General features: G+C 43.0%; 1 protein-coding gene across 1 annotated transcript; it reads left to right on the top strand.

Annotated features, from left to right (window-relative positions):
* Positions 1-26,190: 26,190 nt before the first annotated feature.
* LOC145393381 (alpha-L-fucosidase-like) lies at positions 26,191-66,028 on the top strand. Its single transcript, XM_080267478.1, has 10 exons — positions 26,191-26,386; positions 27,455-27,613; positions 28,001-28,249; positions 30,565-30,728; positions 34,450-34,651; positions 40,659-40,797; positions 50,113-50,277; positions 55,471-55,604; positions 64,855-64,880; positions 65,897-66,028. The coding sequence occupies exons 1-10, from the start codon at positions 26,191-26,193 to the stop codon at positions 66,026-66,028; spliced, it is 1,566 nt and encodes a 521-aa protein (XP_080123604.1).
* The last annotated feature ends 959 nt before the right edge of the window (positions 66,029-66,987 follow it).

The raw sequence follows: 66,987 nt of genomic DNA, 5'->3' as shown, positions 1-66,987 counted from the left end.
ATATTCAGGATATTATCATAAGGAAATTGCTTGATATTTTGTGACTGTTACTTATTCATGATGTCTACTATTACTACGCTTGATGAAGCCAAATATTTTTTGTCAAATGTGCAAACAGTGTGTGATATAGAAAACAGAACAAAGAATGAACTTAAGATTGTTGCTCAACAATTGGGATTTGTTGTTCGCTCTCATCAGTCTAAAGATCAAATTGTTGCCATGATTAATGAAAGCTTGTTTAATGTAACTCCTCCAAATAAGCAAACGCGGATTGAATTAGCTAAGTTACAGCTAGCCCTGCAGGAGGCCCGTGCTAGGGAGGCTGAGGCACAAGTTGAAATTGCTAGGATTCAGGCAGACCATGAGTATCGCATGAAACAAGGTGGAACTGGATCATCTAGCTCTGATGATTTTGATGTGGCTAAAAATGTTAAACTTGTCCCTCCTTTTAATGAATCTGATTTAACAAAGTATTTTCAGTTGTTTGAGAGGGTAGCTACAGGTTTTAATTGGCCAAAAAAGTATTGGCCAGTACTCCTTCAAACTGTTCTCACCGGTAAAGCTCAAGTAACTTATGCATCTTTGCCTCAGGATCAGTGTGATAATTATGATGTAGTTAAGAGCTTGATTCTTAAGGCCTATGAGCTTGTTCCTGAAGCCTATAGAGTAAAATTTAGGACAACTTACAAGCAAGATAAGCAATCCCATGTTAAGTATGCAAAAATCAAAGAAGATCTGTTAGAGCAGTGGTTAAATTCTAAGAATGTGGATTCTGATTTTGACAAATTTAAGCAGATGATTTTGCTGGAGGACTTCAAAAGGTGTATTAGTAAAGATGTAAGCCTATATCTTGATGAGAAAAGAATAGATAATTTGTCTGATGCTGCAGTTTTAGCTGATGAGTATGTTCTCACTCACAAGAGATATTCTAGAGAAAAGGGAAAGCTGAGAGTAAGTACGTTGCCTCTACTCAGAGTACAGGTAACAGGAAAGAGAATAAGGATGATGTTTCTCAGGAAGTAAATACCAGCTTCACCTCTAGATTTCAGAAAAGTAAATGTACTTATTGTAGTAAGCTTGGTCATACTACGGAGAGATGTTTCAGGAGACAGCGTGATGTGAACAAAAAGGAGTCTTTAAATATTCAGTCAATTGGTCTAGTGTCCACTCTTGAGAGTTCCCATAATTCTTTAACTGAGTTAACTGAACCTGCTTTGAGGGGTAACTTAAATTCTCATGATGGAGCTCCTCATTTGAGCAGTAACGTGGGTGACACTCTCAAGAGTTCATGTGCTAATTTCCTGTCTGATGGTTTTGTCAGTCCTCTGGACAGTGATGACAGGAAATCAGTTCAAATATATCGTGATACAGGTGCTTGCCAATCCCTTATGCTGACCAGTGTTCTAGGCTCTAATTTTAATTCCTCTGATGAAACTGTAATCTTACAAGGTGTAGGGAATAATTACTTCTCTGTTCCTCTGTGCAGAGTGAATTTAGAGTCTGGTTTTGTTAATGGTTCTGTTATGGTTGGGTTGGTTGAGACACTCCCAATGTCAGGTGTAACTTTCTTACTTGGAAATGATATTGGTGGAAGTCAAGTGTGTCCAGCTCCTCAGTTGTCTAGTGAGCCAGTGGCTGCGTCCCAGGATTGTGATGTCCCTGATGTGTTCCCTGCATGTGCTGTCACTAGGGCTAAGTCTAAAGTTACTGGTGATTTAGAGGATAATGATGATGATGATGTTATCCTAGCTGACACTTTTCTTGCTAATTTGGACCACTCACCAGATGAGGCAGTACCCCGTAGTGTTGATAATTTGTCTCGTCAAGAGTTGGTTGAGTTGCAGGTTGCTGACCCTGAGTTGAAAGGTCTAGCTAACTCTGCTTGCAGTGAGGAAGAGTCAGCTGGTGCTCCTACTTGTTATTATGTAAAGTCAGGAGTACTTATGAGGAAGTGGAGACCCCCAACAGCATCAGCCGACTGTGAATGGGAGGTTGTACATCAAGTTGTCATTCCTCGTGTTTGTAGGCAGGATATCATTCGAGTGGCTCATGATACCAGTTTGGCAGGACACCTTGGAGTGAGGAAGACTGTGGCACGCGTTTTGAAACACTTCTACTGGCCAGGTATCTTCAGGGATGTTTCCTGGTATTGTAAGTCCTGTCACACCTGTCAAGTTGTGGGGAAGTGTAATCAGACCGAAAAGGTTGCACCTCTAGTTCCCATTCCTCCTTTTGAGGCGCCTTTCACCCGTGTGTTGGTGGATATTGTGGTCCCTCTTCCTAAGACTTCTTCAGGATTTTCTTATGTGTTGACCATGATTGATATGGCTACTCGTTATCCTGAAGCCATTCCACTTAGAAACATCTCAGCAAAGAACGTGGTTAAGGAAATGCTAGGGTTCTTCACAAAGTTTGGTCTGCCCAAGGAGGTACAGTCAGACCGGGGAAGTAATTTCATGTCAAACGTTTTCAAGCAGACTTTGAAAGAGTTGGGCATCACCCAGATCACGTCTTCAGCTTACCATCCCCAGACCCAAGGAGCGTTGGAGAGATATCATCAAACACTCAAATCGATGCTCAAGAAATACTGTTTGGAACATCAGAAAGACTGGGATAAAGGTCTTCCATTCGTTGTGTTTGCTGCAAGAGAATCTCCAAATGAATCACTGGGCTTCTCACCTTTTGAACTACTGTTTGGCCATGAAGTAAGAGGACCCCTTAAGCTACTCAAGGAATGCTGGCTGTCGGAGGAAGATGACGTCAACCTGCTGGAGTATGTGATGAATTTCAAAGAACGGCTGTCCACTGCTTTACAGCTGGCGAGAGAGAATTTAGGAGCTGCTCAGGAGAAGATGAAGACTTGGTATGATAAGAAGTCCAGGTTACGCCACTTTCAGCCAGGAGATCAGGTTTTGATTCTGCTACCGGTTCATGGGCAACCTCTTCAAGCCAAGTTTAGTGGTCCTTATTTCGTGGAGAAGAAACTCAGTGATGTCAACTATGTCATCGCCACACCAGATCGTAGAAAGAACAAGCAACTATGTCACATCAACATGCTAAAGTTATATCACAGGCGGGACGAAAATAATCCAGTCTGCACTGTAGCTGTTCCACCCGAGTCTGCAAGTGAAGCTCTCCCATGCAGTATGAACCTGAGTGATAGTTTGGGGAAGAATCCTGATATCATGAATAATCTCCAGACTAAGCTTTCTCATCTACCTCCCAAGGAAAGGCAGGAGTTTTCGGCATTACTGCAGGAGTACCCGCAAGTGTTCCGTGCCACTCCAGGAAGAACCACTGTGTTGATGCATGATGTCGATGTTGGAGACGCAAAGCCAATTAAATTGCCTCCTTACCGTGTGAACCCAGTGAAAGTTCCTCTTATCCAGCAGGAGCTTGGCTACCTGTTGGACCACAAGATGATTGAGCCCTGTCAGAGCGAGTGGAGTTCTCCTGTCACTCTAGTCCCTAAGCCAGGTGGGTCACAGCGGCTTTGCATCGACTACAGACGTGTTAATCAGATAACTAAAACAGACACTTACCCTCTCCCTCGCGTGGAAGATTGCATAGACAAGATCGGAAAGGCTAGGTACATAAGTAAGTTTGATTTGTTAAAGGGATACTGGCAAGTACCTATGACTGAACGTGCTAGGGAGATCTCATGTTTTGTAACATTAGGAAAGACATTTGCATGTTCTGTAATGCCATATACAGATTGTTTTAGAGTAATAAGAAATTTCCTTTGTAAATTTCTTTTTTCTTTGTGGGGAGGTGTTACATAGCCTATGATTTCATCATCCTTTGTGTAATTTTAACGCACAGTTGCTACATGTTTGATCACGAGCGTGTTCTGCCTCAGTCCCCCCCTTCTACCGTTATAGTAGAGTAAGTCGTTCTCTCTGTTATACTTTGCGGGATTTTCAGCTCTCTGTCCCCATGGCTTCATTTGCGCGTCCCTCTTACAAGTTGTATCAAGCTCTGCCAGCCCCTATATAATGATCTCAGTCTCTGCAGCATTGCCACTTAGATCTGCTCCTCATTTTGTTCACATCTCTGTCCTCCCCTGTACAGATATTATTATTGTGAGTGCTCAAGAAATCTCCAAACATCTAGCAGCTGTGTGTAATTTGAGTATGACTGTTGTTGCATTTTTTCTTGTACTGTATAGCATAAGTTTAATTCGTAGGCCTAGTGAAGTTTTTGTAATTCATGTAAGGTTCTTTATGTCAGTCATTTTTGATAATAGTTTGTATCTGTAATAATTTATCTGGCATTCACTGAGTATTATCTGGCATCTCATTTTATCAGGGCTGACTTAGATAAATTTACTCTTGCTAATTTTGTGTTAATAGAGGCTATTGCAGTTAACCATATATTTAACCTGTTTATTTGCCATTACATTATCCTTATGAGTCCTGAATGTTTTGTTGTTAATTTAAGCATTAAACTTTAACTTGTAATTTTACCTAACTCTTTTGTTTTGAACCTGGAACTTTACGGGACAGTAGTGACTCTTCGTATTCTCACTTAAAGTGTACATTATCTTTCTCCGTTCCGTAACAATATATATATATATATATATATATATATATATATATATATATATATATATATATATATATATATATATATTGGGAGTGTTCACCCGGCCACGTACTGCATTGGCGGACACAAGGGGTGCTGTTGTTGAACTAGTGTCGCTTACTATAAAGTATGCTTGCACCCAGTCGGCTTGCGCGGGCCGACTACACTTGGTTCACAGACTACACACACATCCAAAGCCACTCCAACACTACAATTACACTTACAAGCACTTCTTACCCTACATACAATCTCTACCAGACAGCCTAAGCCACTTGGTGGAGATACATTGGCTGTATCGTCCCGACTTCGGTCGGGATAGATACTTAAACGGTTGATGATGATGATGATATGCTACTGACTTCTTGCGTGGAAAGTGCAGTCTCAATATGAACCACGAATGGAATCCACATCTACAGTATATTGCCACTTTTCGGAAACAACTCATTCCATCATTAGGATCTTGGTTGCATTTGTTTTTATTTCATTTATGTTTTCAAATCTCGTAAACCCTTCAGTGGCATCTTCAGTTTAGAAATATCCAAAGTAGCAAAGAGCCATGTCAGGAGAGCAGGGAGTCTGTCGGGCCTGTGTGGTCCTGTGTTTGGCCAAAAAAAAATCCTGGATGAGATGGGATGAATGAGCTGGAGCATTGTTGTGGTGGAGCTGCCAGTCCTCTGCCTGCCACAACTCTCATTTCTTGCCATAGTCGTTGCCATATTCTCGTTTCTTATCCGTCACCCTAAATTACAGTTCTCTTCCAGTCCTCAGGCACTCTTCCCAACATTCATGCTATTCCATACAGATTTCAAGTCCAGAGTATTACATCTTCTCATCCTCACATCATTTCTCCATTCATACCATCATTCCCTTACCTTACCCTTAACTTTATAATACCCTTTCCTTATTTTACTCTCCTCTTTTTTTTTTTTTTTTTTTACTCTCCCTTCAATCCTCAGGCACTTTCTGTACTATTCAGCTTCCATGTTCAGTGTACTGTTTCCTCCCCGTCTTATATCATCCTCCCCTGATGTCTTTCCACTTGCTGAGATGAATTCACAGCCATAATTCCCCTAAATATTCTCCCACCAGCCTAGCCTTTACTCGTCTTTTTCAGTACCTCGTATCTTTAGGGGCACACTTTTCATTTAAAACTATAATTTCTTTTCATTACCTTTCATCTAAAAATATATATATATAATTCACTTTTTACATTCCCATTGTACTATAAACTTACTTTATTTTGCTGATTCAGGCTTTTAAAGTAGTTTCCAGGCATTTCTCTGTTTAAGCGGCAACAGTAATTATATATAGTAATAGTTCAGGTACGGATAACAAGCCGGGACAGCCGTTAATTAGTTGTCTTGACTGCACCAATCTTTTAGTTTTCTGGATTTTCTGCTGATAGTTTTTTGTTTTGTCTTATTCTTTCTCTTTCTTTTTTCTTTTTATTTATTTATTTTTTACGATGCAAACAAACATCTCACCATGTTCCCTATCACGACTGGGCATGTAGGAAAGTATTAGCTGACCGAGGTGCAGTGTGATATTTCTTCAGACAATTTTCATCTGATTTCAAAGATGGTGAAACGGTTGAGGGTCGGTCAGTGAGCTGACTTCTTGGTTTTTAAAGCAATAGATCAAAGGTCAAGAACACATAGTAAGGTCAACTTTGTTTTCATCTGATTTGGACCAGAGTTGGAGGAAGGGTTGAGGGTAAAGCAAGATTGACGAGAGAAGGCTTTGAGAACAACCAGTCGAAGATGAAAGTCACAGGACAAGGTACAAATTCGATCCATATGTGTCTGTGTGTGAACAAAATACCGAACATTATTTTGGTCTGCTTTACGCGAGATTTGGTAGCTGGGTTAAGGGTAATTGAAGAATGAAGGGAGTCGATTCTCAGAACAATCAGTCAAAGGTCAGGGTCAAATGGTAGGGTCAACACAAACAGTTTTGTTCCGATATACACCCAACTTGGTGGATGGGCTCCGAGTAACCCAGGGATGAAGGAATTAGCACAACCAGTCAAAAGTGAAGGTCACAAAAAAATCATTGTCTGTCAGTATCTACAAGCTTGCCAGCATTATAGTCCTTTTACCTTAACCTGACCCAGATTTTTCTCTTTTTTAAGCTAATTTCACGTGGCTCGATGATTAAGACAATACTGTATCTCTCCATCAATTCTTATATCACTTTTTAATGAGTAGCATAGTTTTCTAGTGTTAGTCTATTATTCCAACTCCATATTCAAGCTGAAGAGACGGGAATTTCAGGCTAAGATAGAGTAAAAATGGTTTGGTTTTCCTTTTCTTGTCTCCTAATAATACCTAACCCCATTTTAACAAGCAAACTGGGACAGGTGATTAGGATGAATGTGAGTAATCTGTATTATAGATTTGCCTTAACTGTACATTTACCCAGAACTGGCAGTTGGTCTCTCGGTCTTGACGTGCAGCTTAGTACCAAGGCCAGACGGTGCACCAAGGCAGGGTAACAGGGGGTGAAAGATGAATTAGAGATACAGAAGGATAGACAACTGTAACGGAGGAGTCACCATCTGGCCACTCTCTGTCCTTTTCCTGATCTTGCTTTTCTTGCTAGTGTGTGTGTGTGTGTGTGTGTGTGTGTGTGTGTGTGTGTGTGTGTGTGTGTGTGTGTTCTCATAAGCACTCTGGCATCAAACAGGAAGCCAGGAACAAGGTGGAAGGGTAATGCGGAGGAGTACAGTCACGAGCCACACCCCTACTTCCTGTTTGCCCCTCACCCACACCCCTGGCCGGAGGAAGTTGTAGCTGGGGTGGGATTCTCAAAAAATATATACGATCGGTTCCCTGTCGTAACTTAGGCTTGCTTTTTCAGGAAGAACTAGAAAAAGAAACATTTTGGACTCTCCTTTCCTTGTCCTTCATACAAAAGCGAAGTATCTTAGCATTTTTCTCCAGTAAGTGATGTTAGTTTCAGCGGGAGGTACACACACACACACACACACACACACACACACACACACACACACACACACACACACACACACACGCACAGACAGACAGACAGACAGACAGACAGATAGACAGACAGACAGATAGATAGATAGACACACACACACACACACACACACACACACACACACACACACACACACACACACACACACACACACACACGCACAGACAGACAGACAGACAGACAGATAGACAGACAGACAGATAGATAGATAGACACACACACACACACACACACACACACACACACACACACACACACAAGGAAACTGTACATTCTCCTTGTGTTCCTGCAACACTATATCACAGTTACCATGAAAAATAGATCGTAAAAACTGTTCTCTCATCCCATCCTGGCGGGGTTTAATACTGAAAGAAGCCCCGTTGTCTAATGCTGAGATGGTATCGTTGGTGTGTTATCGCCTGACAAAGATCCACAAGCCATTTCAGCTCAGTTGATGGACAAATGTAGTCGAACTGAAGAAAAAATGTGACCAGTAACCAAGGAAACCATTTTAGCTGCTAATTGAGGCTTGTCGTTCATGCAGCCAAGAATTAGTAATCATGTTGAAGGAATGACCCAGTTCCGTCAGACGAAAATATACAGACCGTAGTTCGAAGCACTGACTGATTGCACAAGAAATTACGATGAAACTTATCTATGCAGTGTGGAGGAGCTTCGAAATACAGACAATAGATTTTAGACTTTGTTCAGTGCGCAACCCTGGCTACATCTTCCTCTTAGCCGAGGATGGCCGCAGAGAGCAGACAGAAATGGGACTCAGGGCTGTACATGAGGGAAGGTAGTTTGGTGTAGCTTGGGGGAGTAAGGATAAAATGTGAAAGTGAGGACTAGAGGCATTCGTGTCAGGGTCAGTGTAGATTACGTTTGGAAATAGGCATCTAGTAACAAGTACACAGATTTCTGATGAAGGAAGAAAGGGAGGGAAGCTGATGAGTTTTAGCAGAGGTTGGTAAACTGTTACTGTTGCGATGATGTACAGTCGGGGACTCTTACGGCGAGTACAGATGTGGCAACTACATGTTTGCTTACGTTGGAAGTCCAAATAAGGGGATGAAACGGCCTCTGTGATTGGTGGTCAGAGGTGGCTGGCACGGTGCATAATGCTGTTTTCCTCAAATCCTGCACAAACTTTATTACTGTAAATGATAGGTTATATTAGATATGAATAAGATTACGAAACAACAGCAGTAGGCATTACTAATTTACAATGATACATGCCGGTATTATTGTATTATAGTGTCTGTTATAATGTAGTGTCTCTTGTCAAAAGAATAAAGATTTAGCACCTTTGAGATCGTAGCCCAGACGCTTGATGCAGAAGCCCGGGATCACAAGGAATGTATGAAGCACTACGATACCATTAAACACTTACAAATTATAAGATTCGGTAAAGCTAAGAAATTATTTGCTTCAATTCCTCATCTTTACATAAACTAAATTGAGGGGAGCTCAGTGAAGTGCATCTCTCCGACAAGGGCAACGTAATTTCCAAACCACTCTTCATAATGGTTAGGTTTCCTCATCGCGAAATAGGGTTTCCCTGTGTTCCGGATTCAGAATCCGTAATACGATCCGGATCGGTCCCAAAGGTTAATTGATTGTTTTCTTGGACATGGGCTATTTACCCACCAAATTTGGTTCAAATCTCTCATTTAGTTTTTGAGTAATCCTGCTGACAAACAAACAAACAAACAAACAGGCGTGAAAACATACTCTCTTTGTCGGAGAGAAAAATATCCAGTCATCTCTTGGAGATCATATATTCACGTGATCAAGGTTGTAACTCCGATCGGGACGTTCTACCCACTGCACCACTAAGGGATCGGGCCCCAAAGTTAATCGATTATTCCCTGGGACATGGGCTATCTACCCACCAGATTTGGTCCAGATCTCTCCTTTAGTTTTTGAGTAATCCTGCCAACAGACAAACAAACTAACAAATAGGCGTGTAAACATACTCTTCTTGTCGGCACTAAAATCTTGTAAACACGTAGTAAATCACCAACGTGAGAATAATTCATAATCCAATAATCCCTCGAAGTCAGGGTGAAGCATCAGATTGCTGGGAACCATTTACCAGCTGTACTGTACCTGACAGCCTGACAGGCGGCATGACGTGAATGAGAATGGCGATTTAATGCGATTTGGAGTGAAGGGTAGAGAGTATCGTTAAATATGTAGGATTAGAATACGTAATTATCATAGCCAATATAATGTTTGAATTTTGTTTTAAAATAGAAATGATCATGCAAAACTTTAATAATTAACGAGCGACGATTGTTGTGAATGTAACGAATTGATGTAACAAAACAAGGAGCTTCATTGGTAACAGACAAATAATTGATTGCGACCATACATCTGAGAAAATTTTTTTTTACTATTTACTAAGAAGTGAAAACACTAAAAGCTGGTAGACACTTTATAGTATAGTCTAACACACACACACACACACACACACACACACACACACACACACACACACACACACACACACACACACCTCGAGAAAAAGGTTGAATCTGTCTATAATACAAGCAGTTCATTTAGCTCCCTGACTACGGGGGTTTCACATGGGGAATCAAATCCCTCGGCATTAACCAGAGTAAAGTTGTTCCGCGCCATTGATTGATTGTTTCCTATAAAATCCTATGGCCTTAATTCATTACTGTATGGCGATTACTGTTAGTAACTGAGGTGATTATATCGCTAAGAATTTTGAAACAATAATCATGAACCTCAGTATTATTACGCTTACTGCTGTGTTCCTTCTACTGTCAGTTTCATCATTTTAATATAAAAAGAGAAAATAAATAAGAAGGCTAATAACATTTTTCATTACCATGCAGACATATGTGTTTACGTTTGTTGCTGAGTGAAATACTCAGTGCAATGGAGATTTTGACTGGATCTGGCTACAGAGAATATGAATAATGTTTTTTTTCTTTTTTTGAGGAAAATGGTTTTCTAAATTTATTATGCTGGTTAATAATATACGATTCTCTTACACTAATAGATTTGGATCCCTGCTCAACCAAATATTAAGTAGATTTATATAAGTCACTAATAACAAAACACATGTATATCAGGGGTGTTTTAGCCACTGCACCCCGCCCTGAGATTCCCACTCCCGTACTCCACGTCTCCTGCAACACTGATTAAATGCATGTAGGGTGAGGGGAGGGTGGCTGCACCTTGACCTTCCCTGTAGTGTGAAGAGCCTAATACCACCGTACAAGAGTGTGTGTGTGTGATAGACAGCCCAATTTGTGTTATTATATGTGTTATCCGCATCTTTAGGTGTTTTTGCCAGTGTTTTGAAGAGAGAGAGAGAGAGAGGACTGATAACCCATGGCAGGGCAAGTTATTTCACAAACTCTCTAGATATATCCTCCTCCTCCTCCTCATGCTCATCACCTTCATCATATCAGCAGAAGCATCGTGGTGGGAGCGTATCAGAAACAGGAGAAGGATATAACGATGCCATGAAACCACTGACAAACTGCCCTTTTAACTGGACCATCCACCTGTTCACCCCTGACGACCTACTTTCCCCCTTGGACCTCTCTAACCCCATGGACCTAATTTCCTCATGGACCAAATTTTTCTGGTGGAGATATTGTCCCTGTTGATGTTGTTTCCTATGGACCTATTTCTCCATGGAATATTATTTTTTTTTTCCATCGGGCCATATTCCCACCTGGACCTCTATATTCAGCAGACAGATTTTGACCATACATCTATTTCTACCATATGGATCTATTCTTACCACGGAATTATTCGCCCTACATTTGTCCTTCTTCCCTCCCATCCCATCCACTCTGCCTGCCCACCCATCCACCTCACCTCACTCCCTGCACACCCACCTCACCCCACCCACCTGCCTTACCCCCCCAATCCACCCCATCCCACCAGTCCACCCTAACACCTTTTCCTAAGCGATTTGTTTTGTTTATTACACCTTACTGCCCTTTTCTGTGTGACATAAATCCTACCAACATCGCCACACAAGTACTCTGCATAAATAAAGTACACAGGGATATTAACCAACCTATCCAAGATTAAATCGCTAAGGAAAGGGTGTTGGGGAGCTTCCATAACAGACGAAAATACGAGCCCTGGCCACTGAGGACGATGCTAAGCTGTGTTAAGGGTCAGCATGAGAGAATTTGCTGTGAAGGCGGGTTGAACAGCATGCGTAAGTGAAAGGAATCTCAGAGGACAACAGCTGGGCCAATTTCTTCCTTTCCTTCCTTCCAATCCTTCTTTCCTTCCTTCCTTCCTACCTTTCCTTCCTTCCTTCCAATCCTTCCTTCCTTCCTCTCGTGCCTTCTTTCCTTTCATTTCTTCCTTCCTTCCTTCCTTCCTTCCTCCTTTCTTCCTCTGTTAATTTCCTTTCTTTTCTTCTCTCTTTCTCCGTCAATTTCCTTTTTTTTCTTCTTTGTTTCTCTCTGCCAGATTTCCTTCTTTCTTTCTTCCTTTGTGCCAATTTCCTTCTCTCTCTCTCTCTCTCTCTCTCTCTCTCTCTCTCTCTCTTTCAATATCCTTTCTTTTCTTTTTTCTTTCTCTGTGTCAATCCGTTCTTCCTTTCTTGCTTTCTCTTTCTTTCTTTTATGGTATTTCGGTCAGTTTTCTTTCTGTCTTTGTATCTCAGCCAATTTTCTTTCTTTCTCTGTGCCAGTTTCTCTTTCTTTTTCTGCCAATTTTCTTTCTTTCTTTCTTTTTTGCTTTTTTGTGTGGCAGGGAAAGAACGCTCACCTCCCCCTCCCATCCAACAACACTCTGTCCACCGTAGCTTGGCACAGAATGGCCATCCCTCCATCCTGAATGCTTTGAAATTAACACTAAAATATTGTGCGAGTCACGAAGAAGTGCTATGGGAAGGATATGGAGCCACAGCATTGTCTTATGAGATATGGAAAATCAGCCGGAGAAGGATGAAAATCTCCTTGGTTACTATTTTTATTTAGATTATTTTACACATCCAGTACAAGCCCCAACTCTCTAGGGAATAGTTTGGCTAAAGGCTTCAAGGTATGACGCAGGTCACACGGTCTACGTATAGTTATTAGCAAAAGTTACCTGACACATCTCCTTTGACTCTGGCAGTGAAAGGCGTTATAAGAACTATTTCCACTGGAGAGTATGAACAGAAAGGGTACTCTCTGTCGCTGATGGAGTGAGAAACATGGAAGGTAGGACACTGTACCGGTAGAAGACTGTCGAACTTTTGCACATGACTGTAGGCGTATCATTCCTGGGGTGTAGGTGGGGGTTTGAATGTTAAGTGATGTTACGTGCTCGTAAGGTGTTGCTGGAAATTTATGACGAGTATGCTAATAGTCAAAGAATTAAGTTGTAATGTGTGCTAGACACTGTAAATTGCTGAAGTGTGAGTGCGTGTGTGTGTGTGTTGAAGTGAGACAGTGGTGTATGTGATTCTCTCTCTCTCTCTCTCTCTCTGTTAGGTACTGTTCATCTGTCTGTTATTAAAAAAAGAAAGTGTGTTTTTACCTAGAGTACAGTTGATCAAATAAACATCGCGCAGGAGCTTGTGATGTCCAAAGATTATCAATTGATTTGCGTTTGTATGGACATCAATTAATATTTCACGCAGCTCAGTGGCAGAAAAAATAATACTGCAGCTCCACGTATTTTCCATAGCACTTCATCTTGACTAGCATCATATTCAAGTGTTCATCTATTGTCACAGCTCAGCGTATAGCATGGAGAGAGGGCAATTTTAGGCCAAGTTAGAGTAAAAAAAAGGAATAGTAAATGATATATGACTGCGGACTACTGTTGCTGGGAAGGACCGACCGACATTTTTTTCCGCTATGAGTACGTGCGTGTGTTTGTCTGCTCAGTGGATGGGAGCAGAGGCACGTGAGAGGACCGGCCGGCAGGCAACAGTCCTGCTCCAGTTCTGCTCAGGATGACGCGCTCCTCACTGCTCATCTCTTGCCTCCTCGGTTAGTTTGTTACCCGTAGAGTCACAGGTCAGGAGTTCCTTAGGTACCTCCAGGATTAATAAAGCTCCCTGGCCCTGCTGCTTTTTGGGCAAGGGTATATCAAAGCGGGAGGGGACGGAAAATTAACACGCCTAGGACCCCCCGACCCCCCGTTTTCTTTTTAGTGTTAAGAGGTAAATCGCTAACTCAGACTATTTTCTTTTACGGTTCCTCGGTCTGTCTAACGCGTATTTCATGTGTCGTTGTCATCATATCGCTGTGTTATTGGTCAGTGTATTGGTCATCGGTCTGACTGATATTTAACTATGCTTCTTAGTCACACAGTCTATTGGTAAATGTAAATAAAAGTGGGAGATGACGAGAAATAATTAGATAAGGTGGATCCGACTCTTCCACAGACGCATTTTCTGATATTTCTCCACCAGTGACCGCTTGTGACAGCTCAAATGGTGACACGTAAATGTATGAGTACATTTCATAGTCGGCTTGTTACTGTCAGCTCGACCGCACTTGCCTATGTTCAGTTCTTAGTCTAATTCCTTCAGTATCTTACCAGTGTTTGTGCCATTATGTCGTTACGCTGTTTGTTATTGTTAGTTCCTTAGTTTATATAATGCTTCACGAGATAAATGGAAATGAAAATGAGGAATTGCGTTAAGTTTCGGTGCCTAGGATCTGCTGTCATTTACGTTGCATTAGTTCACTGATTTACAGTGTTCTTCAGTTTCCCCGTGTTTAGCGAGGCCTCATACGTTCATAGGTAAGTGTTAAGTGGAATATCAGGAAAGCTTACGGTGGTGGATCTCTCATACAAATCTGTCTGTCCACCTAGATCCCTCCATCTTTGCACTGAAAAATATTGTTTACCGAATAAAGTGTACCGCCCCCTTTCTCTCTGCTTACATTTACTGTCTGTTTATGTATCTACTGATATATCTGTATCTATCGGCCTATCCATCAGTATTTGTATTTGTTTAAACGTCTGTATTTCTTTCTTGGCCAATGCCGCATCCTGTGAGGAGTGGTATCGGTAGACGAACCCGCAGGTAAATCTGTCTTTACTTTTTAACAATTTCTCTTCCCACAACACACCAGCCTCCCTCATAGACTCTCCCACCTAATCTCTTCACTTTGTTCTCTGCTTTTCTCTCCTCCCTCGACCTGACAACCCACTAGGACAATACTTTCCCATGTATTATATTGGTGGCCAAAACCATGACGTCTTCTGTTTCATTCTTGCTGCCTCCATGCGAGTTTATTCAGAAATCTTTGCAAATTATCCAATAGCTCTTTCAGTATCACGACGTTATTTTACTCCTGCTATGGTCAGACGCGTTATTTTAGTTACAATTAAAAAATATTCATGATCCCTATCAATGGAATGACTGTATCTCCTCATTTTATTTTTGTCTCCCTTCCATTTCTCTCTCTCTCTCTCTCTCTCTCTCTCTCTCTCTCTCTCTCTTTTCTTTTTTCAGTCTAGTGCCATTCCTTTATTTCTTCACCAGTTCGCTTCAACCTTGGCACCATTGTTCCTTGTGCAAAACCCCCCCAAACCTCTCTCCTTCTCTTGGATTCAGTTCCTTTTAAATGGCTTTATAAGGTCAGAGGCCAGACCATACAAACACACAGATTTTGGGATCCTATGTTCTTGTATGTTCCTTAATCATTACGGGAATTTGCACAGGAGTATGTCAGTGTATCATAGTTGTGTGAAGACAGGCTTGCATTCCCTTGGCGATGCTGATAATCCTCAATACTTTTTACCACTTGAATAACCTGCCTACCTACCTTTCATTCACCCATACATCCTTCTTTCCTTCCGTCCATACATCCACCCACCCAACCACGCAACCCATCAGCCAGCCAACCATCCATCCATCCATCTATCTATCCATCCATTTACCAATCTGTCAATCCACCCTTCTCTTTATTCACTCTCCCACTCATCCATCCATCTATCCACCCAGCCAATAAACCTTCCGTCCTCATAACCATCCATCTAACTTATTACCCAACACTCCAATCAATCAGCCTACCTACCTGTCTGGCTGCCTACCTACCTATATCTACTTACCTGCCATCCTTTAACCATCCACTTGCCCACCTACCAACCTACTTACCTATCTACCTACCATCCATCCAGCCATCAAACCACCTAGCAGCCTACCTACTTACCAACCTACCTTGTGAATATCCATACATACTGTGCTTCATCATCCCTAAGTTCACACGTTTACTATCCCCACTTTACTCTAACTTGGCCAAAAATCGTCATCCCTCCATCTTGAATTCTGGGATGTAACAAGAGATTAAAGACTTGGTATGCTGCTAGTCACGAAGAAGTGATAGTAAAAGGGTGTAGAGCCAGAGAATTGTCTTATCCTGCCGCTGAACAATGAAAGAAGCTGTAGAGATAAAAATAATCAGGCAGAGTTAGCGTAAAAAGGATTATACAGAAGAATAGAGGCAGTATAAAGGTAACTAAAGATTGGAGGAGGCTATATGCACCTTAACTGACTATTCTATACGAGGAATGGCTATATTGTGAGCATAAGAAGAGGATAACCGAGAAGAAATACGAGATCAACAAGAAGAGGTCGAGGAAATTTAGAAAACGAAGAAGGAAAAGGGGATGAAGAGGCTGAGAAAGAAGAAAAGTAGCAGAAGGAGAAGAAAGGTAACAAAATGAAGAATAAGAAGAAGCAGAAGAAAGAGGAGAAAGATTAAGAAGACTCTGCCATATTTTCCCCGCCAAACCCATCATCTGAAACTGGAAGAAAGATGAACTAAAATATACAGAAAATAATATTGTCTGGGAAATTTTATAGGAATGGCCGAAAGGGGGGGTGAAAAAGAACACGCAGAATATAACACTGACAGGAAATCTATACAGGAACTGGAGAAGGAAGATGAGAAATACTGACAAGGAAAGTCTGAAGGAATGAACGAAAGGAAAACACACGCCTCTCACCTGAAACCTGGAAAAAAAAAAATAATAGTTTGTTTATTTAGTGACTGGGATGAACGTAGAGAATGAAAGTGCTTGTGTACTGAGTGTGTGTGCGTGTGGGGCGGATGTGGGGAGGGGAGGGGGGTATCAGTGTCAAGCTATCAGATACAGGGCAAGCAGCATACAACTAACACACTAGCAACTAGGTGGTACTCATTGGTGACCATCATCCACTCACTTGATGTAGCGTTGTGTACTTCTTCCTCTTCCGTTTTTATTGTGTGAGTGTGTGTGTGTGTGTGTGTGTGTGTGTGTGTGTGTGTGTGTGTGTGTGTGTGTGTGTGTGTGTGTGTGTAAGCGTGTTCCCTCCTTTCTCCCTACTTCTCCCATCCTTCCTGTCACCTTTCCTTGCTATTCTTTTCACTTCACGTGGTTCTCCAGTGAGCGACAAGCAAAGTGATTTCCTGTACGGTACCTCATGAAACTATTACAACGCTGGGTGGTAACCATATAACCAAATAACGGGATGGTGTGGAAACTACTATGTTGCCCCTGACAACTGTGTGGAGAAATACAAATGCGGCGTCCGGCCAGGAACCAAACCTTCAAATACTTTCCAGCACCTCTTGGTTACGAGGCGCTGTCTACCGCAAAGCAACATCAATTCACTGCACGGAACGGGTCTGCAGGGGTGGTTTCTTGCCTGCGTAGATGGGTCTGCTCGAACAGGCAGACCGGTGTCATTCAGCAGCAACAACTACACTACATCTAATCCACCACTACCACCACTACCACCACCACCACCACCACCACCACTACCACCACTACCACAACCACAACCACCACCACCACCAATACCACCACCACCACCACCACCACCACACCACCGCCACCACCACCACAACCACAACCACAACCAACCTAACCCACCGCAATATCATGTAACCTTGACCAAAATGGCGACGCACACTACAGTCTACATCCACTACCACACACAGCTTTATCACACCGGTACCACTGCTTCACCACCTTCCTTGACTACACTTACCACCACCACTACTACCACAGCAACACCACACTACTGCCATTACTACCACAACACCAAAGTCACACCACACTACCACCACTACCACACCACACAACATGCCACACAAACACCATTACACACACCACTACCACATAACGCTAGCGCACCACACCACCGCCATCACTGCAACATCTCACCACACCACACTACCAAAGCTCCCTACCACCACTGCCACAACACACCACACAACCAAAGCAGCACATCCCCAAACCACGCTACTATTACTACAACACACAACCACACCACAGTACTCTACTATCGCACCCCACACTACATCAGCATCACTACAACACCACACAACCACCAAACCTCACTATCATCGTCCCACTCTACCACAACTACCACACAACCATCTAACACTACCATTATAGAATACAGCACTACCACCACTACCACTCTACCAGCACTACCACACCCCACTACCAACACTACCACACCACACTACCAACACTACCACACCATGCTATCAGTAATACCACACCACACTACCAACATCATCACACCATGCTATCAGTAATACCACACCACACTACCACACCATGCTATCAGTAATACCACACCACACTACCAACACTACCACACCATGCTATCAGTAATACCACACCACACTACCACACCATGCTATCAGTAATACCACACCACACTACCACACCATGCTATCAGTAATACCACACCACACTACCAACACTACCACACCATACTATCAGTAATACCACACCACACTACCAACATCATCACACCACACTACCAACACTACCACACCACACTACCAACACCATGCTATCAGTAATACCACACCACACTACCAACACTACCACACCATGCTATCAGTAATACCACACCACACTACCACACCATGCTATCAGTAATACCACACCACACTACCAACACTACCACACCATGCTATCAGTAATACCACACCACACTACCACACCATGCTATCAGTAATACCACACCACACTACCAACACCATGCTATCAGTAATACCACACCACACTACCAACACTACCACACCATGCTATCAGTAATACCACACCACACTACCACACCATGCTATCAGTAATACCACACCACACTACCAACACTACCACACCATGCTATCAGTAATACCACACCACACTACCACACCATGCTATCAGTAATACCACACCACACTACCAACACTACCACACCATGCTATCAGTAATACCACACCACACTACCACACCATGCTATCAGTAATACCACACCACACTACCAACACCATGCTATCAGTAATACCACACCACACTACCAACACTACCACACCATGCTATAAGTAATGCCACACCACACTACCACACCATGCTATCAGTAATACCACACCACACTACCAACACTACCACACCATGCTATCAGTAATACCACACCACACTACCAACACCATCACACCACTACCAACACCATCACACCACACTACCAACACTACCACACCACACTACCAACACTATCACACCACACTACCAACACCATCACAGCACACTACCAACACTATCACACCACACTACCAACACCATCACACCACACTACCAACACCATCACACCACACTACCAACACTACCACACCACACTACCAACACCATCACAGCACACTACCAACACCATCACACCACACTACCAACACCATCACACCACACTACCAACACCATCACACCATACTGTTTTCTAATGTAGCGAAGAAGGAACCAAAGGTCAGAATCCCGAAAGATTATTCCTTCCACGAAAAAATAAAAGCAAAATAAGAGATCGGTTCCTTTCGAGATGCCTGGGCACATCTAGTAGAACTTTGTAGCTTCTTGTAGTGTGTTTTGTAGATCAGCTATGCATATATTATTCTCGTGGACGAGCCGTAATTATACGTGAGTAGGTATGTAAGTAGATAATCTTAGTTCCCATTGTCATGCAATGACAGGAGAGTTAAAGAGGAGTATGGGACTAAGTATAAATTTATTTTGTCTTGAAAAGATTAACTAAAGTCTCTCACACACGAGCGAAGTATAAAGTAGAGTCCCGCTGTTACCTCCCAGACTTGTCTCGCTAGACCCTTTCTCTCTCTCCCTCTCTGTACAACCTTTCAGTTCTATGGCTAGCCCCTTTCTGACTCTCTAATCCCTGCATTTTTATCTAGGAGGGCTCGTGTCACGTATATAACCCGTACGTAGGGTTTCTAGAAGCTTGCGTGTTCTGTGTGTATGTAGCCCTTCCGGTGCCCTCTGGCATTACATACAGAAATGCAAACACATTTCCTTTGGTCAACTCTCGCTGACACATTTCCCATTCCCACACCTTGGCTTGTACTCCTATCTACTGTCTATTTATCTGTCTATCTATCCATCATACTATGAGTTGTATTATTACAATATGGAGTCCTGGCACACACTGCATTTAAAAGACTGGAGATCATAGGCAGTAGGAGCTGCAGACAGAGGAAGACAGTTCCAGAGTGAAGGACTGGGAGTAACGGTTAACTCTTGCATTAGAGAACTGGACAGAAAAGGGATGAGAGTTTGCTGGTAGACGGATGCTATTCACCCGCCACAGTGGTGGTGGGATATATGCAGACAGTTCAGAGGAGCAGTGCCCACTGGAGATAAAGATGCAACAGTGAAGCGAAGAGACAGAAGTTGAAGGGAGCCAGTACGAGGAGAGTTAATGAGACGAGAAGCATTTGATTCCACCTTGTTGAGAAGAGCTGTATATAGGGAGCCTCCCCACACATGAGAGCTGTACTCTACACAGGGACGAATAAAACCCGTGTATAAAGTCAACAACTGTGTAGGAGAAAAGAAGGCATGGAGTCGGCACAACACACCTAGTCTCCTGAAAGCAGTGTTTACAAGAGACATAATACCATCTTTCCAAGATAACTCTCGAGAGAATGACACCCAAGTATGTTCAGTGATAATGCAAAACTGAGTTGGATGTTGTATACTCCTGCGGAAGATTTTGACGGGTAAAAAGATGTAAGAATCGCGTTTCCGAGGTGTTAAAAACAACAAGATTACTTTTATCCTGATCAGAGATATGAGCCAAGTCACATATTAGGTGTACCATAGCCTCATTCCTTGTTTGTTGAAGTAACTGCTGAGATGGACGCTGCGGGAAGCGGATGGAAAGGTGAAGGATGGAGTCATCAGTGTTTGAGTGGATAGGGTTAGATTTACAGCTTAGAAGGTCATTGATGAATAGAAGAAAGAGAGTTGGTGATAGGACAGAGCCCTGAGGAACACCACTATCGATAGCTCTAGGAGCATAACATTAACTGTCTACAACAGCAGCTATAAAACGACCAGAAAGGAAACTAGAGATGAAGGTACACACAGAAGGACAGAAACCATAAGAGGCATTCTGGAAATTATAGATTACTGTCACACTCAATCAAAAGCCTTTGAGATATCAAGTGCAATGGCAAAGCTTTCTCCAAAGTCCCGAAAAGATGATGATCAGGAGTCTGAGAGGTAGGTGAGATCACCACTGAAACGTCCTTGATGGAAACCATACTAGCGATCGGAAAGAAGGTTATGATAGGAAAGATGCTTTATTTTTTTCTTTTTTGAAAAGAACTGTTTTTAAACCTTTAGAAATACAAAATGTTAAACTAACTAGGCGATAGTTAGAGAGATGGGAATAGTCACCTTTCTTTGGGACAGGCTGAAAGAGAGCAAACTTCCAGCAAGAAGGAAAAGTACAAGTTGAGAGACACAGACAAGAGTTTGCCTAAGCAGGGTGTAAGCACAGAAGCACAGTTCTTGAGGACAACAGAAGGGACTCCATCAGGCCCATATACCTTGTTAGTATCGAGACCGGTGATGGCAGAGAATACATCAGCTGAGGAAATTTCAACGTCAGCTATGAGGAAGTCAGAGGGGGGAAGTGATGGAGGAACAACACCTCAATCATCTAAGATGGAATTGGAGGAGAAAGTCTGAGCAAAGAGTTCTATTTTTTCAGTAGAAGAAACAACTATAGAGTTATTAGAGCGGAAAAGAAGAGGGAGGGGTGATGAGGTATAGTTGCTAGAAAGGTTTTCGGCAAGGCGCCAGAAAGATTTGGAAAAATCTAAGAGAGTTCAGAGCATTTAGTACGAACGAAATTATCCTAAGCAGAGCGAAGAAATGACTTAGCGTGGTTCCGAGCAGAGACATAAAGGAGATGTGATTCAGGGTTGAGATGGTTCTAGTACTTTTTATAGGCCTTCTCCTTGTTGCGGACAACGTTAGAACATGCATGACTAAACTTTTTTTTTTTTCATTAGTCATAGGATAAGAGGAAGTAACGTATGCTTCCATGCCTGAGAGAATAACCTCCGTAATGCATAAGGCACACTCAGATGGCTCTCGGCTGTGGAAACAATAATCATTCCAGGAAGAATCATAGTACTGCCTGAAGGCTTCCCAATCTACGTTTCGTTGGAGGGTCCACAGGCCCTACTGGAGCGATAGGACAGGTTAAGGTAATAAGGTTGTGATCGGAGGAGCCCAACGGAGAAAAAAGATTAACAGTGTAAGCAGAAGGCTTAGTTGTAAGGAAGAGGTCAAGTATGTTGGAGCTCTCACCAAGGTCGTCAGGGATACGGGTAGGGTGCTGTACAAGCTGCACTAGGTCATTAAGGATAGGAAAGATGTAGGCTTGTTCACCAGGTGGATCAGTGAAAGGAGAGGAGAGCCAAAGGTTGTGGTAAACACTGGAGACTTCAGGAAATGGAGAAACTGATAGGATGTGTTCCGTCTTAGAAGTCAGACAGTCAAAGAATTTTCCATAGTCATCACAATTGCGGGATAAGTACACAACACAGATGTATTTAGTCAGAGAATGACAGGAAAGCCGAAGTCAGAGAGTAGAGAATTGAGAAGATTCATGTTCAGGAATACGAAATCAAGATATGTTGTTGCGTACATAGACACAACGCCACCTTTGGCTTTGACGTGAGTATAGAAAAAGTAGGAGGATACAGAGAAGGGTTTGGTATCAGTCGCCTCAGGCAGCTGAGTCTCAGTGAGGAAGAGAGGGTGAGGTTTAGAGGAAGAGGAGTGGTGTTCGACAGAGGGAAAGAGGAAAGGCCACGGATGTTGCAGAAATGAACTTGGAGTGAGACAGACAGCGATTCCACGCATCTCACGTGGCCGTCACCGGGAGAGGGACGGATGGTGGGGGCTTTGATGGTTACCCCCCTCCCCTCCGAGACTCCTAGGCTGGGTGTTGAGACGCCGTTTCTTTTGATTTTCAATAGGGAGAGCAGTGTGGAATTTGGTGCTGACGGTTAGGGGAACTTGTATAGGAGAGCATGCTGGCCTACTCTGTGTTACAGAAACATTGAAAAAGTTCAGCAAAGGGGGATGATCAGAAGCTAGTCCCCTGGGCTGATGAAAAGCAAGCTCCAGCTCTCCGTCATCAGTTCTCCATCCTCCTTGAGAGTACCGCCCTGTTAGACTGGTGCTACAGTCTACTCCCAACTACCAGCATTACCACAGCATACTACTAACACTACCACACACCTTTACACTACCGACAGTACCACACTACACTACTGACATCATCACACAACACCACACTACCGACACTACCACTCCACACTACCAACATTACCACACCACACTACACACACTACTACACCACACAGCCAACACTACCACACCACATCACCACTACCACCACACTACCACCACTCCACCACATCCAGCCCACACTCCCACCTCACACCACATTACCCGCACAATCACACCACAGTACCACACCTCTGTTACCTCCCTGCTGCATGTAACGCCCTGGCCATCTATCCTCCTCATTCACAGCCCTGTACCCCATATAGATCCATGACTAGAAGACAAATAGATGGTGTCTGCGTGGACGATAAGAAGCATCTGTTAGCGTCACCAAAGGGTCATTCGGTTTTCTGACAGTGAACTATTTTTTTTTTTTTTTAATATCCTTCATGTATGCATATTTTACATGTCACTATGGAATGATTATTCCTTTATTTGTCTGTTAATAAAGACATATTTCTTTCGGTTTATATCTGTCTGCATTCTTTCGGCACACTCATGTTTTGTTGATTAGTGACGTGGCGCTTTTATTGGGGGGATTGTCCATGCACATAATTTTCTTCAATCTTCAGCTTTTACGATTCAAAACCCCCCCAAAAGATCAAAAGGATTATCCCCTCCTGTTGGAGAGTAGCCACTATAATCCCGATCCCATAAGGCCATTTGTTATCGTTAGTGTCTAAACATCGGCTCACATCGCCCACTCCTAATTCATCTAAAGTTTTCAAACGCCTTTTGTCAACATGATTTCTTGAGTTCCTAGAGCACAATTACTCTCATAAAACAAAAATCCTCAACTCTCAGCTCATTTGATGACCAAGTGTAGTCAGAGAGAAAACTCAGCTAATAACCAAGGAGACTCGTCCTTACCTCACAACTAAGCCTCATCAAATTTCACGGAAGTGAAGCTTGGACGTTGTTGGAAGGACACAAGTCAAGAGTGAGAGCAGTGGAAATGAGTTATTTAAGAGGAGCCTGTGGAGTCACGTGGAGAGACAGGCTGACGAATGAGGATATAAAGGAACGTTGTGGTGTGGATGTGGATGTGATAGGAAGCGTTATGAGGAATACACTGAGGTGGTTTGGCCATGTGGAGAGGATGGAGGGTGAAAGACTGACGAAGAGAGTGTATATGAGTGAGGTGGAGGGGGAAAGAGGGAGGGGGAGGCCGAGGATGAGATGGAGGGATGGGGTGGAGAGGTATATGAGAAAGGGGGGGGAGTTGGGAGCAGGGCAGTGAAATGGCGGGGGACAGGGCGACTTGGAGGCGATTTGTTTGTGGCCACCCCAAACGGGATTGAGGCGTCTGGCAATAGAAATAGAAATTTCACGTAACCACGGCGTAGCCCTTATTCTCCTAACACGTTTTTGTAAGTGATTAATTTTGCTTATTACACCTTACTGTCCTTTGTGTTATAGAAATCCTTCCAATATCGCCATACTCTAGAAGAAACTTAGAAAAGGATATTAACCAGCCATATCCAAAAATAAATATGTAAGGGAGAGGCGTTTCGAAGCTTCCATAACCGAGGAGAATACGGGTCCAGTATTTAACTTGTGAAAACGGACCAGTTCCCTTAAATGAAAACAAACCGACTATACAACAAGCTGATATACTGCCATCCACTCAGTCTGCCTGCCTTAATGGCGTCAAAACCACTGTGTGTTTCTTGTGCCCTCTCATGGCCTCCAGACTGCACCGGCTCTAGGATGGGAGGCCAAGGCAAAGTAGTTCAGCTGGGCTTTTCTGTAGCCTTTGATTCTGTAAATCATGATGGATTACTACACATCCCCTCTGCTATAGGTGTAAGAAATCCGGTATACTCAATTATGTCATTTTGTGAGAGGTCGAAAATATCGTGTTTTTGTAGATGATTGTTACAGCAGGTCCTGCAACGTTCACTCAGACATACCCCAAGGCAGTGCTTTGGGACCACCACTATCTATCATTTATTCAATGGATTTGTTCCGGGTTACTTGTATGCCGCTGATGTAGCTTTGGTTTCTAACGTTCTTCCTCCTACTTTCAAAAGTGGACGGCTATAACTCTGAGCTACAATTTCAACATTTTGCGACACCTTGAAATCCGGACACAATAAACCATACTGCTTAATATGCTATTCAAGAGATTAGGCAATGCATGAGTGATACATGTAGTACCGGCCTTCACCTAAAACCTTATATTCGTGAAAGTAATGAGTGAGTGAGCTTGTAACACATTACTGACTAAAATTTCCAAAGAATGGACTGTGCAGGGTTAATAAATAGAGTCACCCCCTTAGCCTACCAGCTCACAGTAGTGAAGCTTATACTGCGAGTCAATGAGAACGAACCACCTAATTCAGTTGCAATAAACTCGTGTGCCGCTGCTTGTTTCCAACACTGATCTGATTTGCTATGATCATGTACTCATACAGTACCCATCTGAACAAAAAGATTAGCTTTTTTTTTTTTTTTTTTTATGTGTCCGACTCTGGGCATAGGCTTCACAGCCTGCTCCCAAGACGCAGCAGTCCTCCTACATACCATACACTTCTACATGTCACCACTTCAGGGCTAACACCCACCGTCTATATTGAATACATGCTAGGGCTGCCTTATACAGGACTGGTGTATTGGTATTAGCGGGGGTATTTTTACGACATGTCGGCGGATCTTCTGGTAGATCAGTAAAGTCTGCTTTTATTAAATTCAAATCCTTAAACTGTACCCTGCCCCGGCGGGGATTTGAACCTGGGTCCGGTAGGACTGCATGCCACCTCTCTACCGACTAAGCTACCGCCTCGCCCTTTGTTCACGAAGCAGCGTCTCAGAGACAAGATTAATCTACTCAACCCATTCCACTCGCTGCCTACTGGTGGAAATGGAACACGTGGTTGTTTTACGTCTAGGACGAAGGTTAGGGTGTGTGTAAGTGGAAAACGGTCTGCCAGTTTTTGAAAAACTGTCCCCATGCCACGTTCGTCATGCCTTGAACGTCATCATGCCTTAGGGATGCAGGAGGGTGGCATAATGCAACGTGAGGCAGCCCGTAGAATGGAGTGTCATCATTCAGTGATTGTCAGGCTCATCCAGAGGCATCATGAAATAAACTCAGTTGAAGACCAACAGCTTCCTGGAAAAGTACATGTCACAACAGGAGGTCAAGATGACCCCATCCAGATGCTGCATCTCCGGGACAGATTCCGGTCGGCAGCACAAACGGCATGTGAGACTTCTGGTCGACATAATCATCGGAAGAGCAAGTCCACCGTATAGCAGCGACTGCAGTCGTTTGGCCTAATCACACTTAGACACGTAAGGGTTTGGATCTCTCACTCGCCCGTCGTCGGGACTGACTACAGTGGATTAGCCAATATGAATGCTGGACCAGAAGACAGTGGAAAGCTGTTCTCTTCACTGATGAATGTCGCTTCTGTTTGGATCACTCTGACGGACGTCTGCGTGTTTGGAGACGACGTAATGAACGTTATGCCAACTGTTGTGTGAGACAAGGTAATCGCTGGGATGGAGCCGGCATCGTGGCATGGGCAGGCACTGCAGCCGACTACAAAACACCTCTAGTGATCATTGAAGGCAACTTGACGGCTCGAAGATACGTTGATAATATTCTTAGGCCCCATGCGATCCCGTTTCTACGCTACCATCCAGGTGTAACAACGTTGCAACAAGATAACGCTCGTCCACATGCTGCGAGTTTCTACAGGCTGAGAATGTCAGCACATTGCCATGGCCTGCGTTCTCACCCGAACCACCTGAACATATGTGGGATTATCTTAAGAGGCGCCTTTCGTCGTGAGACTCCAAACCACAAAACAGATGACATCTGATCCAGGCAATGCAAGAAGAGTGGGAGGGGCTTCCACAGTACACACTACTTGATCTAGTGTCCAGTATGAGGCACAGGATTACATCTTGCATGGCTGCAAATGGTGGTTACTCCCCGTACTGACTGACACATGTGTGGAATTGTCTGTCCAGGGGTCGTCACAAATTCACTGATGACTGTTTATGTAATGAATTTCTTGCTCTCATTCTGTCGTAAACTTGTAGGAGATATTGATGGACTCATAATGTGAACTACATTAAGATATGTCAAATTTTACATACAATACTGTAAACCACAGGTAAACTAATGATGCATTTTCACTGACTCAGAGTAGAGCTCCAAAGCTTCTCTTAAAATGGCACATAACCCAGAATGATAAGGACTAATGTATAAAGTGAATACCAAGTTCCTCCTAATACACATTACAGCCTTTTATTTCATCCTCAGTGTGTGTTGTGAGAGCCGAGTATCAACCGAACTGGGGGTCACTGGATTCCCGCCCTCTGCCCAGCTGGTATGACGAGGCAAAAGTCGGCATCTTCCTCCACTGGGGCGTGTTCTCCGTCCCGTCCTTCGGCTCAGCGTGGTTCTGGAAGTTCTGGCGAGGTGACGAGTTTATGGTTTTGTGTACAGTAAAGAGTGAGGGAAATGAGAGTTTTGGAACCTTATTCAAACACACACACACACACACACACACACACACACACACACACACACACACACACACACACACACACACACACACACACATACAGAGAGAGAGAGAGAGAGAGAGAGAGAGAATACTTAAACCTCTACAGACACTTCTTCATCAGACTACAGTACATAACATTAGTCAGCATCTAAACTTAAGCTGTCAGAGGTAAGTCAATCCTTTTAGTGTACGTTAATTTTTCACAATGTTCAAAAACACCTTAGTCATACCTCCACGGATGTACGATCTAAAATCCAGTCCTAAGAAGTCAGTTGTAATTTTAACTTACCCTTCCGCAGATGACAAGAACCAGGCGTACGTGAATTTCATGAAGAACAACTATCGGCCTGATTTCACGTACCAAGACTTCGCCCGGGATTTCACCGCTGAGTTTTATGATCCTGAGGAGTGGGCCCGGATTCTGGATGCTTCTGGTGCGCGTTATGTTGTGCTGACCAGTAAACACCACGAAGGGTTTACTCTCTGGCCTTCTAAAGGATCATGGGGCTGGAACGCTATGGATGTTGGGCCGAAGAGAGACCTTGTGGGTGAGTACACGGCCTTTTCTCCTTCTCTCCATTCTTACTTCCTCCCTTCTCTCTTCCGTCCCTCGCCCTCACGGGCTCCCTTCTTCCTCCTTTCTAGCTGGATTGGAAAGTTGGATTTGTCAGGATCATGAGAGGGTTAATAGTGACGATAATTATTGCTTCAGGCTAATATGGCTGAATCTCAATTGGATATAACCTCCGTCATTGTAAATCCTTCATAGGCTCACCACACCATACCTTATTGTAAAGTGATGGTCTCTCCTACGATCAACAGAATCGTCTGGCATTATCAAGAAAAGGATAAAATTGAAATATCCCTTCATACACAGTGATCCCCAACCCTGAATGCATCTGGGGCGTGTTGTGTGGTGCTCACCAGTTAACACCATAAAGACGGTATCTTCTGCCCCTCAAGACCAAATAGTTCTCAACCTAGGGGGCGGGCCCCCCTGGGGGGGCGTGAGCAGTTTTCAAGGGGGGTACGAGGACTTAGAGGAAAAATAGAGATATGAACCAGTGTGTGTGTGTGTGTGTGTGTGTGTGTGTGTGTGTGTGTGTGTGTGTGTGTGTGTGTGACGAAGAACCAATGATTAATTTTCAATATTCGTATTCTCACTCTTCCCCATCTTCAAAGCACATTTTTCTTTGTACCCGTGAAATAGGATTTTATTTTATTTTCTGCCTGTCGCCTGGTCACCCTCCTGTGTTTTTCTTCTCCTTTTCTAACCTGGTCATTTCGAGGGAAAACTAAAGGCCAAAAATAGTTTTATATTGATTAATAGGCCGTGCCCAAATTAAAATACAAACTCCTCTCAACTTCCCCTTCCCGATATCTCCTCTAAAGTGGGGTAGTGAACTGCAGGAGCGGGGCTAGTTCAGTGTGTATTCACCTGGGTTAACGTTCACCTGAATCTGGGGGAACAATGATAACTCAGGAATAACATTTTAGAGTCAAATGATGGCAGGGAGAGAAGGGAAGGGGGCGTGGATATGAGGATCAGGGCTAAGAGAGGCTCTATCTCTCTATAGCCCGACGCCCTAATCCAGCAAAGGGTGGCCGCAGACAAAACGCCTCCAAGTCGCTCTGTCTAAGGGAGGGTGCGGACCAAAATAAGCTGTGAATCGCCGCACTAGACCCTACAGGACTCCTTTAGGGAATCGTGTGGATTCGGGCTGATGAGGGATGTTGTGGGTGAATGCTCTCTCTCTCTCTCTCTCCATAACTCGTCCACCACAGACACATCACACATTAATCTATCCTTGTAGGACAGATGAGACATTTGCTCTCGTCTGATTCAGGTGACTTGGATTTTACCACTCATCACCTGACTCACCACATCTAAATAAGAGTAACAACTTTATAATGGTCCTCTATTTCAGGTAATCTTGCCATTGCTCTCTGTTTCCAAGCTCCACACATCCGCTTCAGGCTGTAACACTCATAACCTGAATCAAATCACTTAATGCCAAGAGTATAATGAAAAAGATGACCTAGGGAGCAAACACTGACTATGATCTCTTGCTTCAGGTGATATTGGCGACTGCTAACTATTGCCACACTCACTCTATCTAAAACAGTGAACACCAGTAATCTTCGACATCTGCTATCTTTCGCTAGACTCTCTTATGTAAACAAGTAAGACAAATGTAAAAGAGTAAAAACACTTCCTTATGTGGTTCTGTTTCAGGTGATCTCGCGGTTACTGTCCTTTGCTAGATTGCATATATCGAAGAGTAAGCACTGTATTATGGTGTTCTGTTTTGTGTGTTTTGGCTTTCCCTATCCATTCCCAATCTCTATCCCATTCCCTGTCCCATTCCCAGACACTCTCCTTTATTTACTCTTATCGTTTCTTATTGTCTTCTGTTGAAGGTGATCTTACTGCTGCTGTTCAGTACCAAGCTCCACGCATGTAAAAGAGTAAAAACACTTCCTTATTGTCTTCTGTTTCAGGTGAAGTGTAAAAACACTTCCTTATTGTCTTCTGTTTTATGTGAAGAGTAAAAACACTTCCTTATTGTCTTCTGTTTCAGGTGAAGAGTAAAAACACTTCCTTATTGTCTTCTGTTTCAGGTGAAGAGTAAAAACACTTCCTTATTGTCTTCTGTTTCAGGTGAAGAGTAAAAACACTTCCTTATTTTCTTCTGTTTCAGGTGAAGAGTAAAAACACTTCCTTATTGTCTTCTGTTTCAGGTGAAGAGTAAAAACACTTCCTTATTTTCTTCTGTTTCAGGTGAAGAGTAAAAACACTTCCTTATTTTCTTCTGTTTCAGGTGAAGAGTAAAAACACTTCCTTTATTGTCTTCTGTTTCAGGTGATCTCGCTGCTGCTGTCAGGTCCCAGGCTCCACACATCCACTTCGGGCTGTACCACTCCCTGTACGAATGGTTCAACCCCTTCTTCCTCCAGGATAAAGACAACAACTTCCACACAAACGAATTCGTGACCAGGAAAACCATGCCGGAGTTGTATGAGCTGGTAGGTTAGGTGTACTGACTTTGAACCTTCTCATGGTGGAGACAATTCTTGTATACCAGACAAGTTGATTCAGCTGGGAGTTTGGTACTGTTATTACTGTCACCCTGAACCCTCTCCCTGTCGGCACAGCTCTAGTGGTTTATTCTACTTACGGCAAGGCAATGTTATTTACTCGAGAATGAGTCATAGGAACTTGAGTGCTGCTGGGAAGAAAAATGACCATACTCTTTTCACCTTAACTTGGCCCACAATTTCGTCCATTTGAAGCTTATTCCGTGTAGCTCAGAGGAAAAATAAGACAGTACTACCGCTCCAAATTCTTTCCCATCGCACTTCTTCATGACTAGCATAAGTTTCTAGCATTAATCTATTGCCAAAACTCAGAATTCATGATGGGGTGATAGTTTTAGGCCAAGTAAGATTAAAATGAGCATATGTAGGCCTTAATGCAATCCAGGCTTTGAGTATGAAGGTTTCAGGATTATTGGACAGAGGTGTATTAGAGAACAGATTTAAATATGGACCTTTGAATCAGAGGCGGGATTTTCAAACATACTCTCAATTTGCTGTCGTAACATGGATTTAGTTTTACAGGAAGAACTAGAGACATGGGAGGTTCTGGATCTCGTTTAAGGTGTCCTTTCCGTAGAAAGAATTTATAACCTGCCGCTGTTTTCGTCTTGTCGTTAAGATTTATTTGTGAAGTTCGTTAGAACAAGATATCAAAACCCGAATTACCACAGGGAACTGATTGTAAGTGCGTTCGTGCATCTCGGTCCTGGTATAGCATGAGAGAGAGAGAGAGAGAGAGAGAGAGAGAGAGAGAGAGATGTGGACAAAGGAAGACCGCTCAGATAAAGTAGAAGAGTGCATTGACGGTATGTTCATAGTGAAAAAAAGGATGTAGATAGGATAGTGAATATATATATATATATATATAATATTATAACTAATGAATTTGAAGGCTAGAGGAGGCACGGTAGGGCAAGAAGATGGTGAATGGCTATGCTAAATGTGTGTGTAGGAAAGCGAGACGTGAAAGCTGACGTGGCTATAGAACGAACAAAGGAATGACCCGCCTGACGGAGCATACAGTCAAGATTTTGTGCCAACTCTTTTCTCAATTTTATAGCCGATAGGAACTGAGTAGCTGAATAAAATGTGTAAGGAGCTCATGACAAGGGTTCTGCATCCCTTCTTTTTTTTTTTTTTTTTTTTTTTCGTAATTTCATAGTCGACAGAGGGAGTATCTAGCTCACTACGTGATGCACACCTCAAAGTACAAAAAGATTATGCCAGATAGTTCTGAGAGGTGGCGCCAAGATTCTGGGGATTTGGACAATGTGAACTGCTTTTTGATCCTGTTTACTGGGCATGTTGATAGTTCTCCTACTTTCTTTCTCTTTCATTGTCTCTGGATAGTTTTTAATCTAATTTTTTATACCTGTCTATCCACAGTATATACGTATCTATCTATCTGTTTATCTATTGCCAGATCCCTTAATCCCATAAGGGGTGGCCACGGACAAATCTCTTCCACCTCGCCCAGTATGGCTGCCCACCCTCCAACTTACACCTTCTCCTCTCTCATATATCTCTCCACACCATCCTGCCATTTCATCCTTGGTCTCCCCATCCCCTCCTCTCCTCCTCCACCTCACTCACATACACCCTTCTAGTTAGTCTCTCATTCTCAGGCCTCTCCTCGTGGCCAAATACAAAAGCATTTAATTGGGATATAAAGTCAGAATGATAATTATTGATATCTACAATTACGCCTTACTAATTATACTTTTGTTATCTATAGACTATTTTGTCAGCTCAGGGGGAGGGTTTCCGAACAAGGGGGGGGTTAGATGTTGCCTTCATTAACCCCTTCACTACGGGGATTTACTCTTGAGCTATATAAAATCGTCTTGATGCAGCAACAGCTAAAATGACGTCCATAGGGTAAAGAAGTATGTCAGATCTTTTTTTATTATTACTCCTTTGCTAAACAGACACATACATTCTCCTTTGTAACCCAGAATTGTCTTAGATGTCAACCTCCTGTTTTAAGTCAAACTCTCTGTCTCTGTCTGTCTGTCTATTGCGAACCGACGAGGGGACTGTCTCTCTCTCTCTCTCTCTCTCTCTCTCTCTCTCTCTCTCTCTCTCTCTCTCTCTCTCTCTCTGTTGCAAATCGAAGAGGGAACGCACATTCTGTTTCTGTCTGTCTGTCTGTCTGTCCTTCTCCTTGCCCTTCTCCTTCTCTCTCTCTCTCTCTCTCTCTCTCTCTCTCTCTCTCTGTCTGTTGCAAACAGAAGCCGGTACAGCTGAGGTCCCTGCATCACATACCCTGTCACGTCTCCCTGCCAACAACACGACTTATCTCTCACGTCTGCTGTCCGCTGATAAGCTGCTCACAACCCCGCTAACTGCAGTCAAAATTTAATCCATAATAAGGAAGTTCATTTAATTCTGGCTCTCATTACTTAAACTGCCGCTGAATTTTATAGTTCCTTATAAGATATTTTTTACGGTGTTTTGATACTATTCCACACTAGGCCTTATAAAGCAGAAATTTTATCGATAAGCTGTACGTAAGTGTTCAAAAATGCCAAAAATATTTATTTAATGACGTACTTATATGTGGTATCTCTCTTATCTATCCCTCCATCTCCATCTATGCATAACAATAGTAATAATATTAATAATAGTAATAATAATAATAATAATAAGTAGCGGTGGAAGTGGTAGTAGTAGTAGTAAAAAATTATTATTATTATTATTATTATTATTATTAACAAAACGGAACAGCAGTCAGGGAATCCAATACCTGGGTCGTAGTGTTAGTCCAGCCGTCGAGCATCTGACTCAGCCCTTGACCTGTTGTTCTAAAATCCAGTAACTGTCTTCCTGTCTAACCTTCAGTCCATCTGCCACGTCAGGGTTTAGTCGACTCACAGCAGCAGTAATAAAGACGAGCATCTGGCAACTCCCGATGACGCTGCCCTTGGAGTGAGTTTCTCAGTGTAGAATCTCTCCATCCTTGCCTTACCCCAAACCCTTCCACCAAATTTGATCAAAGTAAGATTAAAAACCTCGTCATGTGACCCCGACCTTTGAACTATTTCTCTCAATACCCACTGGCTGAGCCTTAGCCCTTACTATAAGTTTGGTTATAACAAAAAAACTGTCTTGGATATTAGTGCTTACTCCTGAACACTACCACTAAGGTTGATCTACTTAGAATATTTTTTGACCATGCCCATAACCTTGGCCTTGAACTCTCCCCTCCCCCAAAAAAGCCCATTGGCAGACCTCCAACAGTCAAGACTTTTATATATATACATTTTATTCACACAGATGCACATGGTTCAAACGCGACATTGCTCTGTGACCATGACTTTTGACCGATTGATCTCAATACTGAATCCCTCCCTCCATTTACTGCCTTACGTTCAGCCTGTCCACCAAGTTTGGTTTTTAAACTGAACCAGAACTGTTTAAGTTGACCTTACTGTGTGTTCCTTATCTTTATCTGTTGTTTAGAAAAAAAGCTATGCGTTTTTCTTTTGGCTGACCTGCAACATTTCCACTAATGTTGGTTAAAGGTCGATGAAGACTGTTTCAGTTACGCTGTTAACACACACACACGCTCTTCCACACGCTACATAAATAATATCCTTTGTTCTTGCAGTACTTGTGGGTGTAATAACATAATAAATGTGTGCCACAGGTAAACAACTACCATCCAGCGGTGGTGTGGTCTGACGGGGCTGCTGACGCAGCAGATTGGTACTGGAACTCCACCGTGTTCCTGGCGTGGCTGTTCAACGAGTCCCCCGTCAAGGACACAGTGGTGGTCAATGACAGGTGGGGCCTTGGCACAAGCTGTCATCATGGGTCCTTCTACACCTGTAAGGATCGCTATAATCCAGGTGAGAATGATACTTGAGTGAGTAAAGGGTACTCGTAGGTCCTTCCGCATCGGTAACACCACGTAATACTGATGAGAATGATAGGTACCGATCAGTGGCGCTTGTGATCAATAATAGAGAGCAAATGATACGTGATGGTCAGTGATAGTTGGGGGTGTGACATACCTTGCCATCATGGATCCCGCTACACCTGTAAGGACCGCTATAATCTACGTGAGAAATTAATGAGTCCATAATAGGAGGTTACTGAAAGGTGGGGGTACTATAATCCAGGTGGGAATGACAGATGTTGGACAATGGCAGGTAGGGTGCGGCGTGACTCGTCTGACCTATAAAGATCGCTGTACGCCAAGTGAGAGTGGAAGGTTATACGTTTTTTTTTTTTTTTTTTTTTTTTATAAATAACAGAACGGAGGAAGGAAAAACAAATGAGTAAAAAAAAAAATAATAATCCATACACCAGATTACTGGTGTCCTTTGTTCATAAAATATCTGTAACAGTTAGACCTGCACAGCTGTGGGTTGAAATTTGAAGGGAAACAACTCTGGAGAAGCGAGTTCCAGAGAGATGCAGTTCGGGGAATGAAAGAATTCTGGTAGGCAGAAGTTCTGCAATATGGCTGAGTGACATTCCAGTCATAAGCGCTACCAGATGCCCGTGTAGCACGAGGGAAGGCATGGAGAGGTGGCACCATGGACGCAACTTCGTCTGAGCATTTGCCAAAAAAATATCTGTAAAAGAATGCAAGGGAGGCAACATTCCCTCTTACTTGCAGGGGAGGTAGTTTATATGTAATGTCAGGGTTGTTAATGATTCTAACAGCTTTGTTCTGAATTTTGTCTAGTTGTCTTAATGCAACCTCTCCACAACCATTCCACAAGGGTGAGCAATATTCAAGCCGAGAGCACACATGACTCTTACAAATTATAGCTAACTGCTCATCGGGGAAGAAGTTACGGACTCTGTACAATAATCCCAGTTTCTTTGAGGCGGGTTTAGCAAGTGATCTGACATGAGAGGTCCAGCTGAGGGCAGTGTTAAGTGAGATGCCAAGAATTTCAACACTTTTGAAGATGGGAATATTAGTAGCACTGAAGGTAATGTACGAATCTGGCAATATCTGTCTGTTAGTAAACTGTATATATTTAGTTTTACTAGCATTAAAAGAGACAAGATTGTTTTGTCCCCATTCACTGATTGTAGATAGATCTTGATTTATGGAGATGGCTGTACTGAGTCGAGAGGTGGAGATATTAGACTTTGTAAATGGGTGTCTGAGTGTGAATGAACTATGTAGTGTTGAGTCATCTGCATATGAGTGAATGGAATTGTGGGTGACAGATAAGAGATCATTAATATGAACCAGAAATAGGGTTGGTGCCAGAACGATCCCTGCGGCACGCCGGCATTAATTGAGTGGAAATTGGAATATACATCATCTACTTTTACTCTTATTTTCCTGTCACTAAGATATGAAGAAATCAAAGGAGCAAAAGAAGTTAGTCCATAGCAAGGGAGTTTGGACAACAGGTAACGATGCCATACTCTGTCGAAAGCTTTAGAGATATCAAGAGCTACTGCAAGAGTTTTTCCAAAAAGATCAATTGATTGATGGATGGTATGTGTTAAGAGATTGAGTATGTCAATGGTGGATCTTTCGTGGCGAAAACCATATTGTCTATCACTAATTAAGTTGTTGGATTCAAGATGTTTAAGAATGTGCTTATTAATTAAAGTTTCAAATACCTTACCAAGAGAAGATGTGACAGCTATTGATCTGTAATCGGAGGGGTCAGACGAACTTCCTTTCTTCGGAATTGGGTGGATATTGGCTTCTTTCCATGAATTTGGGAATAAAGAAGTACGTATGCATAGTCTGAATAATTTAGCTAGGACAGAGGCAAGTTCAGGGGAACACTTTCAAAACAGTTGGCGGAATTCCATCTGGGCCTGGAGCTTTGTTGGTAGGTAAATTGTCTAGGATGGATTTTACGTATCTTGTCTGTATTTTAAGTGGGACAATTTCTGGAGAATCAGGTTCCAATACTGGGACATTCTGGCTGGTATCGTCTATGGTAGAGTTTCTGGCAAAGGTACTGGCAAGGATATCTGCTTTCCCACGTGGGTCATTTGTAATGTTGCCATCTGAAGATTTTAGTGGGGGAATGGCTGATGACTTGTTAAAGTTATTATTGAAAGAATTAAGAGTTGACCAGAATATTCTATTGTCATTAGGGTTGTTAAGTAGTTTTGATGCTTGCTTTTTGAAGGAAGTTTGATTTAGCTAGATTTATTACAGCTTTTGCAAGATTTCTAGCAATTTTAAATTGAGAGTGATTAAGATGTTTTTGATTTTTAAGTAAGAGTTATATGCTAATGACTTTTGGGTTGTTGCTCTGGCACAGTTGCCATCAAACCATTTTGGAGAGTTCGATCTTTTAGTGAACTGTTGACTTGGTATGAATAAATCCATACCAGCTAGTATTAAGTCGCAAATGTGGGACTGGGTAGAATTGGGATCACTAGAGAAGGAAGACTGCCATGGAATGTCAGCAAGATAATTTCTAAATTCATCCCAGTCTGCCCTATCAAAGTACCATCGGGTCACCCTGACATGTCCAGAACGTGTTGACCAGTTCTAAATTATTCGACATCGTTCATCACCTGCTCGGACGATTATATTATTGTTGTCAATGAGTAGTGGTTCTGGTCGGGTTCCTCCTGTTGTTATCAAAAACGGCTTGTATGTTGACTCTGCCTAGGTAATCTCTTTCACCTTATCTGTCAAATGGCTTAATTCCCTCTGCCTGGAAACTAGCTGACATTCAGCCGGTTCTTAACAAGGGTGACCGGTCTCGATCCTCTATCTCCGAAATGAATTACTCTCTTGAGTTTTTTTTTTTTTAACTCTTTGATTCAATTTTAACAAAGTTCCTCTCATATTTATCTATCTATCTATCTATCTATATACAGCATATATATATATTGTGAGAACCAGTCTTTGTTCCTTTCGAGACGCTTCATGGTGATCTTACATTCGTTTCAGATTCCTGATCATCATCTCTTCAGAATGTCATTTTGACCTTAACTATTGCTCTCGTCATTTCGAAGGCCCTCAGGAGTGTGTCACAACTCTTCAATATTCAGACTACCCCTCGACGCTTTCTGTTGGTCTGTCTGTTCTAATCATTTTATGGCAGTTGCAGATGGTCTCTGTTCTTCTTCTAAATCGCGATGTTCCTCCGGTTCTGTTCTGTTACCAGTTCTCCTCCTCGTGTTCAGCAATGACTAGGCTACATAGCTGTACGTCTAGTGGCTAGCCCTGTCCACTCATAGGATGACGAATCCATCCTTCGCTTGTGTATTTGCTTCAATCCACATCATGTTTACTGCGGGACCAGACCTTGTCCTAAGAGGGAGAGTGATAGCCAGAATTCATACTTCCTTATGGTGGCCAGGTACAGTCGCCCCCAAAAGTATCGGCCCCTTAACCGCACGCATCATTCTGAAACATGGACGTGGCATTGTGGTATCTGGGGCAAGTTGCAATTGTAAGTGTAGCTATTTTTCTTGGTAAGTATTAGGACTTCAGAACTCATAAAAGTTCACATATTGGGTGTTGTATTTTTTGAGGTACTGTACTAGGTTAATAGAATATGTGTCTGCAACATTCACTCATTTCCAGATCCATCGAACCAAGGGGATGTGATACTTTTTTGACTAACTGTACATACAGGGAAGGAAAGTCTGTACTGTAGTAAGAACAACACCAGTGCAAGCGGAAGTGTTGTATTGGTTGCACCTGTATGTGTTAGGGTTTATCTATGTATGTGTTTCCAGACACTTTAATCCTGTAAGGGGTGGCCACACACAAGTTACCTCCACGTTTCCCTGTCCTCTGCAATTTGGCTGCTCTCCCTCCAACTCATCCCTCCCCCCCTCTCATGTATTTCTCCTCTGCATCCTTTCATCTCATCTTTCGTCTCCCCCTCACCCTCTCCTCCTTCACGTCACTTAAACACACTTATCTAGTCAGCAAACCATTCTCTATCCTCTCCAAATGCCAAACCATCTCAGCGTATTTCTCTAAACACTTTCCGTCACATCCACATCACCAGCAAAAAGCTCCTTTACTTCCTCATTTGTTTATCTGTCTCTCCATGTAACTCCACATGCTTCTCTCAGATAACTCATTTCCACTGTTCTCATTATTGACTTGTGTCCTTCCAACAGGGTCCAAGCTTCACTTCCGTTCGTTTGCATGGGGATCATAATACTGTCATGCAGCGGATTTTTTACTTCCATGCTTGCTTCTTTATTCCTTATCACTGCTTTCAGTAAACCAGCAACCTTTGTATCCTTCTGTACCCATCCAAACACTTCATCTCCAAAACTTCCATCCTTACTCATCACATTACAAATCTTCAAGTACTTGACTGTACTCCCATTCTCCATTTCCTCATCATCCAGTATCACCGTGAATGCCATGACTCATTTCTCTCAAAGGCCACAATTTTACTCTTATCTACATTCACTTTTAGACAACGTTTTCTACATACATCTCCACACTCATTCACCAAGCCCTACAGCTCACATTCATCTTCACTTAACAATACAATATCATCAGCAAACTACAGTACAGGAAGTTTCCACACCCTACCTTCACTCATTAGAGACATATCAAATCCACTGCCCTACCTAGTATCTCCTTATAACTCCATCCATATACAAACTGAACAAGCACGGAGACATTACACACTCCTACTCCAATCAATGCTCTCATCAAAGAAATGACTTAGTTCACTATCCACACGCACTGCAGCCCTAGCGCCCTCATGCATATTCTTCACAGCATTCAATAACTTTCCATTTACTCCATTTATTTTTAATACCTTCTACCTTCCCAGTCTATCCACTCTGTCACGTCCTTTTTCCAGATACATGAAGGCAGCATAAAACTTCCTTCCCTTATATAGATACTTTTGCACCAAACATCTTAGAACGAATATCTGATCTACGTAGCCTCTTCCCTTGCTAGAACCCTGTTATTCTTCTCTAACAAATTCCTCTGTTATTACCCTAACACTCTTGATTAGCATCCTACCACATATTTTTCCCATTACACAGAGATGAAATACTCCTCTGCCACACACTTGCCTTCCCCATCTTCCTTTGTCCAGGGAAAAATTATACCTGTCTTCCAATCCTCCAGGACCTTACCATCCTCCCAGTCCAATCTACACATCTTCCATATCCAGTTTTTTTTTTTCTTTTTTTATGTGTCCGACTTCTGGGCATAGGCTTCACAGCCTGCTCTCAAGGCCCAGTAGTCCTCCTACATGCCATACACCTCTCTACATGTCACCACTTCGGCGCTAACACCCACCGTCCATATTGAATACATGCTAGGGCTGTCTCATACAGGACTGGTGTATTGGTATTAGCGGGGGTACTTTTATGACATGTCGGCGGGTTATCTGGTAGATCAGGAAAGTCTGTTTTTGTGAAATTCAAATCCTTAAACTGTTCCCTGCCCCAGCCGGGATTCGAACCTGGGTCCATCAGGACTGCAGGCCGCCTCTCTAACGATTCAGCCACCGCCTCCCCCATCTCTCCTCCATATTACAACATTTCACCACACTCTCCATCAATTCCTGGGGCTTTCTCCACTTTGACTTTCTTCCTTGCATCTGATACGTCTGTTCTACTGATCTCATCCTCCCTATTCGTCCTCTTTCCCCAGTCATTTCCCAAGTACTTATTCCAGCGTAACCGACAGCGTTAGTCTATGAGATGACACTACCAACTCCCGCAGTAGATCTCACGTAAACTATTGTACTTGACGCTTAACGATGATAGGCATCAGAAATAAAACTCAGTTGTGGGAATCAGTTTATACCATGGGCAGATATGAACCCAGACTTTGAGTACTGCTGATCAGGGGTGCGAAGAAGACAACCACTGAGCCACTGTTTCTAATGATGTGTGTGTGTGTGTGTGTTGCAGGTGTGTTGCAGCCTCATAAGTGGGAGAACTGCATGACGTTGGACAAAAAGGCATGGGTGTTTCGACGCAACGCCCCGGCCACTGACTACCTCACCATCCACGAACTCCTGGCACAGCTGGCCTCTACCATCAGTTGTGGAGATAGGCATTGTAAGACTTATATTACACATACTCCTCTGTTATGTTACTCTGCACTGAAGGACAAGACAAATGATATTCTCTCTTCCAGGAAACCTTCAATCGCGCTGGATGGTGACCCTATAACAAATCCCTGTTGCAGAGAGCAGATAATATTGTCCCTTTATTCCCTGTGAGTTTAACTGGCGAAGAGGGACAGGCTGATACAAATTAGGGAGCCACATCGTCTGTTCTTCCCTTGGAAAACATCAGGAAAGTTTGAGATCAGGGTCTTGTCTCCCAAGTGCACGGGAAGAAAAGAAATGATTATAAAGCTGTGTGGAATATGAGAAATGTAAATAATAAAAGAGAATGAATATAACCAATGTCTTTAAGAATGTAAACAATGGTGTGATGAAGCCATATGTGACGAAGATAAATGAGAAGGTTTAAAAAATGAAGATGAAACTGTGTATCGTTTGAGCTGAACACGCATGGGCAGAGTAAAAGGAAAGTTGCTTAGCTGATGAACAATGAAAGCAGAGGAATGGATGTCAAGTTAGAGATTAGGATGGTAAAAATGGCACTAGTCATTGTAAACGCACCTTACGATGATAGGCATGAGGAAGAGATGGATGGTTCAGGGATTAACTAGATGGAACGATAAGGCAGATACCCAGGAGTTATAGAAGGTTTTTGGCGGGAGATGTGGATGGGTAATTAACAAAGGCCTTGAATATGATGTAAATGGGTCGTTTTAAATGACAAGACAGAACTACAATGGAAAATACTGTACGTGGTTTATGTGGTGCTTTAGTAATTCATTTTTCACACACACACACACACACACACACACACACACACACACACACACACACACACACACACACACACACACACACACACACACACACACACACACGAGATAGATGGAAATTGGGACAGACTATTGAGAGTTGCTTGATTGATGGGGGTCTTGTAGAGAGAAAGATGCATGGGTGTGTTGCAGATACCAGGGCGGTGAGAGGCTGATGCAAAGGCTGAAATGACCCTATGAATGTGGTATGCAAAGTTAAATATGAGGGGAATGTAACGCTGTATATAAAGCGAGAGAGTAGAATCCACACTGAAGGACTGAAGGTGGAGAAACTGAACAACAAGAGAATGGAAGAAGAATGTGAACTGAAGGTAGTAGTGGATTTGGAAAGCTTGTGGAGTGCTTGTGGTGAGTGTATAGTTATGATTGCTAAAGACGTGTGTGGTGTGGCTACGAGAACAGCTAGTAAGAAGGGTATTGCCTGGTAGGATATGGAAGGGTGAGGATGAATTGGAAGGGGACAAAATGAAAGTTCCTAGGGCAGGTGCAGGATAGGGGTTCTAATGAAAGGAAGGATGGAATATATTGAGAGCAAGAAACATGTGGAGTGAGGGAGTGCTGTGCAAAGTGTTAGATGTAAATTGCCTTGACCGTGTGAAGAGAATGGAAAATGAGAGTGACTAGAAGAGTGTTTGTGAGCGAAGTGGAGCGGGAGAGGAGAAGGACGCCGAGGATGAGTTGGAGGGGTGGGTGGAGGGGTATATGATTGGTGTGAATTGGAATGAGAGCAGACTGATGACGGGAGACAGAGTGACATGAAGGCAATTTGTGGCTACCCTCTACAGGATTAAGATGTTTGGCGAGAGAGAGAGAGAGAGAGAGAGAGAGAGAGAGAGAGAGAGAGACTGAAGAAACAAAGATCTATCTATTCTATCTATTGCCAGACGCCTCAATCCCGTTTGGGGTGGCCACAAACAAGTCGCCTCCAAGTCGCCCTGTCCCCCGCCATTTCACTGCCCTGCTCCCAACTCACACCCCCTTCTCTCATATACCTCTCCACCCCATCTCTCCATCTCATCCTCGGCCTCCCCCTCCCTCTTCCCCCCTCCACCTCACTCACATACACTCTCTTCGTCAGTCCCTCACCCTCCATCCTCTCCACATGGCCAAACCACCTCAGTGTGTTCCTCATAACGCTTCCTATCACATCCACATCAACACCACAACGCTCCTTTATATCCTCATTCGTCAGCCTGTCTCTCCATGTGACTCCACAGGCTCCTCTTAAATAACTCATTTCCACGGCTCTCACTCTTGACTTGTGTCCTTCCATCAACGTCCAAGCTTCACTTCCGTACGTTAGAGTTGGTATCACAATACTGTCATGTAGTAACTTTTTCACTTCCATGCTCACTTCCCTGTTTCTTATCACTGCTTTCAAAGAACCAGCAACCTTTCTTCCCTGCTGTACCCTTTCAAGCACTTCACCCTCCAAACCTCCATCCTTACTCATCACACTACCCAAGTACTTAAACGTACTCACATTTTCCAATTCCTCACCATCCAACCTCGCTGTACATTCACTGACTTCACCTCTCTCAAAGACCATCACTTTACTCTTCCCTACATTCACCTTTAGATTCCGTTTCTTACACACTCTCCCAAACTCATCCACCAAGCCTTGCAGCTCCCCTTCGCCTTCACTCAACAACACGGTATCATCTGCAAACAACAGTACAGGGAGTTTCCAAACACTATCCTCTCTCACCAGGGCCACTCCAACATCCACTACCCTACCTTGTACCTCTTTTATTACCCCATCCATGTACAGATTGAACAACCATGGAGACATGACACATCCCTGTTTCAAACCTACTTTCAAAGAGAAAAATTCACTTAGTTCACCATCCACACGCACTGCAGCCTTCGCACCATCGTACATACTCTTCACAGCATTCAACAACTTCCCATCTATTCCATATATTCTTAACACTTTCCACAATCCTAGTCTATCCACCCTGTCATATGCTTTCTCCAAATCCATGAAAGCCGCATACAACTTCTTTCCCTTCTCTAGAAACTTTTCCACTAAAGATCTGAGAATGAATATCTGATCTACACAACCTCTTCCCTTCCTAAAGCCTCCCTGTTCTTCTCCAACTAATTTCTCTGTTCTTTCTCTAACTCTGTCAATAAGTATCCTACCATACACTTTTCCTATTATACTAAGAAGACAAATGCCCCTATGATTACCACACACTTCTTTTTCCCCTTTTCCTTTGTACAAGGGAATAATTATACCTGACTTCCAATCCTCCGGGACTCTACCTTCCTCCCAGGCCAATCTTCACATCTTCCACATCCATTCTACTACTATCTCTCCCCCATGCTTCAGCATTTCACCACACACTCCATCAATTCCTGGGGCTTTCCCTGATTTAACTTTCTTCATTGCTTCCACAACTTCTATCCTACTGATTTCTTCCTGTCTTCTCACCTCCCTCCTTCTTCCAGCCATTCCCCAGCCACTTATACTCGCATTACTTCCATCCTCCACGTTCAACAATTCCTTAAAGTGTTCTCTCCATCTGCTCACTTTTTCTCCCTTCTCCACTAGTAATCTACCATTTTTATCTTTCACTCCCCTGCTAACTTCACTTCCACCCTGTCTTACTCTTTTCACCTCTTTCCAGAACATTTTCTTACAGTCCCTCCACTTTACACTCAAATTCCTTCCAAATTCCTCATCCACTCTCTTCTTACTCTCTCTTACTAATCTTTTCACCTCTCTCTTTCTTTCTACATATAACTCTCTCTTCCGCCTCTCAACTTCTTCCACGCACCTATTTCTCATCCATTCATTGTATACTTTCTTCTTTTGTGCCACAGCCCGTTTCACCTCTTCAGTCCACCACGCTGTTCCTTGCACCCCCCTCCGTCTTCTCTTCCTTCCACACACCACATCACATGCTGCACATATTTCTTCTGTAAATATTCTACACACACCTTCCACGTCCCCCATCTGCTCCAACTCATATTTGCCCAATCGTTCCTCCACTTCTCTCTTATACTCTGCCTTTTTCTCATCCTCTTGTAACCTTTCCACTCTCCTTGCAACTACTCCTTCCTCTCGTCTTTCCCTTCTTCTATTCCTCCATCTTACTTGAACTTTAACTCTGGCCACCACCAAGTAGTGGTCAGAAAGTCCACTCCCCCAACCTCTATAAACTCTTGCATCCAATATACATCTTCGCATCCTTTCATCCACACACACATAATCAATCATTGCCTTCCTTTCACTCAATTCACCACCCACCCTTCTCATCACTCGCCATGTATACCTGTGGATCATTTTATGCCTGAAGAGGGTATTGGCTATCACCAACCCCCTCCCAGCACAAATGTCCACTAACGCGCTCCCATTCTCATCTATCTCAGCAGGCACACCCCACTCACCAACTATTCCATCCACCTTCACATTCCCAACTTTACCATTCATATCACCAATCAAAAACACTCTATCATTCCTTCCAAACTTTTCCATGCACACTTTACATTTGTCCAGAACTCTTCTCTCACTCTTCTAGCACGATCTTGCGTTGGCGCATACACACACACAATCGCCCACATTTGTATTCCAACTTTCAACTTTACCCACACAATCCTTGATCCAACTGATCCATACTGTCTTATGCTCCTCTTCCATCTTTTACTCACAACTATACATACTCCTTCCTTTGCCCTCTCATTCTCATCTACTCCTGCACATATACCCCATCCATACTCTCATTCTCTCACACGTTCTCCTCTCCATTTTGTTTCAGTTATTCCACATACATCCACTTTCGCATCCTCAAGCACCTGGACAATCTCTCTCTCTTTCACCTCATCATTTGCTCCCCTTACATTCCACGTTCCAATTGCAATGTCCTTTGTCCGGTCCTTGGTCGTCAACGTTTGGTCAGTCCTTGTCCGAGGCTTATTGTTTGTTTTTTTAGTTAGTTGTTTTCCGGGGAGGGGCACTAACCCTCCGCCAACCCTTTTAGTCGCCTTTTACGACAAGCATAAGATACTGATAAAAATAAAAATAAAGGAGCTTCATAATGGTCAAGCAAGACAAGTAAATGTTAATTACACTGAAAATAGGCGACCACATTCGAAATAGGTGAGGCAATGAACGAGTGGAAAAAACAGAAAATGTGGCTGAAAGAGAATCACAGACTGCTAACAAATGAAACTGTGAGAAGAACATATACGAAGACAAATGAATGGGAACAGCAAAAGCAGAGCAGCAGTACACATGATTGGCTTGGGAGTTCGTGGAGAAGGAATGTAGTGTCTGGGAACGTGCCACTAACAGGAATGAATAATACTGTGGTGGGAAGAAAGATGTTGAGCTGTGTGCAGAGATGATTAAATGTAGTAGAGAGAGTCACAGTGGGCTTAAGTGGTTGTTGGAACTATGTCAGAAAGCTTGCAGGAGTGGGGCTGTGTTGTGCTGTACTTGTGGAGTGGAAGATGGAGGTCACTGCCTTTGTACGAGGAAAAGGTAATCGAAATGAGTGCAAAAATTAACGTGGTATAATTCTACTGAGCGTTGTGGGAAAGGTACATGGAAGGACGAAATTATAGGCAAGGTAAGGAAGGTAATGTGAGTGACAGAGGTGCGGATTTAGGAGTCGTAGAGGATGACTGGGGACGAATTATGAAAGCTTTTATGAGTAAAATGTGTGGATGGAAAACACCTGAATGATGCACTTTTTACGACGGTAGTGATGCACGTTTAAGAATAGGTGGATATCTAAGTGAATGGTTCATTATCAGTGTTGGAGTGAGACAGGGGTGTGTGACGTTCCCGTGACTGTTCTGTATGTACTGAAGTGATGAGATTATGAGAGGCTAAAATTCGAGTTATGAACAGAGGGATGGGTATGGTGAGTATAGTGAAGGGTGGAGTATCTCAAACCTGATGTGTGCAGATGATGCAGTATTGTTTACTAGACTCCTTTTGCTCTAACTTGGCCTAAAATTGTCTTCCCTCCATCTTGAATGCTGGCTCATACTAACGGATTAACACTAGAATTTAGAGCTAGTCAGGAAGAAGCGCTAGGGAAAGGATGTAGACCTGTAGCAGTTTGTTTTTATGCCACTGAATATACATAAAGGAATCTACAGAAAGACGAAAATCTGGACCAATATAAGGTGAAAAGGGTATACCAGTCAGTAGGAGTTTTACAGACTGGTGCAGAGTTTTGTGGTTGTCTGTGAGTGTCATGTTTTGAGAGTGATTGAAGATAAGAGCAAATTGATGGTTGAAAAAGTGACGCTCAGTGTGAAGTGTTGGGGAATTAAGAAAAAAAAAAATGAATTGGTTAGGGAGTTAAAGCCCTGAGTGAATTAGCAAAAGATGAGGCAAATGTGGAAAGAAAAGGGAAAGTAGAGTGGCTTAGGGGAAAAGGGCGTCTGGTGTGATGCAGATCTTGATGCTAAACAGAGGTATGAGTGTGGCGACTGCAAGAGGACTGCCTGGAGATGTATTAGAGTCCACATTAACTTACGGGTGTGAGACTTTGACCTGGCATGGAAGCAAACAGACTGAAATACGAGAAATGGAAATGGGATCAATGATGAGTGTGTGTGGAGTGCGTCATGTGGACAGCTGAAGAGATAGAGTGACTGGTTAAAGATGGGGTGTGAGGAAGTCTGTTGGTAATAAGGCTGAATAAAGTATGCTTAGATAATATGGTCATGTGGAAAGAAATGATGCAGAGAGGATGGTGAAAAAGATGTGTGTGAGTAAGTCTGAAAGTAGAAAGGGGGAGTGGCAGGCCAAGAAGAAAAAGGAGGGTGGACATGGAAACTGACTGAGAAAGAGAGAGAAAGTTGATGAGGTTAAGGAGCTGAAGGAGGATTGAGTTGGATGGATGAATTGAGAACAGGGAAACATTTGGCAAGGGTTTGGCGCCATATGTAAAGTTGATAGTCGACGGAATGGCTCCTTGGCAGTAGTGGTGTAGTTACTTGTAGGGCAGGAGGTGCAGAGAGTGCCCCCCCCCACCCAAAAAAGGAGGTGGGGAATATTTTGGTTCGTAGTGTAAAAGCGGTTTGCAAATAACATGGCGAGACAGAGAGAGAGAGAGAGAGAGAGAGAGAGAGAGAGAGACTCGTAAAGTACAAGTTCAATCATCAACACATGTACACACAGCCAAAATTGTAATAGGTACAAGAGAACATACCCATTATTCACCTTCATATTACTGGTGAGGGGAATGGTTGAATACAATGCAATTTATGGATGACAGATGAGTGAGTTGTTTGGATGTTCACTGTGCCTCGAATAGTTGTAATTCGGCAGCCATGTTAAATGTTGTCTTTGAACTGCGAGTGAAACGTAGTATGGCTTTATACCATCAATTTGATAGTCAAATATATAACACTGCGTTTTATATTCCCTCGTTAAGGCTTCATCCATGACATTAGTGTATGCGGGAACGTACAATACACTGTTCACTTCAGTTCATGGACCTCTTGAACTCTGATTATCTATCTCATGAACTGCTTAACTCATGGTCGGAACACTTAGGTTGGATTCTGCTACTTAAAGGACTATACCTGATGATTAAAATGTTGGCTGGGCTGCATTATACCACTTTTGCGAATGATCACATCAGCCAGGCAACATGAACTCAATAACAGTCAACATGGGCTTGGCTAGTATGTGTAATCAAGCCTATATATTTTTAAAAAGTATGAGTCATATAGTACAGTGAACGCTATAAATTCCTGAACCAAAATCAACCCTTGCCTGTCATGGGGCCAAAAGCTAGTGGTTGGTAGGCTAGGTTACTGAATGCAGCCTAAAATCTATCCCGTCCATAGTGTTATTGTCTCGTGATCTGCAAACTGTTTTAGCTGTTGTGTCTTGTTGTCCATTATATCCTCCATGGTTGTCATCTCTGGTATATAATCTTTCCTCAGTTTGACAGTTTATTTATTGTCATTGTCGCCACCAGGTACCATACTAAGAGTCTGATTTGTCAATATTTGTGAGGACGTACGCATTTCTAAGTGAATTCGTGCTCTCCTCACACTTACTATCCAGTCCTTCCATGCTTTCACGTAGGTTCCATTAAACTTATTTACTTTTCATGCATGGAATATTACGTAGGCGAGTGTTACCTGTACAGCCAAAGAAACATTATCTTCCCAGTTCCCTCTGAAGAAAACGTACAACTGGCGAAATACACTGCAAACCGTATCTCCACTAGTGCGTGTTTCAGATGGTTTGATTTTCCCGCTGTGTATTCGTCAAGCTTTGGGGAATATTGTTGTGTCTCCCTCCCAAATTTACGGGTTTCTGGCCTTTGGTTCCTTCTTCCGTACATAAAGGAAAAATAAAAACTGACTAAGGGCGCGTCCACACTCTCTCGAAACATGTGACCGATAGGATGAAACGAAGCACCGGGTTTCGGCCGCTTCATTAAGGGAGTATGAACCTTGAACGGAACCCCTGCCTAATTTCCACACGTCGATCACATGTTTAGAGTCGTATTCTAAGTCACACTGGGGGCTTCGTATCACCTTTTCCTAAGCGATTTACTTTGCATATTACACCAGTCTCCTCGGTGCTGTTTACATTGTTTTTACATCGACAAACTTCCCATCATTCGCAAACAAGACGATGCTGAGGGATAAGGTGCAGAAAAATTCGCTGAGTAAAAGGTCCAGAACAAATCACGGACTAAAAAGTGCTACGGGCCCTGCAGTGCCACTTGGAAGACAGCCCTGAGATATGGAATTTTTTTTTACTTTGACCCTCCCCCAAAAACACACACACACACACACACACACACACACACACACACACACACACACACACACACACACAATCCTGGATCCGCCACTGTCCGGCAGGTAATATGAAGCTTATGTATTAAGAAATATTATATATATAAAACACACAGATGACTGGGCCTGTGAGGTAGAGGATTCCAGGGGCTTGAATGGTGAGTGGATGAGTGAGTGGGCCATTTCACGGGGCATGCTGTTGGTAGTTCTCTCTCTGTGACCCGTTTTCTGTTGTAGTTCTCTCTGTGCTTCACTTCATCCTTAGGTGGATAGATGTTCAGAATGTTGATGATCACTATGGTAACTGCTGGGAAGATCATTATTATTATTATTATTATTATTATTATTACTGCCTCGTTGTCGTCTTCGTCGTCGCTGTTGTCGTTATTGTCTTGTTATTGTTGTTAATGTTTATGATGATGATGATGATGATGATGATGATGATGATTACTATTGTTATTACTGTTGTTGTTGTTGTCTTCGTCGTCGTCGTTGTTGTACTATTTCTATCATCACTGTGTTACTCTCTCGTGGATTCAAATAATTCGCATGAAGCACTGCCGTCCACGACCTAAATAATCCATCACTATATCATCCTTAGTCATCATAGTCTCGAAAGGAGTAATATGGACCTGACTATTGCTTATTCATCTTTATACAGATATTTATTGCAGGTAATATTCTGATCAACGCTGGTCCCACACACGACGGCCGTATTCCCGCCATCATGGAGGAGCGGCTGAGACAACTTGGGTGGTGGCTGGGGGTGAACGGCCAGGCGGTGTATGAGTCGAAGCCGTGGACGCACCAGAATGATTCCCTCACGCCAGGTGTATGGTACGTGCACCACATGTATGGACTCTATCGGCAATATATGTGTACTACGCGTGTGTCTGCCATAATGTATACAGGTAAGGAGCTGCCAGGTGACCAGATCATAAAGCGAGAATGCAGTGTCCTGGTGCTCTTGACACATCCTCCTCTAAAGGTTCACTCAAAGACAAGGTAAAAATTATGCCACATAATGAGTGATTTTTATTTTATGCGAGAAGGAAGGAATCAAAGGGAAAAAGTTCGCTCAGTTTTTCTTTCCAAGAGAAAAACAAAAGAAATGAAAGCCAAATAACATATCCAATCACTTCGAGACTTCTTGACAAACTCAGGATCATAGGCAGAGGGAAATGCAGTCCGAGGAAGACAGTTCCAGAGTTGACCTGTAGCATATATGAATGACTAAGAGTAACAGTTAACTCTTGCATTATAGTGTCGGACAGAGAAAGGATGGGAATGTACTGCCAGACAGGTGCCTACGCGTTGGCCGTGATGGAGGCATACAGGCAGAAGTTCAGACAAAACAACGACCAGCGACATAGGGATACATACCAATGCAACACATCGAAATGAGAGAGAAGTTGAAGAGAGTCGATGAGAGGAGGAGAGTTAATGAGGCGAAAAGCCTTTGGCTCCACTGTGTTTAGAAAAGCTGTATGTGGAGAACCCCCCCCAAATATGGGAGTCGTTCTCCACACAGGAGGGAATAAAGCCCCAACACGATGTTAACAGCGGCGCAGGGGTAAACAAAACACACAGTCGGCTTAGCACATCCAGTCTTGGAAGTAGATTTTGTGGGGCAGATAATATGATCTTTCCGTCATAGGTTCCTAGAGAAAGAAACTTCAAGGATTTTGAGAGATGATGAATGTCTATGTTTGTTGCTAAATATTATGGAATATTCTTGGGGAAGGTTATGACGAGTAAAAAATTGTAGGAACCGTTTTTGATGCACTAAAAAAATTGTAGGCATTGGTCCTGAGGATGACATAATGGGTTGTAATGGGGTACCGGGAGAAAATGATAATGGGAAGAGACTAAAGGATATGTGTCAGGAGAGGAGGTTGTGCATTTGTAACTCGTATTTCAAACACAGAGATGCACATAAATATACATGGTATAGAGGGAACGGGGATCGTGCTGAAAGAAGCCTGATTGATTACGTGCTCTTAGAGAGGTAGATGCTGGGAATGGTGGCTGATACGAGAGCCGTGAGAAGACGATCTGGATGTCTGTCAGATCATATGACTGTGGTATGCAAGATCAAGCCGAGAGGAGTGAGGTGGACCAGGAGAGAGAGCAGTAGTCAGGGAGAAAGACTGAAAGTTGAGAAGCTGAGGATCAAAGAAATGGCAGATGATTACGAGACCAAAGTAGAGGAGGAGTTAGAATCAGTGAACTGGAATGAAATGGATCTGGACAGCCTGTAGAATGCATATAGGGATTGCTTAGTCAGGAATGCTAAAGCAGTGTGTGGTGTGGCAAGAGTAACAACAAAGATGAAAGGTACGGCATGGTAGGATGAGGAGGTTAAGAGAGCGGTGGAGGAAAAGAGGAAGAAGTGGCTAAAGTGGTTACAGGATAGGGGTTCAGTTGAAATAAGAACTGAAAATATTGAGAGCAAGAAGCACGTAAAGAGACTAGTGAAGAGGAAAAAGAAGGAGCTAAATGATGATCTAGGAAGAAAAATGAACGCGAACTACTCCGAAAACAGGAAGTTATTCTGGAAAGAGGTGCGGAAATGTAGAAGTGAAAGCAGAAAGAAATGTGACGATGTGAAGGATGTAGGTGGTAGATTATTAACCCATGGTGATGAAGTCAGGACCAGATGGAAAGAATATTTTGAAAGTCTGATGAATGGGGATAGAGAGAGCAGAGCGGCTGTAAACATGATTGGTTTTGGGGGTGTGCAGAGGAGGAATGCAGTGCCAGGAGGCGTGACACTCGCACAGGTGAAGAGCGCTGTGAAGCGGCTGAAAAATGAGAAAGCAACTGGGGTTGTGGAGGTGTATGCAGAAATGATTAAGTGTAGTGGAAAGAGTGGAATGAAGTGCTTGTTGGAGATATGTAAGAAGGCATGGATGAGTGAAACTGTGCCTGCAGAGTAGAAAAAGGCTGTGATTGTACCCCTGTACAAAAATAAAGGTGAGCGAAGTGAATACAAGAATTATCGTGGCATAAGTTTATTAAGTGTGGTAGGGAAGGTATATGGAAGAATTATTATAGAGAAAGTATGAGAGATATCAGAAGTCCTAATGAGTGACGAACAGGGTGACTTTAGGAGTGGCAGAGGATGTGTGGATCAAATATTTGCAGTGAGACAGATAGCAGAGAAGGTTTGTGAGAAGGGCCATAAGGTGTTTATGGCATTCATGGATCTGGAAAAAGCATACGACAAAGTGGACAGGGAAGGATTGTGGAAAGTTTGGCGCATATACGGTGTAGATGGTAAGCTGCTAGGTGCTGTCAAGAGTTTTTATGATGGTAGTGACGCATGTGTAAGGGTTAATGGGCATCTATGTGAATGGTTCACGATCGGTGTGGGCGTGCGACAAGGTTGTGTGATGTCCCCATGGTTGTTCAATATATATATTGATGGGATGATGAGAGAAGTAAAAACACGAGTAATGGAGAGAGGGATGGCGTTGGTAATGAATGGTGATGGATGGAATATCTCAAATTTGTTGTATGCTGATGATGCAGAACTGCTTGCAAGTACTGGACAAGAACTTGGTAGACTAGTGCAGAGTTTTGCTTATGTGTGTGAGCTTCGTGCCTTGAGAGTAAATGTAGAAAAGAGTAAAGTGATGGTTATTGAGAGAGAAGGTGACGTTACAGTGAATGGAGAAAGACTGGAATTGGTGAGAGAGTTCAAATACGTGGGTACAGTGATAGAAAAGAGAGGAAAATGTGCAAAAGAAGTTGAAAGTAGAGTGACACAAGGAAGAAAAGTAGCTGGTGCAATGAAGGCCTTGATAAGAAACAGAGGCTTGAGTGTTGCAGCTGCACGAGGCTTACATGAAAAAGTGTTAGTGCCAACTTTAACATATGGGTGTGAGGCTATGGTGTGGCATGAAAATGAAAGTCAAGAATAAAAGCAGTGGAGACGGGACTGCTGAGGAATGTATGTGGAGTACAGGGGGTGGATAGGAGTGAGGAAGTCGGTGGACACCAGAATCGAAGAGAGTGTACTGAGATAGTATGGTCACGTGGAGAGAATGGATAACAATAGAGTGGTGAAAAAGGTATATCTGAGCGAATTTGAAGGAGGGAGGAGGCGAGGTAGGCCAAGGAGAAGGTTGAGGGATATGGTGGATGAGTGTGTGAGGAAGAGAGGTTTGGAAGTCAGTGAGGCTAGGGAACTGACAAAAGATTGAGCTGGCTGGATGAATGTTGTGAGGAGAAGTGCATGATCAGGGATTTGACACCCCTTTTAACGTGACAACGTCCGGATTGACTCAGTCGGATACGTTTATGTGAAGTCACAGAACGTGGTGAATGATTTTGGCGTATCCGATAGAGCCAGGATTCCGGGGGCTTGAATGATGAGTGCATGGAAACGTTGCCCATTGGACTGGGTAAATTTGGGCTGTATGGACGTTGCTACTCCTCACCCTGCCCTAGGGTGGGAAAGGAGGTCCGGATGATGATGATGATGATGATAAAAACAATATTATTTTTTTACCCGAATCAGAAATGATGGCCAGATCATAAATTATATGTGCCATAGCCTCATCCTGTGAATGCTTAAATAACTACTGTGAGGGATGCTGAGAGTAGCGGGAGGATATGTGAAGGGTGGAGTCGTCAGCATACGAGTGAATAGGGTTAGGTGTGCAGTTCAGATCATAGACGAATAGAAGGAAGAAGGTTGGTGACAGGACAGAACCCTGAGGACACTGCTGACAGATTTGGAAAAGAAACCGTAGCTGTCTACAACAGCAGCTACAGAACGACCAAAAAGGAAGCTTGAGATTAAGGCGCAGATGGAAGAACAGAAACAGCAAGGGAACAATATGAAAATTAAAAAACTGTGCCAGATGCGGTCGAAAGCTTTTGACGTTACAAGTACAGTGCCAACCGTTTCGCCAGTCCTGAAAGAAGGATAACTAAGAATCAGCTGAACAAATAGCTAAGAGAGAGTTCGCCAGTGAAGCGTCCCTGGCGAAACTCGTACTGGCGGTCAGAAAGAAGGTTATGGAAGGAAAACTGCGTCAAAATCTGCCTGTTTAGGATAGATTCTGAGACTTTAGAAACACAAGATATTAAAGCAACTAGACGAAAGTATGTATGTGCGAGACGGTGCAATGTCCTTCTGCTCCTGACATATCTTTCATTACAAGTTTACTCTGAAACAAATATGAAAATTTATGGAGTAATGTGCTTCCTCTCCTAAAATGTATAATGATTGAGGGTTTGCAATGTCCGTCTGCTCCTAAGATATATATGGGTGATAGTGTGTCATGTCCAGCTTCTCATAACATACTGTATATTTTGCAGGTTTATTTTGCACATTAAACTCATATACCCTTTGTGTGCTGTGGATGCAAACTATGTCGATATCAGAAATATTATAAGTACCCTACAAGCGAATATGTAGCTGTAAGAAATGTTGAGAAATCTCGTATGTCAGCTACAGTATTTTTTATCACCTGACGGAACTGGACCATGCCTATAACGTGAATAGTCGCTGCTGCAGGAAATTCAATGGGCCTTAGGTACGTATGAGTCTCCTTCGTTACTAGTCAAATCAAGACACCAATCTGACGACGCCTGACCTTCGAGTTATGGCCTTTTTATCCTTTGTCATTAAGTCATAGATCATAATTTTTTTACTTTAACTTGATTCAGATTTTCGTTCTTTTACTGCCTTTTCCGGTAGCTCAGTGGCAGAAAAAGACAGTACTACGGCTTGACATCCTTTATATGGCCCTTCTTCGTGACTAGCAGCATATTCTAGTGTTAATCCCTTGTTACAACTTAGCATTCAAGGTGGACAGATGGCAATTTTAGGCCACGTTAGAGTAAAAAGGGTATAGTCGAATCAACCCACCAATCTGACTACATCTGACACGTTACGGTCATTCAATATAACCCACACTATAACAAACGTCCCTTAAAGAACTAATAGATCTGTTGCTGTTTGCTTTCCTTTGTGCTCCTTTGTACCGTCGACTCTTGACGTACCTTCCATTGCAGGTACACTCAGAAGGAAGGCACCGTGTACGCTATAGTGCTGACGTGGCCTCCAGGTGATGTGCTGGTGTTGGGATCTGTTCGGCCATCTGCAGTACCCATATTGTTCACGCACATCTCAATGCTGGGATATCAGGGTGCTCTACAGGTATTTGTACTCTCTCTCTCTCTCTCTCTCTCTCTCTCTAAATGTCGCTACGTAAGAGGTGTAACGCAATCTTCAGCCACTTGGAATACGACTCTGTGTCCGATTAGGGCTCAGTGTGCAGCCCCAACTCACTGCTTTTATGCGGCCTTACCAGAAATCCCTAAAATAAGCAAAATTACCCACATCCCTTGTGCAGCTTCACCAAAAATGCTTAAAATGAGCTGAGTTACTTGATTTCCTTACATGACCTTACCAAAAAAATGCCTAAAATAAGCACAGTTACCCACTTCCCTTATGCGGCCTCACTAAAAATTCTTAAAAATGAGCCGTTCCTTCACTGCCGGGTGACGTCAAGGGATGTGTGGAAGTACTTTTAGGGACACGAATATCAACCCACCTCCTGTCGAAAAACAACGAGGTGAAGAGCAATTACTTTTGAACCTTAATGACTTTACCTTCGAAAACCCAATAAGCTACAGGTAATATGGTATAGGAGTCATAATTGTTCGACCAAAAAGAGGATCGATATTATAGCCCACAGTACCCCATGGGCCCATATGCTGGGTAACGCCGAGAGGTGCACGGCATTATTACATAATGAAACCAGACACCATCGTTTATTTTTTACTGAGGTTCTTTATATACCACTCAGTACAAGCCCCAACACTCTGGGGAACACTGTCGCTGAAGGGCAAGCAGGGAGGGGTGCGTGAGAGCAAAGTGTTACATTACACATATATGACATAAAAGGTATAGAAGTAATTAACAGTACAAGCACACTAATGAACACAGAGATACAATGACACATACATGGTACAAAGTTGTAGTAACTAGCATTACAAATTTAGGAATGAGCAATGGGATACAATAACACACACATATGTACAGTCGTGGCCATAAATAATCACCTATACCCCTGTACCCCATGCCTCAGACTGGCTCCTTTATGCGCGGCAAGTCACACTGGAGTAAGAGGGGCTGAGAGGGAGAGGCCAGAGAGAGAAGGGCAGGTGGGTGGGGGGACGAATGATGGTGCTTGGGTGGAGTGAGGGAGGGGAGGGAGGGTAGGTAGGGGAGGGAGAATGAAATATGAAGTTGTGGCCACATAATTGTCTATTTTCTTTCATTCAGGGCATCATATAAAGGAGTTACTATTCGGTAGATAAAGCTGCATTACACCTTGTATAGCGGCGTCAGATAACAAGCTTTAGATAGGTGGTGATATCAAGGACTGGTTCGTGAGAGAAGTATACTGACGTGACATCAACATTTGTGCGGAGCCAGATATTTGTGTTTATCCGTGTATTTTGACTTCAGACGCAGAATGGAATCTGGATGGCTTTGACTTCCGTAATGTTTGTGTAAGAAACGTCCTCTACCCTTACATGTAATTAATTTTTGGAACTAAATATTATATGCAACCTTTGACATGGCTGTGTCCACAGTAAATATGATCACCCTCGCGGTATACACTCCCTTTATACACTCACCCTCATGTAAATTCAGTAATTATTTAATGACATCTCTATATGAAAAGGCTATTTAAAATAGATGTGCATAAAAAGTAAATAAATTTGATGTCTGTGCTCATGGGTGGATAGAGTACCGGTATCTCTCATTACCTGTTAGAGGGAAAATGAAACAATATCCTTCCCAAACTCCCAAAGTATATCTGTGTCAATGTTTACCGACACTGGTCAAGCCAAAGTAACCAGGAAAGCCTTAGTAAGTAGTCCAGTGGCCTCATGCCTTAAAAACCTCATGCAGGCGTCGCGGCACAGGGAAAACAATGTTGTTGATGGTTACCTGGTTTCGTCTGAACAGCTCCCACTCGTCTTTGGTGTGCTGGAGGAGGCGGACCCGTGTCCTCTCGTTCTTTGGCTTCCACGCATAAGGTGACCAGATTTATTAGAGCTAAAAGCGGGACATTGTCACGTGTGTGTGTATATATATATATAAATAGAGAGAGAGAGAGAGAGAGAGAGAGAGAGATACGCTGACTTAAATGCGAGTGACAGCGACGGCTGCCACGCAACACCTCACCCTGAGGCTGCTAATTAAACACTAATGTCTCAAACGAACTCCAATGACCAATATACAGTACGGTACGGTGAATGGGCCGACCAAAGTTACCAGTTAGTATTACAGATTTTATATTAACAATTCGGTATTTCATTTGGTTTGGATTAGGCATAATTTTACTAATTCATCGTAATTTCATAAAAGAAGGTTATATTATATCTAATGCAATAGTAATTTTCTAAAAGCGCGATATTTTAGATAATTTGCACAAAAAAGCAGGACGTTTTACTCACAATTAAAAAGCGGGACAGATGGAAAAAAAAAAAAAAAAAAAGCGAGACTGTCCCGCCTTAAGGCGGGCCTATGGTCGCCTTATCCACGTGTTGACAATCTGGCCCAACTCAGTCTCGATGGCTCTGCACTAATAATTGATCTGTCACGTCAGTATACTTCTCTCACGAACCAGTCCTTGATATCACCACCTATCTAAAGCCTGTTATCTGACGTCGCTATACAAGGTGTAATGCAGCTTTACCGAATAGTAACTCCTTTATATGATGCCCTGAATGAAAGAAAATAGACAATTATGTGGCCACAACTTCGCATTTCATTCTCCCTCCCCTGCCTACCCTCCCTCCCCTCCCTCACTCCACCCAAGCACCATCATTCGTCCCCCAACCCACCTGTCCTTCTCTCTCTGGCCTCTCCCTCTCAGCCCCTCTTACTCCAGTGTGACTTGCCGCGCATAAAGGAGCCAGTCTGAGGCATGGGGTACAGGAGTATAGGTGATTATTTATGGCCACGACTGTACATAAGTATGCAGAGAGAGGCACATATGCACACATACTTATACGTATATATCTATACATACATGTATATATTCAGGCACTGTATGTACTGTATGTACAGGATAGGGACGCATGTATAAAGATATGGGTATGTGTACAGATGTGCATACATATACATACGCTACATGCACATATATATGCTATCCACATACACATACTGTATACACGGAGACATATGTATACATATGCACTCTAAATGGATACATACTCGTATACATTGTCACATACAGAGGTAGATAGATAATGAGAAATCTATCTGTCTATCTATTGCCAGACGCCTCAATCCCGTTTGGGGTGGCCACAAACAAATCGTCTCCAAGTCGCCCTGTCCCCCGCCATTTCACTGCCCTGCTCCCAACTCACACCCCCCTCTCTCATATACCTCTCCACCCCATCCCTCCATCTCATCCTTGGCCTCCCCCTCCCTCTTCCCCCCCTCCACCTCACTCACATACACTCTCTTCGTCAGTCTTTCACCCTCCATCCTCTCCACATGGCCAAACCACCTCAGTGTGTTCCTCATAACGCTTCTTATCACATCCACATCCACACCACAACGCTCCTTTATATCCTCATTCGTCAGTCTGTCTCTCCACGTGACTCCACAGGCTCCTCTTAAATAACTCATTTCCACTGCTCTCACTCTTGACTTGTGTCCTTCCAACAACGTCCAAGCTTCACTTCCGTACGTTAGAGTTGGTATCACAATACTGTCATGTAGTAACTTTTTCACTTCCATGCTCACTTCCCTGTTTCTTATGAGAAATGATACTCTTTAATAAGTTGCACCTGATGTGTAGGTGTGTGAACAACACACACACACACACACACACACACACACACACACACACACACACACACACACACACACACACACACACACACACACACACACAGTTCAGACGTCAATCAGGTTTGGTAAGACTTGATTTAAAGGATGACCAAGCAAATGTGTTACTTAAAAAAAAAAGTTCAGTGTTGTATTTTTTTAAAAGAGTATTTTGACATTAATAAAAGATTTTAATGAATTTTGAAGTTCGTTTCACATCGTCATATCATTTCTTAATATGGATTACGTAGAGGTATAGGTCATATTTGCACGTTCACTATTTCCACAAAATTGCACTATTAGAGGCTGTCTTACTTCACCCCCCCCCCCACTCGCTGACCTGGGGAGCAAACTCTGGCTGCAGTGTTCTCGCCCACTTGTTTCCTTCCCTCTTTCGAATGATTGACCATTTGCGAGTTTGCGGCTGAGAGGAAGTTTAAAATATTGACCCCCCTGGGGGTAGGTTTTTTTTTTCAAGAATACTCCCCCAGTATCCCTGCTTGTCGTAAAAGGCGACTAAAAGGGTTGGCGGAGGGTTAGTGCCCCTCCCCGGAAAACAACTAACTAAAAAAACAAACAATAAGCCTCGGACAAGGACTGACCAAACGATGACGACCAAGGACCGGACAAAGGACATGGTTATCGGAACGTGGAATGTAAGGGGAGCAAATGATGAAGTGAAAGAGAGAGAGATTGTCCAGGTGCTTGAGGGTGCGAAAGTGGATGTATGTGGAATAACTGAAACAAAATGGAGAGGAGAAAGTGTGAGAGCATGGGAGTATGGATGGGGTATATGTGCAGGAGTAGGTGAGAATGAGAGGGCAAAGGAAGGAGTATGTATAGTTGTGAGTAAAAGATGGAAGAGGAGCATAAGACAGTATGGATCAGTTGGGTCAAGCATTGTGTGGGTAAAGTTGAAAGTTGGAATACAAATGTGGGCGATTGTGTGTGTGTATGCACCAACGCAAGATCGTGCTAGAAGAGTGAGAGAAGAGTTCTGGACAAATGTAGAAGTGTGCATGGAAAAGTTTGGAAGGAATGAGAGAGTGTTTTTGATTGGTGATATGAATGGTAAAGTTGGGAATGTGAAGATGGATGGAATAGTTGGTGAGTGGGGTGTGCATGCTGAGATAGATGAGAATGGGAGTGCGTTAGTGGACATTTGTGCTGGGAGGGGGTTGGTGATAGCCAATACCCTCTTCAGGCATAAAATGATCCACAGGTATACATGGCGAGTGATGAGAAGGGTGGGTGGTGAACTGAATGAAAGGAAGGCAATGATTGATTATGTGTGTGTGGATGAAAGGATGCGAAGATGTGTAAAGGATGCAAGAGTGTATAGAGGTTGGGGGAGTGGACTTTCTGACCACTACTTGGTGGTGGCCAGAATTAGAATGCAAGTAAGATGGAGGAATAGAAGAAGGGAAAGACGAGAGGAAGGAGTAGTTGCAAGGAGAGTGGAAAGGTTACAAGAGGATGCGAAAAAGGCAGAGTATAAGAGAGAAGTGGAGGAACGATTGGGCAAATATGAATTGGAGCAGATGGGAGACGTGGAAGGTGTGTGTAAGATATTTACAGAAGAAATATGTGCAGCATGTGATGTGGTGTGTGGAAGGAAGAGAAGACGGAGGGGGGTGCAAGGAACAGCGTGGTGGACTGAAGAGGTGAAACAGGCTGTGGCACAAAAGAAGAAAGCATACAATGAATGGATGAGAAATAGGGGCATGGAAGAAGTTGAGAGGCGGAAGAGAGAGTCATATGTAGAAAGAAAGAGAGAGGTGAAAAGATTAGTAAGAGAGAGTAAGAAGAGAGTGGATGAGGAATTTGGAAGGAATTTGAGTGTAAAGTGGAGGGACTGTAAGAAAATGTTCTGGAGAGAGGTGAAAAGAGTAAGACAGGGTGGAAGTGAAGTTAGCAGGGGAGTGAAAGATAAAAATGGTAGATTACTAGTGGAGAAGGGAGAAAAAGTGAGCAGATGGAGAGAACACTTTAAGGAATTGTTGAACGTAGAGGATGGAAGTAATGCGAGTATAAGTGGCTGGGGAATGGCTGGGAGAAGGAGGGAGGTGAGAAGACAGGAAGAAATCAGTAGGATAGAAGTTGTGGAAGCAATGAAGAAAGTTAAATCGGGGAAAGCCCCAGGAATTGATGGAGTGTGTGGTGAAATGCTGAAGCATGGGGGAGAGATAGTAGTAGAATGGATGTGGAAGATGTGCAGATTGGCCTGGGAGGAAGGTAGAGTCCCGGAGGATTGGAAGTCAGGTATAATTATTCCCTTGGACAAAGGAAAAGGGGAAAAAGAAGTGTGTGGTAATCATAGGGGCATTTGTCTTCTTAGTATAATAGGACAAGTGTATGGTAGAATACTTATAGATAGAGTTAGAGAAAGAACAGAGAAATTAGTTGGAGAAGAACAGGGAGGCTTTAGGAAGAGAAGAGGTTGTGTAGACAGATATTCATTCTTAGATCTTTAGTGGAAAAGTTTCTAGAGAAGGGAAAGAAGTTGTATGCGGCTTTCATGGATTAGGAGAAAGCATATGACAGGGTGGATAGACAAGGATTGTGGAAAGTGTTAAGAATATATGGAGTAGATAGGAAGTTGTTGAATGCTGTGAAGAGTATGTACGATGGTGCGAAGGCTGCAGTGCGTGTGGATGGTGAACTAAGTGAATTTTTCTCTTTGAAAGTTGGTTTGAAACAGGGATGTGTCATGTCTCCATGGTTGTTCAATCTGTACATGGATGGGGTAATAAAAGAGGTACAAGGTAGGGTAGTGGATGTTGGAGTGGCCCTGGTGAGAGAGGATAGTGTTTGGAAACTCCCTGTACTGTTGTTTGCAGATGATACTGTGTTGTTGAGTGAAGACGAAGGGGAGCTGCAAGGCTTGGTGGATGAGTTTGAGAGAGTGTGTAAGAAACGGAATCTAAAGGTGAATGTAGGGAAGAGTAAAGTGATGGTCTTCGAGATAGGTGAAGTTAGTGAATGTACAGAGAGGTTGGATGGTGAGGAATTGGAAAATGTGAGTGCGTTTAAGTACTTAGGTAGTGTGATGAGTAAGGATGGAGGTTTGGAGGGTGAAGTGCTTGAAAGGGTACAGCAGGGAAGAAAGGTTGCTGGTTCTTTGAAAGCAGTGATAAGAAACAGAGAAGTGAGTATGGAAGTGAAAAAGTTACTACATGACAGTATTGTGATACCAACTCTAACGTACGGAAGTGAAGCTTGAACATTGTTGGAAGGACACAAGTCAAGAATGAGAGCAGTGGAAATGAGTTATTTAAGAGGAGCCTGTGGAGTCACGTGGAGAGACAGGCTGACGAATGGGGATATAAATGAGCGTTGTGGTGTGGATGTGGATGTGATAGGAAGCGTTATGAGGAACACACTGAGGTGGTTTGGCCATGTGGAGAGGATGGAGGGTGAAAGACTGACGAAGAGAGTGTATGTGAGTGAGGTGGAGGGGGGAAGAGGGAGGGGGAGGCCGAGGATGAGATGGAGGGATGGGGTGGAGAGGTATATGAGAGAGGGGGGTGTGAGTTGGGAGCAGGGCAGTGAAATGGCGGGGGACAGGGCGACTTGGAGGCGATTTGTTTGTGGCCACCCCAAACGGGATTGAGGCGTCTGGCAATAGATAGATAGATAGATAGATATTTTTCAGAGTATCATAATAATTCGTATTTAAAAATGAATAAATATCGTGTGATAATAGCTTTGACGTAATGTTAAGTACTTGCTGAACAATACTATGTTTGGATTTTGCAATTAATAAGGAAAATAATTAGTATTTTCCCTTACTTTTGGTGAAGATTTGATCAAAGACGACCGAATGTCAGCCACCGTATATTTTTATCGTCCGCTTTTAGCAAGGCAAGGCGATATAGCTTTTGTGTGTGTGTGTGTGTGTGTGTGTGTGTGTGTGTGTGTGTGTGTGTGTGTGTGTGTGTGTGTGTGTAATTCACCGGGTGGGTCAGCATCACGTGATGGTTGTGATCATCAGCATTTTACCCTCCCGGAAGAGAGCTGAGAGCTCATATAGTCCGATCTAAGGGCAAAGCCTTGACCTTCACACACGCACACACCCATCCTCTTGCTCAAGGAGGACAATGACCATCCGTTTCGTCAGTAAAATTTTTCGCCCAAGGTGCGAACCCCCGTCTTAGCAGATGCTAAGCGAGAGCGTTACCACTGAGCCGGAGAGCGGTGTTTTTTAAGAAGTAGGGTCGAATCGAAGACACCTTTGTTAGAATCTCAGGTGTGTGTGTGTGTGTGTGTGTGTGTGTGTGTGTGTGTGTGTGTGTGTGTGTGTGTGTGTGTGTGTGTGTGTGTGTGTGTGTGTGTGTGTGTGTTTGTGTGTTGGCTGCTAAAATATCTTGAAAAGTCGGGGGCGAATTTTCACCAAACCTTCAGGAAGTAGCAACTATGTGGATGTGCAGACGCCTATTATTTTTGGCGAGGATTTAATCAAGGACGACCGAATGCCAGCCGCCATTTATTTATTTATTTATTTATTTTTTTTATGTAACATTTTTTTTTGTGAAACGCGGTGACTGAATTCCGTAGAGTTTAGCGAATTATCTTCATATTTGGTTTGTGCTGTACAGTAGGTAGCTTTTTTTTGTTTTTTGTTTTTTATGTGTTCAACTCTGGGCATAGGCTTCACAGCCTGCTATCAAGGCCCAGCAGTCCTCCTACATACCATACACCTCTACATGTCACCACTTCAGCACTAACACCCACCATCCATATTGAATACATGCTAGGGCTGTCTCATACAGGACTGGTTTATTGGTATTAGCGTGGGTATTTTTATGACATGTCGGCGGGTCTACTGGTAGATCAGTAAAGCCTGATTTAATGAAGTTCAAATCCTTAAACTGTTCCCTGCCCCAGCCGGGATTTGAACCTGGGTCCGTTAGGACTGCAGGCCAGCTCTCTACCGATTGAGCCACGCCTCCCCCTGCTTATAGAGTAGCCAACAACATATTTTGGAGGGCGATTAGCATTCGGCTCTCGGGTGCTTTTGTTTAATTAAGGAAATAGTTGGTGTTTTGTCAGAGCTGTTTTCATACATTTTTCTTTCTTCAACGCGATTTGTACTAATAGAAAGAAAATAATCAGTGTCATATAATTATTATACTTCTTTGTAGCCTCCAACCCACAAGTAGTCAGTTGAGAAGAAAATACATATCCTTGGCCTTCAGAGACTGAAATGTAAGTGTAACTCTCTGTGTGTGTGTGTGTGTGTGTGTGTGTGTGTGTGTGTGTGTGTGTGTGTGTGTGTGTGTGAAAAGCAAGAGTAAAACATCAGACATCCTCGTAGTGGAGATGCCTATAACACTTCATGCTGTCCAGTCACTCTGGTGCAGGAGAGGGATGCCTTCACGTGGTGGCGGGCCCGGTCATACAGACGTCCCTCAACGCCCTCTCTATCCCCTGAGAAACTACTACTACTACTACTACTACTGTCACGAATCAATTCGCGACATTTCCCTTTTGTGAGAAGCCACGAACTATTAGTGGAAAACTCACTGCGTATCGCTCAGCTAACCGTTTCTCCCTCCATTTCGGGGTACACTTTTCAAAACATTCGTCACTGTTTTCAAAAGTGACCGATTTAATGCACGTCACTAAGTGCTGTACTGAGCGATACTATTGTTTTCTTATTGTTCGCCCCTGCTTGCACTTGACCGTTAAAAATGCGGCCTAGTGCTCCGCTTTTGTTCCCACGACTTAGTCGAGTGTTTGTTGTGACGGAGAGAGGTCCTGTGCTACAGAAGTGAGAGTAGAGAGAGGTCAGCTAGTACCCAGACTCCGCTTGACACAGCCCCCAGACTCCCATCCTAGATTTGGGTGATACACAGCATTCATCGACCGGTATTTCCTTTTGTATAATCCTAGTTTTAAGAGCTTAGTTAAGGTGTTTTTCCTAGGCGTAAGTATTTAGAGTTTGTGTGTGTGAGTGAGTGAGTGCGTCTCATTTAATTTGATTTGAATTGTAACGTTAAATTTATTTTTTGTGATTAATAAATTTAACAGTTCCTTTCTTGAGCTCAATGTAAAGTAAAATCTTGTTTCATTTAATCCAAATTAAGCTTATTTTCCATATAGCTCCTAGCTGGCATAAACGTTTGCTTTCATAACTGGTACTTAGACCAGTCTTGTTGTATTAACTTAAAATCCGTTGTGCCAGGAGTTAATGCATCAGCAAGAACCTGATGTTATTATTATTAGTATTAGTTATTTATTGTCAGGGGTGATGTAACTTTCTCCAGAGGCTAACAGTACAGTAATTCAGCAATTGTGAGTAATTAGTCTCTGCTGTGTACTGTTGAGAAAGTTTATAAATTCTCGATCTTAGAGAATCGTAGCAAGTCAGCGTAAAGTTATCGTTGCTTGATGTAGCAAGACAATCATTGTCTCTGCTCTTCAATATTATTGAATATTATTATCAATTTAAATAACATTTAAGCAATTATTTTAAAAACACAGTGATATAAAAACCCCGTGACAACTACTACTACTACTACTACTACTGCTACTACTACTACTACTATATCTATCTATCCGTCACTCTTCTATCTGCAGTTCAAAGCGGTGAAAAGAGGGCTTCAAGTGGTGTTTCCCCGAATGTCAGAAGTGGACGGACAGTGGGCATGGGTGCTGTCGATGCGAGGGGTCTATCCAGCCACCAATCACATCGCTTCTGTCGCGGAGTAACCAAGTGGACCAACACTACCTGGACCAGAAAAACTGTCTTGGATTTTACTATTATCCTTGAAATTAATCCCATGCTTGTTAGAAGAATTTAGCTCCCTGTATACGATTCCATTTGGTCTGTGAGAAGCCCATCCATGACTGGGGTTACTCAAGGCAATAGCCAACCTCTCCACTAAGTCTTTCCTGAAGCAATGGAGAGAAATGTGTTTAAGGGGAAAAGATACGTCCAGGGAGGAAAATGGGTTAATGGAATGAAACGAGGTCAATGGGAGAACATAGGTGGGTGGAGGAGATGATCCCTAGGGGGGTGTAGCTGGAATTGGGCTTATGTGCTAGTACCCTCAAAATAATCTCCCTCTTTAACCAATCCCATCCACTGGAATGACACCCTAAAATTCTAGAACTTAATATTGATACACACATGGCCTTGCCTCAACATCAAGCAGCACTAATGAAAGCAGTCCTGTCAACTCATTTCCCTGAAAATCTTACAGGCACTTTTCACGGACATCACTCTACTTCAGACTAAACAAGGCCCAAGCACGCCCTGCTTCACACAGACCCATAACACTACTTTACTTGCCATCCAAAATATCTGAACGCCTAAGTCTTAAAACAAGTCACACTTCATCATGTTCTCCCATTCTTCCTCAAAACATGGTTTTAAAGCACTAAACTTCACAGACACTATACTAATCAACCTAACACAACACACCTGACAGCATTAACTCTGCGAGACCCGCACGATGTGTACACTGCTAACAACAAACATTAATAAAGCCTTTGATGCCACCTCCCAACAGAAACCGCCTACAACACAAACATGGAGGACAATACCAAATGTTGTCTTGTCAAAACGCTTCAGGACAAGTCATCACGTACACGAAACTTCCCTAACGGAGTTCCACAGGGGTCCAATCTTTCACCTACACCCTTCAGCCTATACATGGCTGATATTC

This window comes from Coenobita brevimanus, chromosome 24, assembly GCF_032717465.1.
Source record: "Coenobita brevimanus isolate Jiangsu-jjx chromosome 24, ASM3271746v2, whole genome shotgun sequence".
NCBI classification, from domain to species: domain Eukaryota; kingdom Metazoa; phylum Arthropoda; class Malacostraca; order Decapoda; family Coenobitidae; genus Coenobita; species Coenobita brevimanus.
The sequence above is the reverse complement of the archived record's forward strand: the minus strand, read 5'-3'. Positions and strand labels throughout refer to the sequence as shown.

What these genes read in the sequence shown, in the direction of transcription:
- LOC145393381 (XM_080267478.1), top strand. Translation starts at nt 26,191, where the DNA reads ATGCAACGTGAGGCAGCCCGTAGAATGGAGTGTCATCATTCAGTGATT. An exon ending in TGCCGGAGTTGTATGAGCTG is followed by an intron (nt 30,729 to 34,449) that starts GTAGGTTAGGTG and finishes TGTGTGCCACAG; the next exon opens with GTAAACAACTACCATCCAGC. An exon ending in TCCCTCACGCCAGGTGTATG is followed by an intron (nt 50,278 to 55,470) that starts GTACGTGCACCA and finishes CTTCCATTGCAG; the next exon opens with GTACACTCAGAAGGAAGGCA.